We start from the raw sequence: 71441 nt of genomic DNA on the forward strand, positions 1-71441 counted from the left end.
AAGGGAAGCTAATCTCTGCTGTGGTCAGGTACATCCCCAAAGACCAAATGGATCGAAAGGGGGGCGATGGGTCCTCTTCTAACACCCAACATTCCATTGTCATAGCAAAAGAGAACACCTTGCCAAATTAAAAGCGCGCTTGATTTGGTTTATTGCTGTGGTTCCACAACACGATTCTGCGTATTCAGACATTCTCTCTCGCTAGCAAAGGGACGTCTTCAGTAAGAACCTCTTTGCACACACACACACCCTGCATATCAGTGCTTCTTGAAATCTTGGGAAAGCAGGGCCATACAGGGTGAAATATGGTGGAGATTATATGCTGCTGTGCCCTGTTTTCTAGTAACCCTCATCCAATTCCCCACCTCAAAGAAAATAGCTATGGAAATAAATGTTCTGATTTCTGCTACCCTGTATATTTTTATGATTATTTGGAAGATATAGATTTCTGTGAATTTCCTCTTATTTGTGGAGAGTTTTGAATGAAAATTACATTCTAAAAACATGAGGGTGTCTTGATCATTAAATAGATGGCACAAAGACTGTAATTCTGCTCCTGCAACGGTGGGACAGGGACTGCCAAGGTCCTTTTGTGTGCATCCAACTAGTTACTTCTTGTGGCTGTGGAACCAGGATATCGACAATTCCCTTCTAGCAGTTTGTGCGCAGGCAGCCTTTTATTTAAAAAAAGTTGTCACCACAGAGACATTTACACCCAGAGATGCCAGCCTGAGGTTGGAGAAGGGAAGGCAATGCTGGGGCTACAGACCTCTCCTAAGGGAATGCTGGTGCCTGGGATTTATCTCCCAAGGGAATGCACTCCCACCTTGAAAACTCTGTTGTCCTTTTTGGTAGAGTCAGAAAACGTGATGATTCAGTTCCCAAGTTAACCCAGGAGCATTGCTGTTCCAGTCACTGAATCAAGAAGCTTCTGCTAACCCTATTGACAGGGTTCCAGCCCAGTGGTGCCTAATAAAGCTTTTAAAAATGGAAGTTGAGGATCTGAGGGCCTGTTCACAAAACCAAGGACTCAGATTTTAGCTCAAAAAACATATTTGCAAAGGCATGTAAAAAACTGGATCCTTGCATGTGATGAGAGATTGCACAACCATGGAGTGGGTGCCAACATATGGAGGTGGGATTTGGTGGAGTTGGGGTGCCAGGCTGCCAAAACGTTCAAATAATAATGTGAATAGGCCTTCGCGTTTTTATCATGGAATCTGCCACATAAACGTGGGATAAATGGACATGTGATTTGGAGATCCCTCATTCTAAAGTGGGGACCCAGGTGGCGCTGTGGGTTAAACCACAGAGTCTAGGGCTTGCTGATCAGAAGGTTGGCGGTTCGAATCCCTGCAACGGGGTGAGCTCCCGTTGTTCGGTCCCAGCTCCTGCCCACCTAGCAGTTTGAAAGCACATCAAAGTGCAAGTAGATAAATAGGGACTGCTCCGGTGGGAAGGTAAACGGTGTTTCCGTGCGCTGCTCTGGTTCGCCAGAAGCAGCTTTGTCATGCTGGCCACATGACCCGGAAGCTGTCTGCGGACAAACGCCGGCTCCCTCGGCCTATAGAACGAGATGAGCGCCGCAACCCCAGGGTCGGACACGACTGGACCTGATGGTCAGGGGCCCTTTACTGTTCTAAAGTGAGAGTTAAGTGGTTATAGGAAGGCACATGTTCCTAGAGGTCAAGGTCAGACATGAGAGGAAGCACTGAGCAAAATGTTCTCAGCGTTTCCTATGTAATACCACTTTGGCCTTTATTACAGCAAGAATTGTGTTGGGGCACAGATCCAGGCCAAGTATATTCTCAGAACAATATGAACAGAAGGTAAAAGAGGAGGTTACTACAACTGCTAGAAGATAACAAATCACTTAAAAATAGCACTCTTATCCAAGGGCTGAAGGACATAAGTGAACATCTGGATTATTATTTTTAAAAAAATACTTGGATAAAGTTTAGGGAAGGAAGACAGGATGTTTATAACATATTGAGTTGACTTTTGCATTTGAATGTTATCTAAAAGTATTTATGAACTGCCCGGCCAAAGGTTTTTCAGGCCAAGGCAGGAAAAGTTAATTCCAAACCATTTTTGATCAGAAATGACCCAACACATTGGTTCCTTTGCAGGGGGTAGAGAGACCCAAACATTTTCCCCAATACTGGCAAAAATATAACAGTTACAGGTCTGTATGTATGAATATAGAAACAAAGGAAGCTGCCCTATACAGGGAGACTATTCGTCCACCTAGCTCAGTACTGTCTACTACACTGACTGGAAGCAGCTCTTCAGGCTTGCAGGCAGCAGTCTCTTGCAGGCCTACTTGGGATTGCTCAGGATTGAACTTGGAGCCTTCTGCATGCAAAGCAGCCTCTCTTTGTGCAAGGCATTTACAGAAGTCAGGAGCACCAGTAGCCCAGAGCAGAGTCATTTGGCATAGGCAGAAGACTCAGGTGAGCAGTCTCTGTTATCATTTGATCTGAAAATATTTCCATAGCGTGTCAACCACAAACTATGAACAATGCACCAAACTCGAGTTTTTCATTTTATTATTCTAAATAAAAACCACACTTTTGTGCCAAATGATGGGAGTATAAAAGAATTCGATGTACAATGATTTTAGACATCTACTTTTTTTTCTTTGAGGAAGAAAGGTTTTACAAAATGTACAAACTTTACAGCAAATAGATATTAAACACTTAAATAACCAGGTCAGTACCTACAATTAACTTAACCAAAAGGTTAGACAGCAATCACAATGCTCTGCTTTGTTTTTGTTTTGTTTTATTTCAAGACATCTGGATCTTTGGAGGAAAAGGGAGAGGGCATGGTTTTGAGTTCACAAAAATAAGAGCAATAATAAAGCATTAGTCTCCAAAAAACATTGCTGTTTATTATTTTCAAAGCTTTCTGTGTTAGACTGGAACACCTTTTCCATGCCTGAAACACCCCCCCCCCCTACTGTGGCGGTAATGGTAGGGATTCTTCACAAATGGTAGCATAGCAAACAGAGCAAAGCTATTTAATTACAATACTTTGTCTTTCTACACGCCTAAGGATTCCAAAGCACTTTACAGACATTTACTACACCTCACAACTTTTCCATTGGTGAGGTAGGTATTTTTAAATATTCCTCACTCACAATTTGGGGTGAGTTGATGTGTGGGTGTTTGAGGCAGACAGGTGAAGTTACTTGGGCCAAGCTACGCTACCAAGCACAATGATTCATATCTTTGTTCATGGCAGAATGCTTTTTTTAAAAATGGAATTTCTAAAGCTGGCCAAGTTTGCATTGGATGCAGTTTGGCACTAGAGAACTAGACTAAAACAGCTCTAGAAGTCGAGAATAAGGAACAGTCCTTACTGGGTGAGGTCCAATATAGCTCCTTCTCCATCACTTCCAATGAAGGCATCTTAACTACGAAAACATGGTTCTGTTCAACACCTGGGGAGTACAGCCATAATTGTTTGGGACTCCAGAACTTGAACCAAGAGCTTCAGAGACCAAGACTGGGGCTTAGCCTGATCTGTGCTACTGTATGGGCTCAGCCCTCTTCAGGCATAGAGGAGCAATAAGAGTGTGTAACATCAGCCCCTCCAGTTGATAGGTAGTATGAAGATTTCTGACTGGCCAGGGCTCGTATGAATACTAAAATACTGCCCATATGCCTGGCATCCCCAAACTGCGGCCCTCCAGATGTTTTGGCCTACAACTCCCATGATCCCTAGCTAACAGGACCAGTGGTCGGGGAAGATGGGGATTGTAGTCCAAAACATCTGGAGGGCCGAAGTTTGGGGGTGCCTGGGTAACAACATACAGTACTTTACTTTGTGCTAGAGCAGGCATCCCCAAACTTCCATTTCCTCCTCCAGTGTAGCTGGACTACAGCTCCCATCATCCCTAGCAAACATGGCCCATGGCCAGGGATGATGGATGTTGTGGTTCAGCAATATCTGGAGGCCTAAAGTTTGGGTATGCCTGCCATATGCCATTAGTCCGCAGCTGGACCTTGGGTTTTCATAGGCTTCAGTTGCTTTCTCAAGCCCTTTGGTCTAGCCATGTGGCCCTGACATTGACTTAATACTAGTGGTACTACAAGAAGTAGTAAATTCCTATGACAACCCTTACATCCTTACACTGAATGCTTCCAGCATTACTTATGCTTATGAATACAGTCTTGTCCGCTATATCGCTGAGTTAATTCCTTAGTATGTCCTGTCTGGTGCTCGCTATACAGACGCCACAAGAAGGAAAGGAATTGAGAGATATGTTAGAACACTTGCTGCATGCTGGGGGGCTATTTTAAGACGGCAACTTTCTCATAAGGAAACAAGAAGACATACCTAAGTGCTTTTTCTCCTTGACAAAAATCAAAGCAGTCAATCTTCACAACACCCTTAGAGGTAGGTACTGTAAGCAGAGAGCAAAGCAACCTGCCCAGGGCTGCCCTACTGGAATTACTGTCAAAGCTGAGATTCCTGGGGCTGTACAGTTTTTCATTCTCCCCTCTCAATAGGTCAGGGCTAGAGCAGCATTGTGTGGATTTCTGTTTTTCTTTAACAACAGTGTTTTCATATACAGAAGCCTGGAAGCCTATTTGTACATACCACTGTTTTTTTAAGACTCCAGGACTTCCTCCTTATGAGGTAGTTTGCATTAAACTTTGGGGCAGATGTCAAGCCAGCTGCTACATTTGTCAACGTTCGCTTCTCTCATCCATACCCCTCCCTGGCCTGGATTTCATATAGTACTGCACTTAGAAAGCACAAAGCACAACCTATAGGATAAAGCCACAAGTGTAGTTCAAATTGAGTCAGGATCTGTGCCCTGTGATCAATCTGTTCTGTTGCATCCCTCCAGAAAGCACCTGTTAGGGATATACAGGAAAAGGAAAGGGAAAAGGGAAAGGGAAAGGAAGGTAGGTTACAACCTCACTTCAAAAGGCAGCAGAATTGTTATTGTCAATTACACAAGCACACGCTGGTTTTTCATTGCCACAAGGGACAAACACCCAGAGGCATTTCAGATGACAAAAAAACCCCATATAATAGCACAAATCCAGTACTGTAATAAAGGAGGGGGGGGAATACTATAGCTATAGTGTAAAAATTTAAAACAAGAAGTGTGTTCCAGGCTGGAGGGGGAAAGTGCACAGCCCTTAAAGAACTTAAAAATAAAAACAAAAAAATCAATTGATGGTGCTTTCCACTACTTCTTGATGATGGGCTAAATAAGCATTCCAGCATGAGAGCACTCAAACTCAAAAGACGACTTTACAAATATGAATGAGAATAAAACATTTTAAAAGTTTATATAATTGCTCTGCAGTGGAGATAGGGGAAATTAATGTTGCTCCATGTTTGTGATGTCATGCTGCCCAAGGATGAAGAGACATATAATTTAAGAATGACCCTTCACTGCAAATTCTTCATCCTCCCAGTTTAAATAATCTGTATGACACATATCCTATCAAGTCAAATGCTGGATTAACCACTAGTCTTGTCCTTCTTCCCATACTTCAGAGGGGCTGCCCAGCTCTTTATAAAGCATCACTTGTATGCTTACTCATTTTTGTTCATCCCGTACCTTCTAAAATGAGCCTATTTTAAAAGCTGTGGGGATTTGGGTACATGCTTCTTGGTGATGTAATGGGTATTAGGAAATTGACGCCACCCACAGCCAGCTTTTGCTGCAAGCTTGCAGAACTGGGTGTTGCGGATAAATTTGTTTGGGTTTGTTTTTTGGTCAGAGCATAATCCTGGAGAAAAGGTGTATTTGTAGTGAGTGGTAAAGGCACATTCAAGCTGGCCTCACTGCTGCACAAAAATTACATCTCTTCATTCCAATAGCACCTGTGACACCAACACAACCGCATTGTACATGACACAGTCAGAGTGCATGTGCTAGAAGGGGTGGGTTGAGGAGAGGGAGTGATTACTTTCCCCCCTGCAAAAAAATGCTATGGTTTGTGTGCTGGAAAATAGGGTACCCCTGCAAGAAAAGTGCTACTTTGAGAAGATGTATGAATCCCTCCAAACAAACGATAAAGAGCTGAATATTTAATACGCAACAAACACACCCTTCAAAAAAGAGAGATAATAATCTGCCCTAAACCTGTCATTCCTCCTTCCAGAGACATTTCCTTAAGGCAACAATATATTTTCAAACAGAACTAACAGTGCAATAATATACATAACTCGTCTGAAGTAAGCCCCACTGAGATCAATGGGACTTATTCCCAGCTGTGTATAGAACTGCAACCTAAAACCCTGGCACTGTCCACAGAGCTATGTCAAAGACTTTCAAGAATGTGACCCTTGAGACATTCATGTTCAAGACACCAGCAGTGAGTTAATATTGCTGGAGGAAAGGAAGGAGCCCAAAAGCTGTTTCATGGTGCCCTAAGAACAGTTTTTTTTCTGAAAGTGGATGTTGGAGATGAAACAATATTGCTAAAGCCTCTATATGCTTATATACTCAAAGCTAAGAGTCCTTTCTAGGGCACCCCTTCAAAAAGAAAAAAAATCTAGAATGTTCACATTTGGCAAAACTCTCCTCCATTCCACCACACCATTTCTATGCCCTCTTTTGATTTTGTTAAAGCGGAACTTTGTAAAACCGACTCAGAGTTTCATGGAAAGGGGCAAAAGGCAAACTGAGGCTGGGTGCGGGGGGGGGGGGGAAAGCAACAACTGGCTGGGGGGGACGGGGACTGGCCTAATCTGCTTTTCTGGCAGTTTTTACCTACAGAAATCAGCAAGGGACACGGAAATCAGCCCTAGCACCCACAAATGTCTGCAGATCACATGGTTGTTAAAGGCACAGGAGGAAGAGCTGGACAGTGTGTGTGTGTGTGTGTGTGTGTGTGTGTGTGTGTGTGTGTGTGTGTGTCAATCCTGGTGGGAGGGAAAGACAAACTTGTTGACATGAAGCTAAGGCTAAGAATCCAAAGCACACTTACAAGGCAGAGAGCAAGTCACCATTAAACAAAGGTGGACTTACCTCTGAGTAATCATTGTAAGTTTTTATAGAACTTCTACCCTCCCAATAGCAGCACATAAACAATTCCTTTTACCGCCACCCCTTTCCCTCCTGCTATCCCTACCGATGTGTAGCATTAATATATCTTAGCAGCATAAATCTTTTCAAGATCTCAAATTAGAGATGGAGGGAGGAGAGATATGAGGTGTGAAACCTATCCGTTGAAGGAGGGGGGCACAGCCTGTTTCTAAGACTTGAAATAATGAGCCCTGGACTCAGCAGGAGGTAAACAGACAGGTTTCTCAAGAACAATAACACATGTAGTGTGCTGTTGTTTTCACAGAACAATGATTTAAGAAACCCTCTAACAAGGCAAAGGGAAATAAAGTACAATGCTGATGCCTGACCATTAAAATGGAACGTTGTTTTTTAAAAAACAGAAACAAGCTTCTCTGCTACCTGCAAGCAGCGCTTTACTCCGCCAATACTGCTACATCAGCTGTCTGTGTTTTTCTCCGTATCTTTGGAATGGATGATGTACATGAAAGTTTGTTCAATGGTGAAGTCAGGTGGAAGGCTGCCTTTATGCACGCCTATATGCTTGCTCATAAGGTTAAGGGTGGAGCTGTAGTGCCCACAAACTGTGCAACGGTACATGAGAGCCCCAGAGTGTGTCTTCAGGTGGCACTTGATGGTGGAACGCCCGCGGAAGAACTTGTGGCACACTTTGCACTGATATGGCTTCTCCCCTGTGTGGATCCGCCGGTGGTAATTGAATTCGCTCGTGTGGGCAAATCTCTTTCCGCACACCTTGCAGCTGTACTTACTGTTTCCAGGTTGGCTCTGAAGAGCCACATCCTCACTGAGGAACTCCTCTGTCAGCTTCCTCTTCTGCAGAGCTTGCTGGTGGAGTCGGTCGCCAAAACTGGGCCGGACAAGGTCCAAGCCAGAGCTGCACTTGTGCTGGCTCACATGGTAGCGGTAAGCAGCTTCCAGCTTAAAAGCTTGGCCACAGTAGTGACACCGAAAGAGGGCTTCCTCCATGCTTTGGTGGACTGCCATGTGCTTCTCCAGGAGGTGCCTGTCCACAAAACTGTTGGCACAAACGGAGCAAGAAAAAACAGAGATGCCCAAGTGGGAAAGGGTGTGCCACATCAAGCTGCAGAGATTGAGGTGCCGCTGGTCACACACGCCACATGTTTGGCTTTTCAAGTTAACGTGGTCCAAGATGTGGCCCCGAACTATATGAAAATCCTTGGCGAGGGGTTTCCCACAGGTGGCACATGCTAAATCCCCACTGAACAAGTTGAGCTTTCCTATAAGTGGGTCACTAGGATGGATGATAATGTTGTTATCAAACACCCCTTCGCGGCGGTGAAGGCTGAGCTGCCATTGGGTGAAAAACTTAGTCTCACACATATCACAGGAGAAGAGGAATATCCCAATGTGAGACAGGACGTGGGTGACTCTGGAGTTCCTGTCTTGGAAATGGGTCTCGCAGACTTTGCAGTTGCCAGTCAGGAGGTCCACATGGTCTCTGGCATGTTGGCGGATCAGCTGTATGTTGGGCTCCAAAACCTTTTTGCACACTTGACAGGGCATGGCCTTGTTATCACGGCTGTCATTCTCAAAGGATAGCTCCTCTTCACTATCATCGCTCAGCTCAATAACTTCCTCTGCAGCGCCTAGCTCCTCGCCGGGATCTTCAAAATGTAGTTCATCTTCTCCTAGATCTTCTAGCTGCAGTTCATCCATCTGCCCAAAGCCCTGGTCTTTGGAGTGATCACTATTACTAGGGCAGGAGTTGCTGCCTGTTGAGATATCCAGTGATGCATCCGAAGCGAAAAAATTGCCTTTGTTGTAATCCCCATTGTTCTGGAGTTTATATGGATGGCACGAGTTGGCAGTGGTTTGAACAGCCATGCTGACATTGCTGAGACCAGCCTGTGTCATAATGCTCATGGCACCAGTAAACTGTGCTGGTGATTCCTGTTCTTCAGTTTTGGGGGTCTGCTGGTGCATTAAGTTATGGCTGCCTTCATTTGCAGAATCTTCTTTGTAGCCACCTGGTGCTTCAGTCTGCATACTGCAACTCCGCTCTGGTCCCGGGTGCTCCCCACTGTTTCGGATTTCACCCAGGGCATGGTTCGGCTCAGTCGACATGCCAGTTGGCCGGCTATCACCTGAGACAGAAGGCTGTTTCGTGTTGGCCGAGTTTTCCAAGTCTGGGAACGTGGAATGGCAAGCCTTCAGCAAATCCTCCATGCCCAATTTCTCAGCAACCTCGTAAATGACACCCACATTGATCAGATCTGTAAAGAGCTCTGAGGTATAGACAAAGTTCAGAATCTTTTCAAAGTTGGCTGGAGTAATGAAATCCACCACGTAGGTGCGGGCCACATCCAGACCTGTATTGAGGAAAAGGTTCTGGAAGTAGCCTGCTGCACATGCCAGCACTGCTTTGTGTGCAGGGAAGGTACGGCTACCCACCACAATGGTAACATCACACATAGTCTCTGACAACCGGCATTTGTTAAGTTCCCTCAGCAGGTTGTTGGGGTGGTCAGTGCTGTGCAGCTTGATCCTCATGCCCATCTTGACAGCTGCTGAAAACCTCCTTCTCCTGCTCACTTCTTGTTTACTCCTGTCCGTTCCTCAGCTGCACCAGAAGGTGGCTTCCAGGCTCTGAAGCTCACCTGGCAAGGTCCTCTAGAGAGGAGAAAATGAAAAGTTACGTTTCTGTTCTTACTGGTTCTGAATGAAGCCCAAAATATAATAAACCTAAAATCTTAGTATGCCACCTTGGACATTCTGCAAAGGGAAAGGTGGAGTAAAGACGATTTTAATTAAAAAAAAATAAAACTCCACACATTTATTATTTATATTGCAAGAAAACATAGCTGCTTTTGACAAAATGCTCTGAGGGTGTGAGGTGGGAAAGAGTGTGGTGCATATACTACAAATTATAAAGTCAGGATGTAGCATCACTCTGCATAATGTAACATTACACACTTCCATACCATTCTCTACGTCTACTTATTCAGTTCTGGAACCAGTTCATGAGCTATCTTTTCATCAGAGATATAACAGTAATTCTCCAAATTGGGGGCGGGGGGAGTGTGATTGCCAGTTCACACCATTCCCTTTCGGGTTGTTCAAAACTGCTATTCCTGCCTATGTTTATTTTTTTTTCCTTTTAGCCTTTGCCACACTTTCAGAAAACCTCCTTTTTAAAGACACACATTTACTGTGAAAATAAGTTCTACTCACCCCTTTTAACAACTGGACTGAAAGTTTTAAAACTTGGCTGGCAGAAGGCCAAAAGACTAGAAATTTAAACTCCCCCCTGCACATTTCCTTCCAACACAACCTGTTGGCTCTTTGCTTATGAGCCTCCAGGTGGGTTTTAACTTTTAACCCAGCTGACCAACACAATAAAACAAATATGTGCAGTGCAATACTCATGTTAAAACTCTGTGGTGTTCTCTCTTAAGGTTCTATGCAGTAAGCAAGCAGGCAGGGATGCGACCTTAGCACAATTTCAAGCACTCTGAGCCCCTTATGCCCACCATGAAAACGAAAGGAAACTCTCTAGGGAGAAATCCAACTCTGCATCACAGCAGGATGGAAGAAAACTGAATCGACTCTATGCCCCTTCTTCATGCAACAACATGAGGTGATGGGGGATCTCTTCATAACCAAAGTGAATGATGAGGACGATAGACATCATCACTGCCAAAAAAAAAAAAGAGAGAGAGAGAGATGCAAGTGCAAATAGGTTTGAGGCGCAAGGTTCTGTCAGGGTCGTGAACACGATTTCTTTCTCTTTTTGGGAAGTCAAGGTTAAAATTGGAATGATGGGGGGGGAGAGGGCATCTCTCATTTGGCAAGTGGGGAAGAGAAATGGGCCTCGGGGGCAGATGAGACCCAGAGGAGAAAGCGGGGGTGTAGGGGGGGGGAGGAAGGAGAGCGGCCAAAAGTGGGAGGGGAAAGAAGTTTGGACTCGAAAGGGGGGGGGAGTGTATGGGATGGAGGGCAAGGCGATGCGCAGAAGGCAGAAGAGGCAGAGGAAGGGAAGCCGAGCGGGCGGCGGGGCGGCGGAGAAGGGGCGAGCGGGGCGGGAAGTGCGAGGGGATCAGCCGGGGAGGCGAGCTGCGCCTCAGGGGGAAAGGAGCTGCTCTGCTCCGAGGAGGCGGCCCCTTACCCGGGAGGCGGCGGCGGCGGGGACCATCCCCGCGGCTCTCGCGCTCTCGCTCTCTGGCACATACACACAAAGGGCTCCGGCTCCCCCGGCCCGGCCTCCCTGCCCAGCCTCGACGAGGAGGCGCTGCTCCGGACCCGGCCAAGAGGCTCCATCCGGCCCCGAGACGGCCGGGCCCAGCGCCGCCCCCAGCCCCGGAGGGGGCACTGCAGCAGCCCCGGCTGCAGGGGAGGATGCGCGCGGGGGGATGCGGCGCAGGGCGGCGGGGAGAGCGGAGGGGGGTTCCCCCCGGCTGAGGAGCGAGCGGAGGGGTCGCGGGAGGGAGGAATGGCGGGGGGGGGGAGGTAAAACCAAAAGCAGGCCCGTGACCCAGCCTCTGGGAGGACTTCCTTCCCCTTCCTGATGTGGGGGGACGCACTCTGCACCCGCTCACTTTTGCCAGCACCCCAGTTTCTTGGGTTGATTAACATTATATGGTTTTTTTAATGTGTTGGTTGGAGAGGGTCAGTGCGGGTTTAGGTATAAGCGAAACAAGCGGTAAAGGTAAAGGACCCCTGACCATTAGGTCCAGTCGTGACCGACTCTGCTGTTGTGCGCTCATCTCGCATTATTGGCCGAGGGAGCCGGCGTACAGCTTCCATGTCATGCGGCCAGCATGACTAAACCGCTTCTGGGGAACCAGAGCAGCACACGGAAACACCATTTACCTTCCCACTGTAGCGGTTCCTATTTATCTACTTGCACTCTGATGTGCTTTCGAACTGCTAGGTTGGCAGGAGCTGGGACCAAGCAAGGGGAGCTCACCCCGTCACAGGGATTCGAACTGCTGACCTTCTGATCAGCAAGCCCTAGGCTCAGTGGTTTAACCCACAGCACCACCTGGGTCCCTTAAACAAGCTATACCTGTGGGTTAAACCACAGAGGGCTTGCCGATCAGAAGGTGGGTGGTTCCAATCCCCGCGACGGGGTGAGCTCCCGCTGCTCAGTCCCAGCTCCTGCCCACCTAGCAGTTCGAAAGCACATCAAAGTGCAAGTAGATCAGGCATCCCCAAACTTTGGCCCCCCAGATGTTTTGGACTACAATTCCCATCATCCCTGACCACTGGTCCTGTTAGCTAGGGATCATGGGAGTTGTAGGCCAAAACATCTGGAGGGCCGCAGTTTGGGGATGCCTGAAGTAGATAAATAGGTATTGCTATAGCGGGAAGGTAAATGGCGTTTCCATGTGCTGCTCTGGTTCGCCAGAAGCGGCTTTGTCATGCTGGCCACATGACCTGGAAGCTGTACGCCGGCTCCCTCGGCCAATAATGCGAGATGAGCACCGCAACCCCAGAGTCGGTCACGACTGGGCCTAATGGTCAGGGGTCCCTTTACCTAAACAAGCTATAGCTTAGGGCCCCACTCTCTTGGGGCCCTCCAAAAATTCACTATTAATATACTTCTTAATTGTATTTCAGTTCAACAATTACTTTGATAAAATACATATTTTGTTATGTGCAAATGGCTTTAGATACCTATTAGTTCCATGAATTACCATAAAGCATATATTCAACACACACAAAAACAGTGACAATTTGTTGTTGACAAAGGACAGCTGGACATAAAGGACCCCATTACCTTCAGTAGCTTAGGGCCTCATCAAACCTAAATCCGGCCCTGGAGAGGGTTATTGATTGGTTTGGTTTGGTTTGATTCAGAGGTGGGGTTCCAACATGAATGAAATTTTGGGGGAGCCCATATAAGCCCCACCCTGCACAGTCGATCACAAGACGTGGCACAAGTGCACACACACACACCCATTGGAATAGAAATGCCCATCAACTTGGGGGGGGGATATTTTATTTGAGAGTGGGAGGTGAAGGGACTCGGCCTCTAGCCTAGGAGTTGGCTGTTCAGAGGAGTAGCTAGGCTCCCTTGTGCCTTTGGCAAGGAGCTGTATTGGTGCCCCCACCCAAGCATGTTCACACTTGTGGCTACACTGGCTCCGTCGTGTCCACAGAATGGAAGATGGCAGGCTCCCCAAGGGCGTACTCTACAGGGAGCTGGCTTCATGCACCAGGCCCGTTTCTGCGTTACAAGTTGTTGTTGTTGTTGTTTAGTTGACTCGTGTCTGACTCTTTGTGACCCCATGGACCATAGCACGCCAGGCACTCCTGTCTTCCACTGCCTCCTGCAGTTTGGTCAAACTCATGTTCGTAGCTTCGAGAACACTGTCCAACCATCTCATCCTCTGTCGTCCCCTTCTCCTTGTGCCCTCCATCTTTCCCAACATCAGGGTCTTTTCCAGGGAGTCTTCTCTTCTCATGAGGTGGCCAAAGTATTGGAGCCTCAGCTCCTTCCAGTGAGCACTCAGGGCTGATTCCCTTAAGAATGGATAGGTTTGATCTTATTGTGGTCCATGGGACTCTCAAGAGTCTCCTCCACAGTGCCTGGAGACAATATAGGTTGTGCATCCCTAGCAGTGACCAGAGGAGGAACGTCCACTGGGAGGAGCACAGAGAGAAGAAACGTCATGGTACATCTGCAGCAGCACCACCTTCACCTGCCCCAGCTGCAACAAAGCATGTCTCTCCTGTATCGGTCTCTGCAGCCACAGCAGACACTGCAACTTTTCAACAGTTTGACTTCACCCCCAAAGGCCCACTGTCTCCCAAGACTGATGGATGCCAACCAGTAATTAGTATTCTCATTTTATGTTTTTCTGTTGTGAATCGCCCTAGTATCTTCAGATGAGGGGCAGTATGTAAATTTAATAAATATAAATAAAAATTTGGGTTCCAGCTTGAGCCCTGGCATGGGAATGGGAGCTGTGCTGCCGAAGCCCTAGCACAGATAATTGAACCCCAGTTGCTGGATGTTTAAAAACTTTTCTTCTTCCTCTTTTCTTATTACATGTGTATCGTGCCTTGCAAGTTGCAGCTTTCCTGGAGCTCAAGGTGGCGTAATGTGGTTGTTGAAGATTGAAAGGTGTTTGTTTGGTTATCAGATTATGCCTGGGGAACAAGGGAGCAGTTAGCTGTGCAGTAGAGGACAATGGTCTCCCATTGGTGGCGAAGAAATGGAGGCTGGTGTCCAGCCCAACAGAAAAGGGGTGTTTGAAATCCTCTTTGCCAAAATGCACACCTGCAAATTTTGTCCCATTCTGCCCACCTGGAAAAAACGTGATGTATTTCATAAACTTCCGCATATTGGATGAAGCACGCAAACGGCTCATTCCCTGGATGTTATGTGCTACTTCTCACCTTACATTTATGTAGGTGTGGGCCATGCAAAACATGTTTATGTGTGTGGAGAGTGTGTGTGTGTGCATGCACATGACAAATCGGGTGGTCCAAATCGTGTGTGTGTGGCATTAAAAAGAAAAGTCCACGTGGTGCCTTTCTATGGTGGCAAAAATGTAAAACAGTAGTTAAGTAACTACTGCCTAAGGCAGGTCCCAGCACCCTGCCTAATGCCCAGGACTTTGGTCTAAGCAGGACTGGGGAACTTGTAGCTCTCCAGATGTTGTTGGGCTACCACCTCCCACCATCCCTGGCACTGTCCACACTGGTGGGAGATTGAGTCCAATATGTGGAGGGCCACAGTTTCCCTTGGTTGATCTAAAGGAATGTGATACAGCTAACCAGGTCCAGTCATAGCTGTCAACTTCCGGATTGGAAAATAAGGGACCAGCAGCCTCACCCAGCGGCGCGGCACCGGAAATCGGTTCTGCGCATGTCCAGACATGCGCAGAAGCGACTTCCGGTGCCAGGCTGCCAGTGTCCGCATGTCTGGGCACCGGAAATCGCTTCTGGCAGCACTTGGCAAGTGAGCAAGCAGTCAGCCACCGAGCAATGCGTTTTACCGGGCAGCGGCTGGCTGCTCGCTCGCGGGGGGGGGGGGGCGAGTGGAGCATCCCTGGCCCCCAAAGTGCTGAGCGCCAAGCGTGGGGAGATGACCAAGCGGGCGGTGACTCAGGCACTCGCGGCTTGCTAGAGCGTGCTGTGCGGTGGCGGCCCCTCGCTCGCCTGCCGCCGCCTTCGTGGGCTCTCGGGGGGACACAGTGGTAGCCAGCCGCCCCCTCTGTCCAAGTGTCGGGACATAGAGAAGAGCGAGGCGGGCATGCTCCCGAGCGGGGCCAGCTGAGCCAAGGAAGTTGTCTCTCCGCACTGAGCCATGGACAGTGACGAGGAGATGTTGGAAGAGACCTTTGAGGGTAACTGCATCCCTTAGGTCTGAGGGGAGGGAGCAAAGGAGGGAAAGTGGGCACAGCGTCTTGGGGCGGGGGTGAGGGAGAGGAGGGATGCGGGTCTCCGAGGTGCCTTTTTGCGCTGGGGCTTCGCGCATCTCCGTGTCGTGACTGTTCCAAGGAGCCCTTTCAAATCTGGGACATTTACGGAGTATTTTACAATCCGGGGTTGCAGTAGGAAATGGATTTAAATTCGGAGGTTTCCTGCCAAAAACGGGAGGGTTGACAGCTATGGGTCCAGTGCCTGGATAACAGATGACCCTAGCTGCTGCCTCAAGCTCTATTGAAAACAGGCAGAAAATGAATTAAAAGTGGCCATGTTAGTGCATGCATAATAGGGGTATAAAGGTTCTAGGTTTGAGGTGCAGAGGCCTGGCTTGCTATATGAAGGTGAGAGTCACAAGCAAGGTGTTGGAGATCGGCATGCACACATAGTGGGTGACCTCAGGGAGGTGAGAATTGCAACTGAACCAAGGGAGCAGGACTGGTTGCAATTCACCTCTGCCATGTGTCTGCACAGTGGAAAATGTGCTTACCAGTGGAAGTGTCCTACAGTACTGAATAACAATTGTAAAGCTATAACAGGCTTGTCCAACAGGTAGATTGTGATCTACTGGTAGATCACTGCATGTCTGCGGTAGATGAATGGTTCCCACTAAAGTAGTTCAACAGAAGCATCTTACCCATAGAGGCTAGTGGCGCAGGGCGCCAAGTTCTGGAGGGCGCCAGGGAAGAGGCGGAGGCTGGACTATTCATATCCCACTATTTATATCCCTCGCTTGCCTCCGCCATGCCGCGCCGAAGCAGCGCTGTGTCCAGAACCTCTGCCTGCCGTGGCCACCATGGCACGAAGCATCCAGCTGAGCCCCCCCCCCCGAGGGAGTTTTGCAATACGCCTCCCTAAAAAAAGCTCAACAACTTTGAGCTGAACCCCCCAAACTCACTGCCAGTCTTTAACTCTGTGAGTAGATCGCAGTCTCTTGGGAGTTGGCCAACCCTGAGCTATAAGATACATTTCCCATATGCAGCAAGCACTATTCTGTAAACTGGATGAGCATAGTTGCCAGGAATGCTTCATTGTGGAGGAGAAATTCAGTGTGAACCCGCAATCGTGTGAACTGAGGGGCAGAGGTGTTTCCACATAGAAAGGAAAGACTGCACCACACAGTGTGAATTATGAAACTAGAACTTCCGTTTCCAGCTGTGGCACATGCTCTTTTGTGAGATGGTTTTGGCTTCCGTAGATAGGATTCAAATTCAAAACTCACATTGGCTAGAATGTATGTCTGCTGTTGTTAGCAGCAGCCACAAAGAATGTTGCTGAAATGTAGTGCTTTTATTGTTGCTGCTGCTGATTTATTTTGAAAGTACTTCAAACGTTCTATGCATGCAATCCAAACAAACCTATGCAAACTTGGAAAGAAACAGAAAGTGTGTTCCAAACTTGGACTGGACTTCAAAACAAGTCTGTTAAAACTAAAGACTGCTGCTTTCCTCCCTTTTCCCCCTCAACCTAATGCATGTCTTTCTATCCTGAAACAAGTCCCATTGAGTTCAAAGATAATTGTTCTACATAAATAGGCATAGTTTGCAGTCTCAGTAGGATAGTCCTATAGATTCAAAAGAAACATTTCCCCTCGATTCTGATAAGGTAGGAAAGTAGCCGGTACATGAGAAACTTGTCTTGGAAAATCTAGTGTGGTGTGGTGGTTAGTTTCTGACTAGGACCTGGGAGACCAGAGTTCAAATCCCCACTCAGCTATGAAGCTCATTGGGCCACTCACTGCCTCTCAGACTAATCTACCTCACAGGGTTGTTGGGGGGATTAAATGAGGGGCGGAACCATATATGATACCTTGAGTTCTTTCTTTGGATAAAAGGGTGGGATATAAATGCAATAAGAAGCCCTCTCAACCCACCATCCAATTCTGACAACCGGCAACTTTAAAAATTCTTGTTTCCTGCTGCTCCAGAGAAGCAAACACAGAGCAATGGATTCAAACTACAAGAAAGAAGATTCCACCTAAACATTAGGAAGAACTTCCTGACAATGAGCACTCTTGTCCCCTTCACAAATGCTTGGGTGAGTAAAAGTCCTCATTTTAGGTAGCAGGATAAGCACTTCCCAAAGGTGCTTTGATCATTATACATACTGCTAGTCGCTTAATTTGACTGGGGCCCTCTTATGTAACCGAACAATTTGCTCTGGTTATTACAAAGCTGCAATATAAAGTTAAACACACAAGATGGCAGTCTCCCTTCAGTATCCAGAGAACCTTATTTTCCTAGTGTGGGAGCAGCAGCCTGTGTAAATTCTTTTTCCTACAAAGCTCTGTGTAAATACTGTTGTTGTTTTTTTTGTCGTCCCCCCTTTCTCCCCCATCACTCCCAGGGAGGTCTCTCGGATTTTAAGATGTAATGTACCTTTTCAGATAGCAGAAACAGCAGATAAGGACATTTCCCCCCTGTTAAATTACCCTTGTTGCTAATCCAAAATAGGATTATTTATTCTTTCTGAAGTCAGTGGCTTTTGTGCTACAGCAGGCAGACAAAGGCAGAATTTTCTATGGGAACTGATGCTTCTGATGCAGGAGAGAAACAACTCTGTAAATAAGCAGTGTGTTCTTTGATATCCATGATTATTTTACCATTTGTCTTTTTATATTTTCCTTGCCAGTTTGTTTTAGCATAAATACTAATGTGAAGAGTTGCACTGAGAATGCAAAAAGTTGAGGGGGAAGACTTGGAACCATATTCACTTACAAGTGTTTAATTTGGTTTAAATATTTTTTAAAGGGGTATGGAAATGGAAAATTGAAGTGAGAAGAAACAGTTCCATTGAAATATATCGAAGAGGGGAGTATAGTAAATTCAGTACTACAATGCGGGTGGCGCTGTGGGTTAAACCACAGAGCCTAGGGCTTGCCAATCAGAAGTTCGGCGGTTCAAATCCCCGCGATGGGGTGAGCTCCCATTGCTCGGTCCCAGCTCCTGCCAACCTAGCAGTTTGAAAGTGTTGTGTATTAAGTTAACTGCAGTACTCCTTCTGGTCACAGTGGCTGCAGTTCTTACCCTGCCCACTGTGGCTGCAGTTCACACTCAGGTCCACAACATGCAAATGAAGGATTGAGAGTGCTGTTCACGGATTGGGTAGCTAGGGGAAGTTTGTTACTGTTGCAAGTTACTGAGTACTATATAAGCCAGTTGGCTAAGCTACTGTTCTGTCTGGACTCAGAGCTAGAATAAAGAGCTGGTTGTTTTGAGAGCTGTGTCTTCATCCTTCTTACCCACTATTGTACAGAAAGCACATTAAATTGCAAGTAGATAAATAGGTACCGCTCCAAGCAGGAAGGTAAACGGTGTTTCCGTGTGCTGCTCTGGTTCTCCAGAAGTGGCTTTGTCATGCTGGCCACATGACCCGGAAGCTGCATGCCGGCTCCCTCGGCCAATAACGCAAGATGAACGCCGCAACCCCAGAGTCGGTCATGACTGGACCTAATGGTCAGGGGTCCCTTTACCTCTACTTCAGAAACACAAGGTTCTCATCCCATCTGTAAGCTTATCACTGAGAATGTAGACCTCTAATGGGTGGACTCTAGAGCCAAGTGAAAAATTTAAGATTTTAATGTCCTGTGCTTGCTGAATTTGTTGTATAGGGGGGCAGGTGCCAATGAGCTGCCAGCAAGCTGCCTGCCCAATTTGATGGATACATTTTAAGAGGTTTCTGTACTGTGGAATCAAATATAATATGGGGAACCCTTTCCACAGATTCCATGTTTTGATAACTTGCTCACCTCAGCTTACTCTTTAATCCTTACTACAGATCTATTTCCTTGTGCCAAGAGAACAAGACACACCAAAGCAGACAAGATTAGTGAATGCACATAGCAAAGTTTTTCTCAATTTGGATTGAAGCTAGGTTGGGGGAAAGTGCATCAAAATCCATCACTTCATAAGAATTGACAGGATAAATACAGAATAGATATGGATTGTGGCTAACGTCATACGTACACTGCTTCCCAAAACAGTGGTGGGAGCAGACTGAATACCGACTGCCTACATGGCTCCTCCAGAAATAATTAAGTTAAAAGATACATCTAATAGCGTGATGTACCTCACAGCCCAAGCAGGCAAATCAGAAACAGCATATTATGAGATATATTGATATGCATTAAAGAAATAACAGTAATAAAATAGTAATTAGTGAATCATACTTAATTGAATTACCTTACATAAAATGCCAAACAAAATAAATGGGAGGAACAAAATGAACACACTATTAATTGTGATAGAACCACACAGCAAAATAAGATACTGTAGGCTACTAAATATGCATACTTTGCCATGTGCGTTAATTTTACGTAAAATGAATAGTGGTAGAATGTTGAACATAAGGGCTGTTTTGCAAGGGCTGCAACGGTTGCTTTCAACCACTCTTTTGTGCTGTCTGTTACAATGCAAATGCATGAAGCCGCCTTATACTGAGTTCATCTAGCTCAGTATGGTAACAATTCTGGCCATGGGGCTTTAGCACAGGACAATTTCCTCCGCGGACAGCAGAAAAGAAATGTGTAGAGTAATTTAAAATGAATTCCGTGATAAATTTTGAAGGCTGATGTGGCTGGCCACTGCTGGAAACAGAATGCAGGACTAGATAGAATATTAGTTTGATCCATCAAGGGTTTTGGATTCTGATATTATGCATGGCTATAGAAGGCAGGGGGAACCTGCCCCACTCCAAATGCTGTTGGATCACAATACTCATCATCCCTGGCTAAACTGGCAGGGGCAGGTGGGAGCTGGAGTCTGACAACATCTGAAAAGCCAGAGTTTTCAGACCCTGGGGGGGGGGGAGACCTCTACCCAGGCCCAGAAACCGAAAGAGGTTACCTCGAACTTCAGAGCCCAGTTCCAGTGAATTAACTTTCAGTGAGGCTGCACTGAACCCCAGGTGGCGCTGTGGGTTAAACTACAGAGTCTTGGGCTTGCTGATCAGAAGGTCGGCGGTTCGAATCCCTGCAACGGGGTGAGCTCCCGTTGTTCGGTCCCAGCTCCTGCCAACCTAGCAGTTCGAAAGCACACCAAAGTGCAAGTAGATAAATAGGGACCGCTCCGGCGGGAAGGTAAACGGCGTTTCCGTGCGCTGCTCTGGTTCGCCAGAAGCAGCTTTGTCATGCTGGCCATATGACCCGGAAGCTGTCTGCGGACAAACGCCGACTCCCTTGGCCTATAGAGCGAGATGAGCGTCGCAACCCCAGAGTCGGACACGACTGGACCTGATGGTCAGGGGCCCCATTACCTTTACCTATCTGGCTCAACTTCCAAGCAGGTCTGAGGCCAGGTCCATCTCATTTGAAAAAACAATTAATTGGAGAACAGAGGTACTGTGTTATTGGCAGAAAGGGGTAGTCAAGAGACTGGTGCTGAGGAGGCTAGGGAACTTAACAGTTGGGGAATGTAAATACATGAAGAAGCAGCTCAAGAGGCAAAGTTCTAGCTCACACTGTGAGACCAAGGAACACTCTAACCTGCTAACCAGGATCCTATATAATAATGTCCAAGTTGTCCCTGCGTCCAAGCTGTCCCGTGTGTCCCTGGGGTACTGCGCATGTGCCCCAGGGATACAGGGATTGGACAGCAGAGACTGCGCGCGCGCACTCTCCCCCCCCCTCTGCCTCCTCCAACCGCCGCTCCCGCCGGACACTGCCTCACTGCAGGGCACGTCAGGGAAGCGAGGGTGGAGGCCGGCGAAGGCCTCCTCACAACCCTCCCTGGCCCGTGAGAGGAGCGGCGGTTGGAGGAGGGGGGGGAGAGTGCACGCGTCCTTCCTGTCGGCGGCTGGGGGAGAGGAAGGAAGGAGGAGAAAGCGCTCCTCCGTTCCTGTCCCCCTGCCGCCGACAGCAAGGACAGGTCCCAGGGTTCGGAGAAGCGCTGCGCAAGCGCTTCTCCGAACCCTGGGAGGTCTCCTTGCTGTCGGCGGCTGCGGGAGAGGAACGGAGGAGGAGAAAGCAGCGCTTTCTCCTCCTCCGTTCCTGTCCCCCTGCCGCCAACAGCAATGACAGGTCCCAGGGTTCGGAGAAGCGCTGCGCAAGCGCTTCTCCGAACCCTGGGAGGTCTCCTTGCTGTCGGCGGCTGCGAGAGAGGAACGGAGGAGGAGAAAGCAGCGCTTTCTCCTCCTCCGTTCCTGTCCCCCTGCCGCCAACAGCAATGACAGGTCCCAGGGTTCGGAGAAGCGCTGCGCAAGCGCTTCTCCGAACCCTGGGAGGTCTCCTTGCTGTCGGCGGCTGCGGGAGAGGAACGGAGGAGGAGAAAGCAGCGCTTTCTCCTCCTCCGTTCCTGTCCCGCTGCCGCCAACAGCAATGACAGGTCCCAGGGTTCGGAGAAGCGCTGCGCAAGCGCTTCTCCGAACCCCAGAATTTTCTAGAGCCCGTTATTGAACGGGCTGAAATACACTAGTTCTATAATATTCTCTGAGAGTTTCATTGCCTCAGGCAGAAGTGTTTCCTAGCCATCCGCACCCGAGATAGTTTTCAATCAGAGGTACTGGGGATTGAGCCTGGGTCTTTATGTGCACAGATCATAGCTTTTCATGATTGAATTATGCTCAGACTCTCATCAACAACTTGCGCTGTAGGCCAGTAAGCTACACCATTTTAAAGTGTGTTGGTTCATTTTGTGACAGCAGAATCCTCTCCACAATTGTATTAAATATCAAACAAAAATGAGAGACACACAGTGGCAGGTCATAAGTAAAAACCCTGTAATTATAGAAGATTTTTTGAGGTGTTCTTAATCTGTGCCACAAAAGGGTGGGCAGTGAGGGTGATTTTGCTTGTGGCAAAGGAGTTTTCTGCAGATCAGGTAAATATGTACACAGAGGGACAAAGCACCATGGGGAAGGGTTACTTTCAAAATTTCCAAACAGTGAACACTAGAGAGTTACAGTGAGGAAAAGGCTGGAATAAAGGGCAGAATCAAGGAAAAGAACATGGCAACAAGGAGGCGCAGGACAATATGAGGTCTCCATAGTACATTGAAGGGTTCTGGTTTGGTTGACAGTGTGCTGGGCTTTGGCGGATGAAATCAGCTTTGTGTTGGTTTCTTGAGGTCCTGCAGACATTGTGATTGTCCACACTCCTACATGGATACCTGTATAAGAGATCAAGAGGGGCAGAGAAGGCTGAAGTTAAATTGGTTCCAACATTCAGCACAATCTTGGAATCAGGTCTGGGCATGGAAGTAAATAGCAGGCTGGAATCCAAATAGCTGCTTAAATTAGGGGGTTGCACAGGTGATTATTTTTTTTACTCCCCCACTTCAACAGCTGATCCCCATCCCATACTACCAACTGCTTGGGAAATGTCCATCAGTTTCAAAAGTAGTTGTCATGTAACATGGGTGGGAGTGGCTGGTCTTTTGGACCCAGGCAAGAAATGTTTAGAGTACAAGGAAGTACTGTACAAGCAAGCTTTTGTGTTTCACTCAGAACACCACATTTCCAATGTTTTGTTTGTTAAACCAAAACTATTACTTCAGTTTCTCTACTGGAGCAAGAATTTCAATGGCACTTGCTCAAGTTAAAGCAGTTTTGTATCAGTGTTGCATTGGGGACGGCACAGGTGGCTGCTTTTGGAACACAATGTGCACACCTGATCTGTATCCACAGGCCCATGCTACCGCCTTGTTCAGCTTTTGTTTATCCCTTAAGTATGTGCAACTGTGAGATCAGCCTGGCAAGCCAAATTTGCACACCCAGTGTGGAAACGTTATTATCGATGACAACTATCAAAGCATTGATTCAACGATTATGTCTAAAATAGTAGCCAATACTTTTAGGTGGGTAATTTAAAAATTCAGATTTCAATCTGAGTTAGAGGGGCATTTAATTTTTTTTTTGTACAGGTTTCTGTAAAAAAAATAATGTGTAAAAGACAATTGCATCTGAGTTCAGTACTAATTATGTAATATTAAAGGCAGAGTGGGACAGAGGGGGGAAGGGGGGAACAAACTACCGGTATATTCTTTACTAATCTTGGATCTGAAATATAAAAAAACTTGATTATTGTCTATTCTATATTATTTTTAAAATCCTTTAAAATATAGCAACCATTTTTTACATATTTATAGAGAGATTCCTGCTGCTTCATGGATTGCATAGTACACAGATGCTTCCAGGTAATCTCATTACTGATTATTTATTATTATTATTATTATTATTATTATTATTATTATTATTATTATTGTTTGCAGGGATGGTATACAACGTGACATCAAGCAATTGTTATCCCACACTTCCCAGTGCATTTTCACATCCCCTTCCTTACTTCAAAAGGCCTAATTTCCTCAGAATCAGGTTTCTGGCACAAGAAATCTACTTTGTAGAACATGAATTTGTGTGACTATGGTATTGAATCCCACCCACAAAATAGCAACAGTATGGAATTGACCCTTGTTACTTCCACTGCCACTGCCATCTGCAATGTTGGCAGGATGGAACATGGAAAAAGGCCACCACCTGGTTGTATTATTAGATACATCAATGCTTGTTTCTAGTTCTGAATGGCAATGAAATTTGCACATTTTATGGATTTTAGTAGTTGCTGAATACTGTGGTTTATTGTCTTACTTGATTATTTTGGTTTTTACCTACTTTGTGTTCAACCTTAGACAGAGAAAAGCAAGACACAGGTTATTAAAATACCAATTTTAAATTTTTTAGCTGCATTTCAGACTAGAAAGTGTTTTGACAAATTACGTGCCACTGAGTCACTGCCTTATTACCAAGTGACTCATAACTGAATTTGATTTCGTGAACTGACTCCACTGCATTTTTAACTCTGTTTCAATTGTGTTTGAAGTGATGAGGGAGCAAAGTCTGAAGTGTGAAGCCAATGATATAGCCATTTTGCACATGCAGCATCACTTAGGTACTGTATACACAAACATTATACCAACAACATACACCCACATGCGAACAGTGTTCAGTTAAATATATAGAATTATTGTAGACACACACAGAAGCACAGGAGCCAACTAGTAGAAAGCAGTGGGCATAGTGTTGATTCATCTGAGTGAGGTTCTCAAAATGCTTGATTTATCTGTATCCTGAAAATGCATAGTAATTACATTTGGAAGTTAGTGGCTCTGAGGGAAAGCGTTGTTCTACAGTCTAAGTGCCATCGGCTTATCAGCAGCAGCATTGAAATTACATCACAAATTCATAATAATGGAATAACTACTGTCGTTCACCAAATTGGAACTGAAGAGTTAACAGAAAAGAAGGTCATATACCCATTCGCTATGCTAAATGGAGAAATGCCATCAAAAGGAGTTACAGTTGGCTGTTAGCAGCCTGATGTAGATGGTTAATGTTTTCTCAGATGGCTGAAAAAGCAGCTTTGGCATGTAACATAGTCGTGAGGTAACAGAAGAAGAAGGGTAGTTTTATGCTGCAATAAGGACATGTAACTTTCTCTTTTATTTTCTTAACCAAGCTGGAAAGATTGCCTCCTGAAAGTCGCCCCTTGATCAATTCCACCCATTTTATGAATGATATGATACAGTTAAGAGACGAGGGTGAACTTATTTTAAAGACACAAGGGAAAAAAGCTATGAGTTTACCCTCTCTTACTAGCCATATCATGTCATAAGATTTCTGAAAATAATTCCCTGACCACTTCTTGTCCATTGCTTTCTTCCAGAAAAGTGACTGGGCTAACCAATTCTACCGGTAATGTAACTTTCCCACTTGTAAATTGCAATCTTGTGAACCCATCAGAGTTGGACTTGTCATTGTCTCTAGGTCTACATACAGCAACCTATCAAAGGAGCTTTGTTCCTTGTATGAGCATTTCTCTTTGAATATCCTTTCCCCCTGCTCCTGTTGTATTGAATAGATGACATTGGTGCCAGGTTTGTGGCATCTGCAATGTGCCTCTGACTTGCACTGGAAATGCCTGGAGATCAACATATTGTTCTTCTGTGAGGAGGGGCAGAAATCTCCACTTCAACTTAATCACAAAAGAAAAATGTATGAGCAGGTGTGACTGCACTTGTGTTTGCATTTGTGCATGTGTTGGTGAATGTGTGTGTGTGTGTGTGTGTGCGTGCAGAGCAGTATTTCAAAGAATCCCTCTCTCCCTTCTCTGGGCCCCTTCTTCCTTACCTCACTCTGCATTCAATGAATACTTTAGGTCACCAAAACCAGTGAGTGTTCCCTTATTGACATCTGTGGGATTATCTGAAATTAGAGAAGGAAGCAAGTTAGTTTTCCCCAGAGGCATTTCTGTTCAGTCCCTTTGGTGGTGTCAGAGGGTCGTCGTGGCTACTCTAGAGTAATTCCGTCTGAGAAGAGTTTGGCTTCAAAGAAGTTTATTGTGCTATCTATTTACAGTGTAGAGACAGCTTAAAACATGACCTCTCATCCCGAATCAGAATCCGGCAATGGCGTACGTCTGTTCCTACGCCAGCAGCAAAGTAGCCTGGGCACCCCAAAACGCCGCCCCCTTGACCTGTGTTGTGGTGCTCTCCTCATTTCTGGCGCTGGAAGGAGTGATGCCCTTTCTGTTTCCTCCCCCAGCAGTTGGTTCCCTGGCTCTGCAGTATCCCCAAGCGTCTGCCTGCATCCCTCCGCCTCCAAGCTTTCCCATTGTTCCTCCCTCTGATTTCTCTCCCCCTCCGAGTCTCTCCCTCCCCCTCTGGCTGCTTCAGAACCACTGAGGCTCTCTGTACTTGATGAGGTGGATGTCAGGATGATGGGGGCTGGCTCCCTGTAGGGAGTTCCCCTTACAGGTGGGTTCCACATCTTCCCTCTAACTCAAAGGTAATGGCATCAAAGGGTTCCTTGCCCGGTTTCCAAACCTTTACAATCAGTTAACATGGCAGAATTCATTTCTTCATTCAACTTTTGAGTTATGAGTGAATAATATTTCCATTTCAGACAGTCATAAATAACCACTATAAGCACATGGAGTTTCTTCTGAGACTACAGTATATTGATTCGGACATACATTAGCGATGGGATACATCTCACTCTTGTTGTTACACCTCAAATGGTGGTCATCAAGATGGAAGGTTCTATGAGGAAAGCTGAAGGAACGAGTGTGCTTATCCTGAGGACCAACTATGGAAGGTGAGGGGCGAAGAAACAAGCTACAGCCAGATCCTGTTTCTGCAATTCCATTTGTCCAGGGGCAGAGCAGACCAAACAAGAAATAGAAATCACCCACTACAAATATGACAGTTTCTCCTTCCTTCCCCCCCCCCCTTACACTTGTTCTTCACTTTCCTTTTATTTGTAGCTGCTTCACCATGTTTCACCTTCCCCACTGCTGTATGATCTAGTTTAATGCAATCTGAAAAGTAGGTGCCACCTCAGATTAAGCCCTGGATATTGGCCCTTAACCACCAAACCCACCAGGTAATTGCTTTTTTAAATGAAAACTCAGATCCCCATGAAACTGCATTCTAAAACTAAAGCTGTGTTTTAAGTTTTTCCTCCTTCGTTTCCACAGAACTGCATCACACACACAGCCCTGCCTAAGAATTAGAAAGTTGAAAGAAAGAACCCTTGCTGTACATTCCAACTAAGAAATCTACCAAGAAATCTATTGAAACCTATCAAGATTTTCAAGGAGTGTGTTTGAGTGTGAAATCTCTTGGCTTACACACCTACCAGGCTCTGTGGTCCTTTTCCCCATGAGCCCAACAAAGAAATCATGCATGTCTCCTACAGAGAAAAACAAGAGGGTTACAACAGGTTAAAGTATCGGCTGGATTTCAGATTTTAGAAAAGAAACAACAGCACTATTGTAATGAATGGCTTCTAAATCTGCTATGGTGGGGGTTGGGTGCCTTTCTTGTAGACTCTGATACAGTGGTGCCTCGCTAGACGAATTTAATTTGTTCCACAGGTCAATTCGTATAATGAAAAATTCGTCTAGCGAATCCCATAGGGAAAAATATTACTATTATTTTTTGCCCATAGGAATGCATTAATTGAATTTCAATGCATTCCTATGGGAAACCGCGATTCTCTAGATGAATTTTTCGTCAAACGAATTCATCTAGCGAGGCAACCTCCGCTAGAAAAATCTCTTCGTTAAGCGAAAAATTCATCTTACAGGGCATTCGTCTAGCGAGGCACCACTGTACTTGCATTGTGATCATCAGAGATGACTCCAATTAAACCAGCTTCTCAGAAAGGGAGATATTGCTGATTGTAAGTTGAGGAACTTATGGAACATCAGTATCATGCTGAACACTTCATTCATTTCTTACTATATAATGTTTCTGTTTTTAAAAAGTGTCATGGAGCAGTTTGTGTAACTGACAATAGACAGCCATGCCAACTACCTCATGATAGCAGTGGGCACAGCGAGCAGGTGAAGCAGGAAAGCCAAGTAAATGTATATATATGAGAGAAAAATCTGTCTTTGGTCATCTGTTCCCTGACATTCATCTTGTGTTCTATAACCATCTGCATTCATTCATCTTCAGGAGATTCCAGCCATCTTCTCTTTGTCATACCACCTGCCATTGCCTATTCTGTGGCCTTGCTCCGTGGCAGCACAGTCAGATGGGCAGGGAATAATAATAATAATAATAATAATAATAATAATAATAATAATAATAGTTGCTGTTGCTATCATCTGGAACTGACAGTGGCAAAGATAACGGGTTCTTTTCCCCCTGTGGGGCATTGCTTTCGATTGTAATCCTTTGCATGTTTACTCAGAGGTAAGCCCAAAGAGTTAATTGGAGGTTACTCCTCACTAAACAGGTTTAGGACTGCAGCCTTACAGAACAATCCTTTACCTATCTATTTGGGTAAAATGGGACTTACTCCTGGGTAAGTGTGTTTGGGACTGCAGTCTCAATCAACAGTCAAAAGTCTTCTTTTCACTCTCTCATCACTTTTTATCACAAGCAGAAAACTGCTCTCTTTTCTTCTTCCTGTCTCATTCTATCATTCTTACATGTTGTCCCCAGTCTCACCTGCACACACTTCTTCCTAATTCTTATGCCAGTCATCCTAGGAACTACTTCCATTGCTCTTACCGCAGTGCCATTGGGAATCCTGGCCTCAGAGAAGCCATTGGCCTGGACTGACCATGCTGTAAATGCCAAGTACCATAGGGGAAGAGAGAGAACAGAAAACCCCCAGAGTGAAAGATATGGGTGGCTGGAGATGAGGCACAGAGCCCCATTTCACCTTCTTCTGCTTTTTACGCATGGTTTAAAAACCTTATTAGACTGTGACTCTCTCATGAAAACGTTTCCTCCACCATGAATTCACTAGGTGGCTTGTCCAAACTTCCACTTGTTCTGTGCCTAGAAAGCAGGAGTATGAGCATTTTTAATCTCATCCTGTGCTTTCTAGCCATGGGTCCAAGCCTTTGCCCTGCTGTTCCCCCCCAGAAAAGCCACTCTTTAATGCTAAATTGGAGCAAACATCAATTCGGAGAAAACCTGGTGCTTGCTCCAATTCAGCAGTAAAGATCGGGTTTTCCCAGGGGAAGTGGCAGGGCAAGCGCAAGTCTGGTTGAGCCCTTAGCCTCATCCTTCAACAGCCACATCAAGCAATCGTTAGGGGTCAAGCCATAGCCCAGGGACCTCCTGGTGTGCAAAGCAAGCAAAAGAAGAGCTGACTTACGTTTCTGGGAAGAGGCAAGTGCCTGAGGATCTGGAAAAAAAGAAAGAACAGGGGTTCTGGGCTACCAAGACACAATACACATCTCCAGGCCATGATTGGTTTGTAAGGTGGAACAGATGCCTGCTGGGACTTAAGTAGTAAGTTTTTAATTTAAGATTAAGATCTTAAATACTGTACTTTGGGTGAAGATCTATGGACTTAACTTACTTTCCAGGTTGCTTCTGTTCCTATGTATTGGCATAGAGTTTAAGAAAGGGGGCAGTGTGCTTTTTAATAGTCGGCAGGGGGCGTACTTATCAAGCCCCTCGATGTACTGGATGCCTTTAGAGATTATGCTAATGCACAAGCAATGGTGTTCTACACCTCTTTTAAGTCTTTATTTCATGATTTTTCCTTTGTGTGTTCATGTGTTTATTAGGATTCCAGTGCATAGCCTATTTAACTGCTGGTGCCCATTGGTGTCATCAAGAATATTCTGAAATAATTGGGCTGAAAACTTTTGTCACTGAATGACACTTTCAGGTGTTGACTACATCTTTTGATATCTTAAGGTGTTATTGTTATTCCTGCCAGGAAATACACCTTGCATTTTGCATTAATAGAAATATTCCCAACTCTCTCTCGAAATTTTCCCATCCCAAATCCAAGGATGATTAAACTCAAACATAATGTCCATTTTGTTGTAGGTGTGGCTTGTCCTGCATTTAGATTTACATTTTTGGCTGCTGCTGCAAATCTCCCCTTCGGCCAGATGTTGGACTAGGACCTGGGAGGGAGACCACAGCTCAATACCCCACTCAGCTGTTGGGGCAGTCACTGTCTCTCAGACTAACCTACTACACAGAGTCATTGCGAAGATTTAAATAAATCATTAGCATTTTGAAGTGGTGGGAAGGTGAAAAATCTTGAGCTCCTTGGAGGTAAGGCAGAATATAAATGTAATAAATACAATAGAAATCTGAGGATGGTTCATATATGGGAAGGCAACCCCCAAATCTATTCTGTTCTATGCATAGCTTGCCTGGCTCTCTGCTGGAATGCTTGCTGTTATTGTAAAGTAGACTTCATAGAACGTACTTCGAACGAGAAACATAAAAATGTCCCAATTTCCAGTTTTTGATTTCATAAAATTTATATACCTCTTGATTGTAAGAAAAAGCCTCAAAGCAGCTTACAAAAAAGGCTTTTCAAGTAACCAAGGTGCCTTGAGTTGCCTAAATGCCAAATAAAAAAATTCCTTCAGTAGCACCTTAAAGACCAACTAAGTTTTTATTTTGGTATGAGCTTTCATGTGCATGCACACGAAAGCTCATACCAAAATAAAAACTTAGTTGGTCTTTAAGGTGCTACTGAAGGAATTTTTTTATTTTGCTTCGACTCAGACCAACACGGCCACCTACCTGTAACTAAATGCCAAATTTACTCTTCTGTTTCATGTGAAACTGCCGTAACTATTCGGAAGGTGAGGGGAACAGGACTTACTGACTTCCTCTTTGCCTGACAGTCTGAGCAGTGCCTCGTAGGAAATCCCTTGGCCATCATACAATCGCCGGAGCAAAGATGGAGGAGCCTTATAGAAGTCTGAGCTCTTCTGTTGGAACGAAAGGAGAAGACAACTTAGAAAGAAGCACCAAATCTCATGTGGCAATGTATAGAAATGTATAGCAGAATCAGCTAAAATCTTCCCCAAACAAATAATTCCCACTGTCACTTTCAATTACCCTAACATGGGTTCAATGAGAAGGCAGTTTTAAAAATATTACTTTCCCCAATCTGTACAAGGTATGTAGCAAAAGAATTGGTTCAGCGATGGCCACTGCCACGTCTTTGTGGGAAGAACTAAAGGTTAACCATAGAATTCAGTTCATGATTAAGGGGTATCACTGCTTAGGAACTAAACTGCTACATGGCTTTATCGAAGCATAATTTTCAAGTGAAAAACTTTGTCAATTACATCTACCGGTAGTTACAGAATTTGAATCTGTCTTGAAGAAGAAAGGGCGGAGATGGGGGTGTCCTCTAATTTAAGCTGGTTAAGACTGCTGCCTATGCTAAGAGTGAAGTAATTTCAGGAGAGATAAATGTGAAATTGGTCCAAAGGTCAGCTGCATCCAAAAATGCGGAATTGCTTCGTGAGAGCCTTAAAGCTACAGTAATTTGATGCTTTTTCTTTTTGGACAGTAAGGATGTGACAGGAAGAGAAGGTGATGGAAGAGGGTTGAATTGGATTTCTCAAACCTTTTTTATCCTCAGCAGATCTGATTCAGATGGGATTTGACAAAAACAGCCACTTAAGACTCCAGCTGGGTCTTGTCTACAAAAGTAATTTGCAGAGCAGAAAGCTCTTTTTAAGAGAGATTGGGAGGGGGCTCATCCTCTTTTTAACTACCCCTTTTCATTCCTATGAAAGAATGCCCCTTTTACATCAGATTAGAGACCACCTACACATTGAAAGCCTCTTCAGCAGACTTAGAATATGAAAATATGATTATGCATGTTGCTTCCAAATGCCAGGAGACTGTAGATCAGCCTTCACCAACCTGTCCAGATGTTTTTGGACTACAACTCCCATCAGCCCCAACCAACATGGCTAATAGGGATCGTGGAAGCTGTAGTCCAATAACATCTGGAAAACCACAGGTTCCCCAGCCTTGTCCTAAGTGATATACAAGACTGAAGCTGCCATTATCTCTGCGTGTGAAAGACAGCAATAGAAATTGTTCTCACTGAACTTTCTGCTTTTGCTTTGAAAACAAGACAGCTAGTGATCAAGCTCATAGATCTCCCTCAACCTCTCATTAGCAAGACATCTAATTTTACACTAGATTGGAGCTGTTTGGTTACAGTATTTTAGGGATTGAGAGATTTGAGTTCCACTAAAGGCTGCCTTCCTGACCTTGGACAAATGATTTAATACTTTGATATCTTTATACAGTGGTACCTCTACTTACGAATAACTCTACTTACGAATGTTTCTACTTACAAACGGAGCTCCGCCCGCCATCTTGGATGCGGTTTAGACAGGATTTTTTCTACTTACGAATTTTTAGATAGGGTTGCTTCGACTTACGAATTTTTTCTCCCAATGCATTCCTATGGGATTCGACTTACAAATTTTTTCGACTTACGAATGTGCGTTCGGAACGCATTAAATTCATAAGTAGAGGTACCACTGTAAATGGGGAAAGGTTGTGGGGTAAACATGTCAACAATATAATTTAGTTGCAAAAAAAAGCAAACAAAGCCAAAAGTATGAGCCTTTGTGAGCCAGGCTCTTGGATGGTTTTAGACTTGCTTCATTTCATGGTGAAGCTAATTTCTCTAATACGTAGAAATCAACCTCTTCGTACATGCAGATGCACTGAAGTCCTTGGCTCTCAAGCCATCACTTGGCTACCAAGAGACCACTGGCTCATAGAAGCTCTCATTTCAGACTGCAGTGGAAGAGATGTTCCCTACTGTGTAGTCATTATCGCAGACCAACATTTTATTCTCCACAGGATGTATAGGCTTTTAGGTTATTGAAACAGCTTTGAGGAAAGAAAGAAAGAAAGAAAGAAAGAAAGAAAGAAAGAAAGAAAGAAAGAAAGAAAGAAAGAAAGAGAAAGAAAGAAAGAACACCAAAGAGACTTCTTTGAACCACTTGTTGTTTCATCATGTACAAAGCCCCATCACAAAAAAGCGGTGAGGGACCAACGACCTAACACTGAGAGATACCCAACTAACTCCAAGGAATCAAAAGCAGAGCAGGATACAGATCAAGATCCTGACCCCTTATATCTCTCCTTTTGACCCTTGAGATCTTTGGGGGAGTAGCTGTTAGTGGCCCCCCATGACTTGGATGCACAGCTTGTACCCACAAGGAGCCCGTGCATTCAATAGTGTGGGCCCAATTTTTTGTAAATCCCTCCCAGTTGAACTTCTAGTCCTTACTGAAGACTTATTCTGTTTTGTATCTCAGCAGGGCTTTTTAAATTTAACTCTGATTTTATAGTTTGAATCATTTTAGTCTAATTTGCAAGGTTTCTTCTACATGACTGTGATCATAGAAGCCAATTCCTAGGGCAGGCACCCCAAACTTCGGCCCTCCAGATGTTTTGGACTACAATACCCATCTTCCCCAACCACTAATCCTGTTAGCTAGGGATCATGGGAGTTGTAGGCCAAAACATCTGGAGGGCCGCAGTTTGGGGATGCCTGTCCTAGGGGCTGAGGTCCCTTCACCCCCCCTATAAAATATTTGAGAGGGCCGTGTTCCCCCCCCAAGTTGATGGGTATTGCCATTCAAATGGTGTGCATGTGCCACATCTTGTGATCAATTATGTGGGGTAGGGCTTACCTGCCCCTCCCCCCCAATATTTTATTCAAGTTGGCACCCCTGTTATTAAGTGGTATATAAACTGTTAAATAAATAAAATAAATAAATAAGAAACTTGTATACTGCTTATGGTGCATGTGACATGTTTTAGAAACATAGGGGCCATTTCTGGGGAAGGCTCCAGTATTCAATAATGGGGAGCTTCATGCCCTTCAAATCTGTTTGCCCCACCCAGCAAATCTCTTGGCCTCTAGTCATGCTTTTCCATCCATATGCCCACGTTGGCTCTCACTTACTTGAGCTTCTCTTCCCATCACAGTACAGTGCTCCCCACCCCATTCAAAATCAAGCATGCTATCATCAATATTAATGACTAAATCTGTTGATATAAAATAAGTGAATGAGTGACCAGGAGAGGAAATTTGATGTTATTTATTTACTAAAATGTAAACTATGAACCACTGCATATGATGGACAAGATCACTCATGGGTTTTGGGGGGGGGCAGAGGGATGTCAAGCCTGCTCCCTGTGTTGTAGGTACACGTCAGGTATGAATAGCAGGTGGGGTTATCTCTCTTTGTACTGCTGGTGTCCACATCTGAAAGAATCACCTACAAAGCCACATTTTCTTTGTTAGAAACTAGGGCAGGCATAGGCAAACTCGGCCCTCCAGGTGTTTTTGGCCCACAACTCCCATGATCCCTAGCTAGCAGGATCAGTGGTCAGGGATGATGGGAACTGTAGTCCCAAAACATCTGGAGGGCCGAGTTTGCCTATGCTTGGACTAGGGCACCAGTTTTGCATTTAATTCTTCATTACCTCTTCTCTGTTCTCGTCTGTTCATTGAACAGTTTCCAGCCTTCATACCCATGCAATGACTGCTCTAATTCAGCTAGCATAATTTACACTTGAGTCCCATTGTTCCATCACAGAAAACAGAACAGGTGGGCGGCTACTTCAGTCTCATCCACACCATACATTTAAAGCATATTTAAAGCACATGCGAAAGGCTGGATCATGTGAAAGGCTGAAATAGATGAGTCCCAAACCGGAATTAAGATTGCCGGAAGAAATATCAACAACCTCAGATATGATGATGACAAAACCTTGATGGCAGAAAGTGAGGAGGAATTAAAGAACCTTTTAATGAGGGTGAAAGAGGAGAGCGCAAAATATGTTCTGAAGCTCAACATCAAAAAAACTAAAATCATGGCCACTGGTCCCATCACCTCCTGGCAAATAGAAGGGGAAGAAATGGAGGCAGTGAGAGATTTTACTTTCTTGGGTTCCATGATCACTGCAGATGGTGACAGCAGTCACGAAATTAAAAGACGCCTGCTTCTTGGGAGAAAAGCAATGACAAACCTAGACAACATCTTAAAAAGCAGAGCAAATATATTTTCCATTATTTGTTTGTGTTTAGGTCCTGTTGTTCTTCTGCAATAAATAGATTGGTAAGATTTGTGAGCCAAAGCAATCCCAAAGTTCTAGTTGTGCCAGAAACGTCTAAAGAGCCCTGCAGCAGCAGACTGAAAGTCCATCTAACACAGCATTCTGTAGCCAGCCATGGCCAGGCAGATGCTTTTGGGCTCTCTAAGCAGGCTCAGAAGGGTGGCGCTGTGGGTTAAACCACTGAGTCTAGGACTTGCCGATCAGAAGATCAGCGGTTCGAATCCCCGCGACAGGGTGAGCTCCTGTTGCTTGGTCCCTGCTCCTGCCAACTGAGCAGTTCAAAAGCAAGAATTGCAAGTAGATAAATAGATGCTGCTCTGGCGGGAAGGTAAACAGCGTTTCCGTGCACTGCTCTGGTTCGCTAGAAGCGCCTTAGTCATGCTGGCCACATGACCTGGAAGCTGTACGCCGGCTCCCTCGGCCAGTAAAGCAAGATGAGTGCTGCAACTCCAGAGTCGTCCACGACTGGACCTAATGGTCAGGGGTCCCTTTACCTTTACCTTTAAGCAGGCTCAGGAGGGTTAATCTCTGTTCCAAAGGAGTCACAATGAAAAGACGGAGTAGTAGGGAAATCAGTATTTGTTTTCAGTTTCAGGTTTGTAAAGGAGGCCCTGCTCAACATGTTATCATCATACAAGATTAATTCAGCAGCTGCTCGGGTTCTCTGCTGTGGTCTGAACATTACGGAATTTTCTCTCTTGAGAAATTCACTAGTTCAGGAGGGAAGTTTTTCATTTTAGAAGTATGGACTCAAGACTGGGAATACATGGATTCAATCAACACTGAGCCATGAGTCCCCATTGGCCAATTTCTGTATAGCAGCCTAACCTACTCCACAGGGTTGTTGTGTGGATAAAAGGAGAAGTCTGAAGTACATTGCTCTGGCTTCCAGGGGTTTGTGAACCAAGCCAAATTATATGCAAAATTATGTTTGTGTTTATGTGCACTTTTCTGGGGGCAGGGTCCAGCTTTTATCAGATTCTCAAAGACGTTTGTGACCCCCAAAAAGGATAAGAACCACTGCCTTAGATGAAGGATGTATGAATGTCTTGCCATGGGGTGTGTTTATGGGGGGAAACAAATTAATATTTTATAGGGAAGAAATAGGATCTTCCTCTGTATTATAAACCTCAATACTCCTTCAAACTGTAGCAACTGCAGATGAAGTTTAACAGATAAATTACACAGTACCACAGTTCTTTTTAATTGATTCAGGTTTCTAGCCTTGAGAAAGTGACTAGGAATGGTCACATTTCCTGATTCTCCACTGTAAAACAGTTTACCTTGGTAATATATTTTCCATTATTTGTTTATTCGTTCCCATTTTACACTGTAGGAAATCAGGTACAAATAATGAAATTCGGGGCAGGGGTGGAATCCAATTTTGTGTTGTATGTCAAAACGTGACATATATCCTGTTTGCAAAACGTTAGAAGAAAAACTATGTTGGAAAGAAACCCATGAAATATAGTGAAACATCAGAATAACTTTTCCAAGCCTTGGACAATTTACTGTTGCAGAAGTCACAACAGGAGAGTGTTTGGGGATTATTATTTTAGTTTAATTAGCTGCTATCTGGGTAAAACAAAATTATGCATTAACTTTAGTATTTTGAGTCCTCGGGTTTTCCCGAAGTGGATGATGGGTTCAGTTTCAACTCCTGAAATGCAAGGCTCTAAAAACCACACCGGTACCATGGCAGGAGCGTATTTGAAGCAGATCCTTACCCACCACAGAAGCCGTTCCACTCACCAGCAACCTCCTATCCCCTCTTCCAACAAAATTCTAGTCACTCTCACCTTTGTTTGCATTCCGCTGGGCATCTGCTGCTCCTGAGACTCAATACAGTAAGCATGGCATAATTTTGCTGCTAGTAAGGACAGCAGGATTGTCAGGAGGAGTGGAGTCTTCATTCTCTTTTCCTGAGGGAGGGACAGCTTGGGAAGGGGAGCGGTGTGAGAGGGTTCAGAAAGAGAGAGAAAGCAGGAGAATATCAGTGTGAAAAATGGAAACTGTAAGGTGTGGAGGGAGCACAGGAGTACCAACATACATATCCTTCATCATGGAAACAAAAAGAGAGCAGATAAATAATAGCAAGCGATTTTATGTGGAACTTTAATTAGCCCACTGCCATTTTCACGCTTCAGATTTGTAAGAGGAACAAGAGGTCATTGCCTATTATTCCCTTATAAGTACTACATAATGACAGGCCAATTAATTTCTGGGAAAGCTAGTACTTAGTTTTTTTTTTAAAAAAAAGATTATACTGAATCCTCTCTAAAGCTAGAAACAGAACACCACCATACTCTACCTGTCAAACATGTTTACTTCATATGCAAACCTGGTTATTTCCTATAGCAAGACACATGAACTGGGGACAACGTTTGTGAGTGTTTAAATTTCTTTTAAATGAACGTGTCACGCATCAGGCAACCCCACCTACAAAAAGGTTCCCATTCTCTCTCTAAATATATATACCGGTATATATATATATATAGAGAGAGAGAGAGCGCTACTGAAACAGAATCTGGCTAGTGTGACCGTGGTGGTGTGAAGTTACTCTTGTTGCTCCACAGAAATAGTTTCTCTGCACACCTTAGAAGACAATAAAGCAATGCTTTCTTAACTACCTCCCTTCTTTGAACTCTGAGGCTTAAATTCCATCTCTGCTGCTCTCTTTGCACGCAATCAAAATGTTGCATTCTGTCTCCTACTCAGGAACAGAACGAATCAAACTGAAATTACCTACCTAGTGGCATTCAATCTGGACTCTCAGATTAAAGCCTTTGATACAACCCAATATAATATTTGTATTAACCTTTATCAGCCAGACATATCCTCTCTACTGAAGACAAGGGCATTACTTCCCCAGCCAATCAGCCCATGTGTCAGAGTTTGGAACCCATCAACTGGATTAACAAGCCTAGGTTAATTGTGGGCACAATCTAATAAAACCACCGTGGATCAAGAACGCTGTCTGCCCTGATATTTAATGAGGGAAGATACAGTCTCAGCTGGCTTCATTGGCCACAGTAAGATAAAAAGGTCTCCTCGGTAGCAGGAAGCATTTGGTACACTGGCCACAATTGTTTGAGAATTATTTAAAAGATCATAGCTGCCAAGTTTTCCCTTTTCTCGCGAGAAAGCCTATTCAGCATCAGGGAAAATCCCTTTAAAAAAGGGATAACTTGGCAGCTATGTAAAAGATGCATATGCTTCTTTTCAGCTTATGCTCTGAAGTGACGTGCAAGCAATAATATAAAAGCAATTAGAATATAAATAATAAAATAAAATAAAGCACAACAAGATTTGAGACAAAACATCAACAGCAGAAAATTGGAAAGGAACTAACTTCCAATGGGATAGTGAAACAAGATTGATTTCACTTGTTTAGGGAATTGCATTAAAGAAGTGAACAGATGGACAGCCCACAGAAGGATTGGAAGCAAACTAGTAAGCAACTCGGTTGTTTCAGCACAGGCTCATATTTGTTACTAGCCAAGCAACAATATTCTGCACCTCGTGAGTATGCCAACACAGGGCAAGAATCTCATCTGGTGACTTGGCTGTTCCTCATGTAAAATATTGGAGACGTGGGTGGCGTTGTGGTCTAAACCACAGAGCTTAGGGCTTGTCGATCAGAAGGTTGGGAGTTCGAATCCCCACAATGGGGTGAGCTCCCGTTGCTCAGTCCCAACTCCTGCCAACCTAAAAGTTTAAAAGCACGCCAAAGTGCAAGTAGATAAATAGATACTGTACCGCTCTGGTGGGAAGGTAAATGGCATTTCCATGCGCTGCTCTGGTTCGCCAGAAGCGGCTTAGTCATGCTTGCCACATGACCCAGAAGCTGTCTGTGGACAAACGCAGGCTCCCTCCGCCTATAGAGCGAGATGAGCGCCGCAACCCCAGAGTCGTCCACGACTGGACCTTACGGTCAGTGGTACCTTTACCTTCACCATGTAAAATATATGAAGTAGGTTTTTTTCTCTGGTGGATTTAAAATATTGTGTTCCTAATTAAGCTTCAAAATAAAGTCCTTGATAAGCTAGCAGTAGCTTGCAAATACAGGTTTGCGGATGAGCTGGTGAAATTTATGCCATTGTTCCTACTGGCTGGAGGCCACTATATAACACCAAAGCTGGACTGTAGCACCAGCAAGGAGAGAAGTTTATTACTGTATTTCAGTTTGGATGCCCCATGGTAAGCTTTTTGCCTTACTGATTGTGCTCCTGAACAGATGACAATAGGGGGGGGGGTGGAATCCCTGTGCATGGCAAGGGGAAAGTAATAAACAAATAATTTAAAAATTCAAGACGGGAAATGAGTCATTTTGCCCTTTTCTAAGACATAGATGGGTGCCTAAAATGCAGTTGGGTGACTGCAATGTGCTCTGCCTTTTTGAAATTGCTGCTGGTGCAAAATGCAGCAGCCTGAGAGAGGCATATCACAGAGCACATGCATTATTCTCATTTTGGTTCCAGTGTTCAAAACTCCCATTGTTCCAGGCGCATTTTGTGACAGGGAATTTCATTAGTGCAAGTAGCTTCTGAGCTCTGGCTGTGCCTAAGATTTCAGATTAAAACTGCAGAGTGGAAGGAAAGGAGGGCCCTTTTCTGCCTCCCCACTTCTAGCTACTCTCTGGAGACTGGAGGAGAGACCCTCTTAAGAATATTAGGGGGGTAGGCAGGGGAAGGACTAGACCATGTGAAAAATGAGCATAATATTTTAGCTGCAGTTCATTTTCAGCTTTGTATTCCTGTTATAAAAGTGTGCCTAGACATTCCGTTGTTGTGCCCATAACCTAGGTTTCAGGTGCCATTTAGATCCTAGCTTTCATATCTCAGTTTCTAACACTGTTTGGTTCAACCACTGTGGCTGCCTGTTTCCTTCTGGAGCTAATTACAAAGTGCTGATATTTAACCCTTAAAGCCCTTTACAATCTGGGACCAATCTTTTTAGACAAGAAAGTCCAGCAAGGGCATTGGTCACCTCCATGGCACCCACATGATGCGTTAAGTCTACTCAACTCCACCATTGCCAGCCTTCCAGAAAAAAAGAAAAATGTGACTTGTAAAGAAAGCTAATCTGGAAGCTATTGTTTTAAACAGCTGAAATAGAAAGTATCTTTTAAATCTGCTGGCTACTATTATTGTTTTCCTGTCAGGTTTTATATGGTTACACATTATTTCAGTATTTTATTATGTTTAACTGTTTGCAACTTCGGAGGCAGCTGACAGAGAATACAACTAAAAATGTTTTATATGAATAAAATAGTTGTAAACAAAAGTACGGTAATCGTTTTTACATTTCCTCCTGCATGTTTTTCTTTTTATCACTCTTACTTTCCCAGTCCCATTTTCAGTTTCAAAGCTTTTCTAAACTCATCTCAACCAGGATTACAGACTTTTCTGTGAGTTTACACACTTTTGAAAGAAGGCTTTCAAAAACAGAATGCAGGGTTAAAACTGGTGAGGTACCATATGTTTATTTAGCTAGCTACATAACCATAAATATACTGTATACTGCTGTGGTGTAAACCACTGTGCCGCTTGGACTTGCCGATCGGAAGGTCAGCGGTTCGAATCCCCGTAACGGGGTGAGCTCCCGTTGTTCAGTCCCAGCTCCTGCCCACCTAGCAGGTCGAAGGCACATCAAAGTGCAAGTAGATAAATAGGTACCACTCCGGAGGGAAGGTAAACGGCGTTTCCGTGCGCTGCTCTGGTTTCGCCAGAAGCAGCTTAGTCATGCTGGCCACATGACCTGGAAGCTATCTGTGGACAAACATTGGCTCCCTCGGCCAGTAAAGCAAGATGAGCACCGCAACCCCAGAGTCGTTCGCGGATGGACTTAACTGTCAGGGGTCTTTTACCTTTTTTATATACCGTACTGCTTGATTGTAAAAAGAACCTCTAGGTGGATTACAAAAACTTGGAGGTACAGTAGCAATGGTTCAATGTAACCCAAATCAGATTATCAGCATTCTCTAATGCAGGGTTAGTCAATGTAGTGGCCTCCAGATGATGTTGGACAACAACTGCCATCAGCTGCAGCTGGATGGCCAATTTTCAGGGCTGATGGGCATTGGAGTCCAACACCATCTGGAAGTTACCAGGTGGGCTGACTCCTGTTCTTGTGTATGTCTGAACAGTGTGAATCTGCAACATTACACACTGAAAATTATTCATTTATTTATAGAAGTATTAATATACTGCCCTTTTGCAAAATATCAGGGTGATGTGCAGGAACATAAAATCATATTAAAGCAATGCAGAATGATAAATCAAAGTGAGTGGCTACTCAAGAGATATTATAAACAACCGCATAAACTGTCAGCATAAAATAAGTTATTTATTTGTAAAATAATTATTAATTAAAAGCACAATGATGCCAGATTAGCAATATTCACATGTGGATACTGTCATTCACCAAATTTCAGGCAATAACTATTCTATGACAATAAAGAACTATTCTATTCTATTCTAACTACAACGTATATGCATGCACACAAACTCAGCCTTGCACATAATCCTTTAAAACTCAATTCCCAACTTTACTTACACCTATGGTGTTTTAATTTAAGCACCACGTAATGGATATAGATGTAAACGTGTAAACGTCATCATAATTGAAGGGACAAAACGTATTTAAGGATAACTTTGCCAAAAAACCCAACAACAATCCCTATTTCAGACATAATAATAATAATAATAATAATAATTTATTATTTATACCCCGCCCATCTGGCCGGGTTCCCCCAGCCACTCTGGGCGGCTTCCAAAAAAACAGAAATTCTAAAATACAGAAATCCATCAAACATTAAAAGCTTCCCTAAACAGGGCTGCCTTGAGATGCCTTCTAAAGGTCTGGTAGTGATTGTTCTCTTTGACCGCTGGTGGGAGGGCATTCCACAGGGTGGGTGCCACTACCGAGAAGGCCTTCTGCCTGGTTCCCTGTAACTTGGCTTCTCGTAATGAGGGAACCGCCAGAAGGCCCTCGGAGCTGGACCTCAGTGTCCGGGCAGAACGATGGGGGTGGAGACGCTCCTTCAGGTATACTGGACCAAGGCCGTTTAGGGCTTTAAAGGTCAGCACCAACACTTTGAATTGTGCTCGGAAACGTACTGGGAGCCAATGCAGGGGCGTAGCCAGGATCAAAACTAGGGGGGGGCAAGCCATGGTCGTTCAGGGGCGGGGCCAAGGCACGGGAGGGGAGGGGCCACGAAGTGGGAATGTGGGCGGGGCTACAGGCCAGTGGGCCTGATGACATCGTGGCAGTGGCGGAGGCAGCGGCCATCTTGTGCTTCTGGGGCTGGCAGCGTTGGCGGCTACCCTGCTTGGCTGGAGAGGACGGGAGGGTTGGGCAGGCGAGAGGGGGTGGCAGGGCGGGCGAGGGCGAGGCAAGGCATGGCCGCAGCCACGACGGCTCCGAGGCGTTGCTGCATATCAGCATAATATTTCAACCATGGTTCAAGCCCCACCTTAGGAAAAAATTCCTGCATTGCAGGGGGTTGGACTAGATGACCCTTGTGGTCCCTTCCGACTACAATTCTATGATTCTATTGATATATTACCATAGCATATGCATCATTCTGCTTTCTTGAATTGTCCTACTCCTAGGCATAGCAGCCAACTCCTAGAGGCCTAGGTGCCTCCCCCCCCCAATTACTTGTAAATACCATATTTGAAAGAGTCATCCCCCCCATATTGATGGGCTTTCTATGTGGGGCTTATCTGCCCCCCCCGTATTTTATTAAGGATGGAAGAGGGAGGGAAGGAAGGAAGGAAGAAATAGAGAGAGGGATAACTCATATTTGTGGGTGTCTCTGGATGATGCTGTGATGCTGGAACTCTGCAGCAAGAGGACGGGAGGGTCGGGCACGCGAGAGGGGGTGGCAGGGCGGGCGAGGGCGAGGCAAGGCATGGCCGCAGCCACGACGGCTCCGAGGCGTTGCTGCATATCAGCATAATATTTCAACCATGGTTCAAGCCCCACCTTAGGAAAAAATTCCTGCATTGCAGGGGGTTGGACTAGATGACCCTTGTGGTCCCTTCCAACTCCAATTCTATGATTCTATTGATATATTACCATAGCATATGCATCATTCTGCTTTCTTGAATTGTCCTACTCCTAGGCATAGCAGCCAACTCCTAGAGGCCTAGGTGCCTCTCCCCCCCCCCAATTACTTGTAAATACCGTATTTGAAAGAGTCATCCCCCCATGTTGATGGGCTTTCTATGTGGGGCTTATCTGCCCCCCCTATTTTATTAAGGATGGAAGAGGGAGGGAAGGAAGGAAGAAATAGAGAGAGGGATAACTCATATTTGTGGGTGCCTCTGGGTGACGCTGTGATGCTGGAACTCTGCATGTACAGGAGCCTTGTAAGCTGCTTTCTCTCTGCTTGATTTACAGCAGGCACGTCCAACAGGTAGATTGTGATCTACCAGTAGATCACTGGATGTCTGTGGTAGATCACTGGTAGGTCACTGGCACCCCTAAAAAAAGCTCACCCAAAATTTTCCTCCTCCCTAAAAACAGTTGAACTATGACCTGAAGCCCTAAACAAAAATGGGCCTCCCTCCCTCCTAAAAGAAGCTCAACAAGTTTGACCTAAACCCCAAAAAACAGGGCTTCCCTTCCTTAAAAAAACTCAACAGCTTTGACCTGAACCCCCCCAAAAGGGGGTAGATCACTCCTAGTTTTAAACTCTGTGAGTAGATCAGAGTCTCTTGGGAGGTGGCCACCCCTGATTTACAGTATACAGATGCAGGAGGAGGGGCAGACTAGAACACCACTGCTTTTTATAAACATCACTGTGTCTGTCAAAGCTACAGCCCCCCCTTTCTTATTCACTTCCTTTTAGCCTTGCAGAGCCACCTTAGTCAAATTGAATCCTCTGAGTCTGCACCCTCATTAAATCGCCAATAGAACTCTTAATGCTCCTGAATGCTCATTAACAACTCCCACTTAAGAACAATAGGGTGAAATGGTCAGCTATCGAATCTTGCCTGGGGATATATGCTCCATTGTCTTAACTGCTTAACTACTGGTAGCCACTTTGCTTTATTTATTTGATGTGCCTACGCCCATGAGCCAATGTAGGCTAAGACAAGGGTTGTAGTTTGTAGTCTGGGGTTCAGCCTCTAGCACATCCATTTAAAGGAACTCTGGCAAAACCTGAAAAAGCCTCTGCCTTAGTCTTCGAGCTAATGTCAGCCAGAATGTTATGATTCTACACAAGACAATTTCATACATTTACAATTCCAGCCCATTTTCTTAAGCAGGATAACAGGAGAGATGGAATGACAGCTTTTACTAATGTTCTTAAATTATTTTGTCCAAATATTAAATTATTTTGGGAAAAAATAAATGTGTTTTTTTTATTTAAAGGCTTGTACAACTATATTTTAAATCAAGCATATGCATGCAAAGAACTTACCCCCCCCATATATATACATTTCTATGCAAAAGCAGGGCCAGGGCCAGACTTGCAGCCAGGGCCAGACTTAAAGGGGGCTCTCAGCCCAGTGCTGCTGACAAGTCCCCCACCACTCCAGACTAGAGCAGGACTCTTTCCCATTTCTGCATGCAGTGATAGCAATGCCCCTCTCTCACTGGGTCACCTCATTCTCCCAACATTGCCCCTGCCCCTAACCAGGACAGGACACCTGTCCTGCTTGCCACCACACTTGGGGACAGCAGCAGCACCACTTCCCCATATTTTCTGAGCTGCCACTCACCATCCTCCCTGCCAGTCCCACCTCCTGCCCCTGGGATGTTTGGGAATGAATTTTATAGCTCTATAGGCCAGGGCAGTGCAATTTTAGTTATTAGACTTAGTGGGTGGTGACTGCAGAGGGCAGTCAAGGTTCTAAAGCAGTTCTAGAGTCCTAGTAAAGTGGGTGGTGGGTGGCAGGGCAGGGCTGGTATTGGGCCTCCTGATCCTCTAGAGTCCTTAGCCTGTGCCTAACTGGGCTGCCCATTGGTGCTGAGCTTGTGCAAGTGTCTTTGGTCATAGGAAAGGTGTTATGAAAGTGCCCCATATAATGCATAACAATTGCTTCTTACCAGTCCCTTAAAAAATGCAACCCTAATTCTAAATAGCTGATAGTCACGAGATCCTTGGAGAGGAGAGAGCATGCAAGGGCTGATGACTCTGGCTGCCATCCTGTTATTCTGAACATAAGGAGCCTAACTTTGAGGATTGCAGTCTTTACATAACTGCAGTGTGCAATTATATAGATGCTCTTACTTACACATCTTAATCCATGCTTCTCAATACATTCACATTACACGGATGCATACCTATGCTTGCTTATTGTAAGCATTGTGTATGTCATACTAAACAAACACACTGCTATAAAAAAGTTTGCTCTCTCTCACACACACACACTCCTTCCTGCATCCATATTCCTGCTTGTTCCTAGATATTGCCCCAGCATATTAATGTTCACCCTCATGCTAACTCAGCCTTGGTCGGCCATCCAATGCCACTCGCACATTTGCTTAGACACATACCTGAAGCAGAAGTTTGTTATGTCTGAAATGAGATACTGTAATTCATAGAGGAAATACCCCAAAATATACCAGATTAAAGGCAGCGTTCAAAACTTACTTGCTTGCTCTGAAGCCAGGTGTTTTCTCCATTAAGGGAAAGTCATTTGGCAAACTAATAGTTCACCTCCCCACACTTACAGCAAAATTGCTATAACCCTGAAAATGGCAGCACCGCTCATATACTGTACACTGAAAAGCAGTTCCTACCAAAGGACAACCTACTGCTCTAAAATGCAGCCAGTCTATTAGCAAACAGTAAACTTGCACAAAGTTGCAGCAGCTGTCCTGCCAAAGATGCAAGTTAGTAAACTGGGCACTCAACAGCACTGGATCCTGCGTACCAAACAGTTCATCCTTATAAGAAAACATCCATAGGCAGCTTGGCCAGGCTAGCACTGAAAGAGACTGGGGCAACTGCTCAGGGGCCCTATGCTATCAACTATACCTTATCTAACCCTCATGGTTGCTCAGAAAAGCTTAGAAATAGGATTGTCTGTGTCTGCAAAATCTCCAAAATAGAGATCAGTCTTCAGCGTACTTTGCATAGCAATTCACCGCACTGAATTGGCTACTCTTCTTTATTACATCATATGTTTTGGCTGCTAACTTTAAAAGTTTGAAATGTGTACATAATAATGTGACAAAGAGGTGTTTTGCAAGCATATGTATCATGCAGATTCACTTGTCAGGGAGCCAGGACAGGCTGCGCCTCCCTGCTAAGTATATAAAGGTAAAGGACCCCTGACAGTCGCAAACGACTCTGGGGTTGTGGTGCTCATCTTGCTTTACTGGCCAAGGGAGACGACATTTGTCCGCAGACAGTTTTTCCGGGTCATGTGGCCAGCATGACTAAGCCGCTTCTGGCGAAACCAGAACAGCACTCGAAAATGCCGTTTACCTTTCCGCTGGAGCGGTACCTATCTACTTGCACTGGCGTGCTTTTGAACTGCTAGGTGGGCAGGAGCTCACCCCGTCATGGCGATTCGAACCGCCGACCTTCCGATCGGCAAGCCATAGGCTCAGTGGTTTTTAGACCATATACCCATTAGCAAATCTACATTTACCTTTGCCGTGTATATCTTCCATATCTGTGCATGGCTCTCCTTGAAGACTCAGGTTTATTGCCTGTTCTGAGGTCATTCCTGCCACGTACCCAGAAGGAGCCCTAAACATTGACCTGAAATCTGAGTTGAATGTATGTCTCTTGGGCAAAGCAAAGGGCTCCTCATGTTCCCTGGATGCTACAGCATTTTTTACCTCTATGTAAATAATACCTCCAGTGAATGACAGGCTACCACCTCCCAAGGCAGTCCATTCCCTAGCCAAAAAGTCACTTTTTCTACTGTTTAGCTGAAATCTGCTTCCCTGCCATTTCCACCCATGAATTCTAGCCCAAACCCTCCGATGCAAGAGAGAGAAATTCTGCTTGGTCTTCTGTGTGGCAGTTCTTCAGGTATTTGAAGAAGACTGTTATCACGTCTCCCCTTAAGCTTCTCTTCTCTAGGTGTATGAGGAGGACACCTCTGCCCGGACATGCCATTCCCTCTGTTACATATGCATATGGCATCTTCGTACTCTGTGGCAATTGATTCAAAACAACCGTTTTCCACTCACTGGTTCCATACTATACCTCTAAGGCATATTCAAAGTATGTTCTTTCCCTCAAAGAATTCTGGGCACTGTAGTTTGGTAAGGGTTCCTGGGAATTGCAACTCTGCAGGGGTTAAACTACAGTGCCCAGAATTCTTTGAGGGAAAAGATTGTCCCTCAAATGTGCCCTCAATGTGTAGTGGCAGCCTCACAGCCACTCATGCAGATTAGAACCCACATTTCCCCACACTTTGCAGCAACCATAAACCTCTGCTAATGGAGAATATGGCAGGGTGGCTAGCAGATGTTAGGAAGCGACTAATTTGTGCTTCTCTCTTTATTAAGCATCACTCAGCAATCTCAAATGCATGCTGAACCAGAGAATATAACAGGGAGATCAAAGAGTTACATTCACACAAACCCTGCCACAAACACACACGTCCCCCAGATTTTAACAACGAGGGGGGCCATCGCCCTCTGCCTTGAGCAAATTCTTTTGCAAGCAGAAATTCAACAGGTGGAGCTTTCCTCGTGACAGAAACTCAGTGATGGGAAAACGTCTGTCGAATTTTTGCCCTGTGCTCTACACAGTACATTTATTATTATTATTATTATTACTACTACTACTACTCAGTATTGGTTGCAAAGCTCCGAAAACTTTGTCAGGAGGAGAAAGTGGCAGTTCTCTTAGAACAGGCATGTCCAACAGGTAGTTCGTGACCTACCGGTAGAACACACTGAACATTTGTGGAAGATGACTGGCTGCTTTTCTCCCCCCCCCCCCCAAGAAGCTCAATAACTTTGGCCTCAATTAAAAAAAAAGTCTCAACAATCTTGCCTTGCACCCCTAAGAAACGGGCCCTCCTCCTCCCTAAAAAAAGGTCAACTTTGACCTCAAAAGGGGGTAGATCACTGCCAGTTCTTAACTCTGTGAGTAGATCGCAGTCTCTTGGGAGTTTGCCACCCCTGTCTTAGAAGATCCTGTCCCCCTGTTAAATGATGGCGCATCCTCATCCATGAAGTTCGGTGAGCTCTGAAACTTCCTGCCCCGCACTTTATAGATATACCTAACCCATTTTCCGCACTTTGAGGTCTGCCGCCCGCTCCACGCCCCCCCCTCTCCCAACCACGAGTTGGGGCCCGCGAGAATCACCCACCTGGCGGAGGAGGGCGATTTGGCGGCGCGCGCTCTCGTGCGGATGGCAAGCGCTGCCTCGGCTGAGGACGGCAGCAAGCGGAGGACGGCGCGGCTCTCCGAGCGCCTTTTCGGTCCCCGCTGGCTCAGCAGCCTCGGCTCGCTCGAGGAGGGGAGGCGGCAAGCGCGCTTGAAGTCGGAGGAGCCGCGGCGAAGAGTCCCTGGCCGCCCGTCCGCCGCGCCACTTTAATAAGAGGCTGGCTGCCGGGGATTGGAGAGCGCCTCTCGGGGAGGGCGGGGGAGGTGTCTAGGAGCGGCGCCCCCCTTCCCGCCCACGCGCCGCCTGCGCGCGTGCCTTCCTCCTCCGCAGGCGCGGAAAGGAGGCGCGCGGGGGGGGGGATGCGCAGGGAAACTTTGCGCCGTTAACTCACCTCTGAAACGATCTTGTAGAAGTGGAGAAAAGGGCAAATGACCCAGGGCCTGGAACAACTCGCCCGTGATGAAGGCTCGTCGTAGGAGAGGATCTGGTAAGAGGTGCGTAAGATAAAGCATGGCATACAGAGGAATCATAGAATGGTAGTGATCTGGTCCGACCCCCTGCAAAGCAGGAATCTTTTGCCCACATGGGGATCAAACCCTGGACCACTAGATGTCTACCTAGTGAGCGATCCCAAGTGGCAAGAGATAAACATTTCTCCCTCTGCCATGACACTAGCAGGACCCATGGCCATTAAAGGAAGCCGAAGGTTGGAAGGCGCACAAAAACGAAAAGCAATTCTTTACACAGCACATGGTTGAGCTATTGTTTGCTTATCTGTGACATTTCTATCCCACTTTTCCTCCAAAGCAAAGCTTCAGGTGGCCGACATGGTTCCCCTCCTCTCCATTTCTGTCTTCACAACAACCCTGTGAGGTAGGTTAGGCTGAGAGTCTGTGACTGGCCCAAGGTCACTCAGTGAACCTGGTGGATGAGTGAGCATTTGATCCCTGGTCCAATGCTCTGACCATGCCACACTGGCTCTCTGTGGGATTCAACACCACATGACGTAGTGATGGCCATCAATCTGGACTGCTTTAAAGGGGGATTCCATCCTTTCAAGCTGTCAGTGGCTCTTAGTCATAGTGGGTATATTAACTCCCCTGCTTCGGAATACCAGTTTCTCGGGAACATGAACAGGAGAGGGGTATTGCGCTCATGTGACCCAGCATGGTTATAATGTTCTTATATACATGTGGAAGAAATGACTCCCCCCCCCCCACACACACTCACCTGCTCACAGTTTCACACATCACAAAAGTGCTGCTTTGACAGTGATCACTCACAGGAGCAGACCAGCTCCCTCAATTTTCCATCAGAGGTGGATTTAAGGGGGTGAAACCGGTTTGCCTGCACTGCACACTGAAACAATGATGTAGAACGGAAGGTGAGAGGTGAGGGGGAGTGAATTTTGGGGTCACACAGGGCGCCGTTGAAATTTGAAAGCCCAAAGCTGCCATGGCCTTCAACAGTGCCATGACCCTATATTAGGGCACTTCTGGACTTTTGCTAGTTTTGGTTGGGATTCAGTCACATACTGGCAAATAGGGAAGTCATGTGCAACAAGCCCACTTCCCCCAAATATAAGACTTTTTGCAATAAGGAAAGAGACAGCAAAATGCACTGGAAAGTGTGTGATAACACTTGGTTTGATGCAGCAACATCAAACCTCCCTGCAAACGAATCAGGGTGAATGCTCAATAAATGGGTCATCTGGAAGCACCTCCTACCCTCTGCTATCCAGTCACTGCAAATGTCAGCAGAAAGCATCTTCAGTTTCATTAAAGCATAGCAATACTTTAATTGTTAGGGATGCGGGTGGCGCTGTGGTCTAAACTACTGAGCCTGGGGCTTGCTGATCAGAAGGTCAGCAGTTTGAATCCCTGCGACGGGGTGAGCTCCCGTTGCTCTGTCCCAGCTCCTGCCCACCTAGCAGTTCGAAAGCGTGTGAAAGTGCAAGTAGATAAATAGGTACCGCTCCAGCGGGAAGGTAAACAGCGTTTCCGTGCGCTGCTCTGGTTCGCCAGAAGCGGCTTTGTCATGCTGGCCACATGATCCGGAAGCTGTACGCTGGCTCCCTCAGCCAGTAAAGCGAGATGAGCGCCACAACCCCAGAGTTGTCCGCGACTGGACCTAACGGTCCTTTACCTTTAATTGTTAGAAACACCAAGAAGGCATCAGTGAAATTGACAAGGATTTACTTACTATATCATTAGCTCTGGGATTTGAGAGAATAGTGCAGCAAGCAGATAATGCAGAAAATGGGATGGCCACACTGTCAGGACTGTCACCAGCCACATCATGATCAGAGTCTGATGACAATGTACCATTGTGGGGAGTCTCCTGCACCTGCTAACTGGAGGGTGGTGTGATGACATTTGAAGCCGGGGAAGCATACATTGTGAATAGTGGTGGTAACACACATTAACAGACCTGGGGGAAGATTGTTGTATTATGATGATTAAAGTGTGTGAAAATGCATTTGTAATTTCAGCCTCAACAGATGCATGCATTCCTGATCTCAAAATCGCTCATATACCTTCCCCTCTTTTATGTAAAATAAAAAATTCTGTATCTCAGTGGTACCCACTCACACTTTCATGCACATGTCACTCAGTCACACCGAGATAAGACTGTCACACTTGTAAACAATAGAATCCATCCTAATGAATCTTTCACTCATCATTCATGCTCCAAATGTTTCTGTGTTCAGGTACATTTCCCCTGTTTTGTTGTCTAACTTTTAAAAGAACAATTAAAAAATTCCTTCAGTAGCACCTTAAAGACCAACTAAGGTTTTATTTTGGTATGAGCTTTCGTGTGCATGCACACTTCTTCAGATGACATTTAAACGTTTAAAAGAATGTTAAAAGAACGTTAGCGTGCACATATGTCCACTGGAGGGCTTTCTGTTTCAGGTCCCTTCCCTGGGTCTTAAGAAGTTAAATATCTGAATGAATGGGGATCCATTTTAACTCTAGTGCACAGCTCAGCCAATAGAACATAAGACGCTTAATCTCAGGGTCATAGGTTTGAACCCCACGTTGGGCAAAAGATTCCTGCATTTCAGGGAGTTGGCCTGGATTATCCTTGGGGTCCCTTCCAGCTCTACAATTCTATGATTCTATGAATGTCATTTTTATTTAATTTATTAAAACACACATGTCAAGACTCGAGACACAAAATGTTGATCAGGCTATAGCTTTCCTTCCATCCTCTTGCCAATAAGAGAAAGAAAGAAAAGAGGGTGGCAGAAACAGAGAGAAAGAGAGTTAAGTGGCAGAAAAACTGAAATCCTGGCATGTTTGGGTTCTACCCAGTGGCGGAGCACCGGGGGGGGGCAGAGAGCAAGTGGGGGTGGGGCTGGCGCACGTCCTGAGGGCGCCGCCCGCAGGGGCGTGGTGCGCATCCTGGGGGCAGGGCATGCTGCCTGCAGGGGCGTGGCGCCCAGCGTGGGCAGCAGCGATGGCACCCCACTGGGATCACGCTGCTGGGGGCAATGCGCTTCCCCCTGCACTCCTCTTCCTCTGCCAGTCGTTCTACCCCTGCCCACATTTGACTCTGACCTCTTGTGCTGCCAGTATGCAGCCCTCAAGAGACTACCGCCAACTGAGTGCAGCCCTCAGCAGAATAAAAAGTTTGGCCACCCCTGATATATGGCATCTCCCAAGCAACTGATGGAAAGGACAGCGGGAAAGGCAGCCAGCATGACAAATGGATAGAACATTTTGAGTCAATATTTGATGATCCAGTAATGTTTAGTGTTCAAATTATGCTGGAAGCTGCTGAGAGGTCTAGAATAACAAAGAGAATTGTACTATCAGCTTCCATCTCTGATGTTCCTCCTAGGTTATCTGTCGGTTCTCAAACTAGGACTGAATTCCATATGGAATGGATCCAGAACACCAGCTTTGTTCCTGGAACCACATGCTATCTCATGCAGTCTCATCTCTCTAATTAAGGAGTTGTTTGTGCATGAACTAGCCCCTCTGTTTCCCCATCCACACCCACATTTTCTTTTCCAAGCTGGTTCACAAGAACACTTTTTAGGAATCAAATTGTTTATGCAAACAGAGTGCAACCTCAGGTGGTTACATCATATTACCATGTCATTCCTGGGGCATTATATTACTGCATGGAGGCCGTTTCTCAAGCCATTTTGCAAAAATGACTGTTGGAAGCATCTATTTATCTTTTCCATGACCTGATGCTCTCCAGATGTTTTAGACTAAAACTCCCATCATCTCTGACTTTTGATGATGTTTTGATGTCTGATGGGAGTCCGAAGCGTCTGGATGGCAGCAAGTTGAAGAAGGCTGGTTTTGTATATGCAGGCTACATTCTCCTTGGCTCAGCAATTGTCAATATACTTGAAGGATTCTCAGCATGTATGAGACATGAATGCTCTAATGAAATTGGAGAATATAATAGAAGTGACCAGCAGAGGACAGATATGGTATGAGACTGGAATTATACTGCTTTGTTGCACACTATGCTGTCATTGAACACAGTGGGACTTATTTCTGAGTGAGCATGTGTAAGGCAGCACATGCATAGGATAACATTGACTCTGCCAGTCTCTGCAACAGCCATCATATTGTAAAGAAGCTAACAAATCACTGTCACGGAAATCATCACTGCTAAAATACTCCAGCTGAACCAGTAGTGCAAGTTCATCTAGATCAGGTATCCTCAACCTCAACCCTCCAGATGTTTTGGGACTACAACTCCCATCATTCCTAGCTCACAGGACCAGTGGGCAGGGATGATGGGAGCTGTAGTCCCAAAACATCTGGAGGGTCGAGGTTGGGGGTGCCTTATCTAGATCAGGGGTCAGCAAGGTTTATCTTGCCTGGGCCAGATCGGTCCCGTGGAGATCCCTCCATGGGCCAGATCGCACACGTGTGTTAGCCCACCCGCGATTTTCGCCATCTGTGCATGCGCATGATGTGATTTTCAGTGCTGCAGAAGCGAGTACCCGTGCCACAGGCAGCTCGGTTTGGCTCATAGGCTGGTCAAACAACCACCGTCGGCTGCTTCTGGCCCATGGGCTTTAGATTGCTGACCCCTGATCTAGATGGTGGTTTTGTGTTTTGAAAATTAATTTGAGATAGACAGAGAACAGACTGAACATCCCCTCCCATTGATAAAAAATAAACTTCAGGCTGCATCCCTATAATTCTTACCTGGGAATAAGTCTCATTGAACCCAGCTGATCATGTGAATGTACATGCATAGGACTGAGCTGTTGAGTCCATTATCCTTCATATATACTGTATATTGGCATGTCGGAGCACTTGGAACCCCAAGCAAACACTTTTTTAAAAAAATCACCTCTCAAGAAAGTTCCTCCCAATCACAAAGTGGGCTTGAAAACTATGTGACAGTCAGGATGCTGTCAGCGGCTCCCAGCTGGTTACCCAGGAAATTATAAAGACAAGGAAAAGTTTCTTACAGACTGTTTTTACTTCAATCTTAACAGAGAAAGGCTATAGACCCCAGCCTCTTGGATAATGGCATTGTCCTGAGTGAATCTCCACCCCCTTCTCTCCCACTTCCTCATTCGTCATCATCATCATCATCTCCTCTACGGACGCTGCTACGTGCCCTCTGTCTTTGAGCTCTTTGCTCTCCTACTTTTAAGGCTCACCGGGTTCTGGGAGATGGAAGGTCTGGAATGCTTTCTAATGACAACATGTCAATTGGGTGTTGTCCTGGCTCTCCCATGATTTCCTAGCTTTTCCCTTCACCTGCCTCTGAGCTGTGACTTCCCTGAACCCCCTGTTGTAAATCTATACTGTCTTCCTCTTCCTCCTCCCTGGAAGGGTCAGGATGGGGGCGGTCTCCACCATTCCTCCTCTGCCCAGTCCCTGACAGTGACTTACTTTTTTAAGGTTTATAATATGAAACAACAAGATGCAAGGATGGCCACAGTCAACTTTCAACTTCCTAGCCTTCTGTTCAGGCCTGTCTTATCCATTGAGGCTAGTGGTATGGGGCACCGGGGCGCCAAGTTCTGGAGGGCGCCAGGCGAGAGTTCAAGGAACACCGAACGAGCACGCACCCTCGCTCGCTCTGCGCAAGCCCACTGTGCTGCCTGCCGTGGCTACGGCAGCACAAAGCGGCCAGCTGAGCCAGGATGCGCCACATCCAGCCTCCGCCTCTTCCCCACCTGAGGAGCCAGCCACCCTCCAGCCGTTGCCCTCCTCCTCCAGCCCTAAAAAAAGGTCAACTCTGGGAAGGGGGGGGGGTGCCAGAGGGATCTTTGCACCACGGCGCCGGATAAGCTTAAGATGGCGCTGCTTCTGTTTACCACTTTCTTTCACCTCCCCCTTCTTTTTGCCACTTCAAGATTCACACATCTGCTCCATCCGCTTTGTCATCATTTCCATTACAATGGCCACTTCAGTCTAAAGTGTCACTTGAACACACATGTGGCAATAAGTGGGACATTGTGAGTCATGTACGAATCCAGCTCTCAGCCCCAAGCAAAGGGGAGCATCTGTGAAGGCTGGGATGATAATTAAATGAGTCTTGGGAAGAGAAGGCCTAATTAATAAACGCATTGCCCCACCTAATTGCAAAGTCGCAATAGCTCTGCAATGGCTCTCCCCCTGAAAACTTTCTGCGAGGGAAACAACCACTTTGGGTGTTGCTCCTGCCAATCCGATGTTATGTGACATTCATTTTTTATGGCACAAGGACCGTACCATGCCGGCTGGTGCTGCCAGACACAACCTGATCTCATTACATTAATTGGGCCGGCTGATTCAGACCCACTTTAATATAAAAGCAACAGAGGATGAAAGGAAATATGCCTTGATTTCTGAAACTGCTCCAACCTTAAAAGAGATTGCTGGTCAATTCATTTCATGGATACTCATTTCAAGGAATAAACATTACATAATTCCTTTAAAATGTACAACAACTACAGTAACTGTTTGATTATGAAAGATAGCAAAGAATCCATAGTTATCCTAAATTCATGCTATAGTGTAACCCCACCAGAAGACTACATCAAAACATTAACAAGTCCCAGATCCTGTGCACCCACAGTTAATTAATTCTTGACAACCATGCCAGAAAGTTCTACATTTTCCATCTCTACTTCCTCATGTTTCTAATTTGACAAGATTCCATTCTTTTATTTGTTTTAGCTAACACTTTTATTTGTTTTAACTTTAACACTTTAGTATTGAAATTCCAGTGTGATTTTCAACAGTCCAGAATACCACCTGAGAAAAAAAGCTCCAACTTTGATTAGCTAATCAATAACACATCAACTTCACTATAAATCTTACTGGAACAATCAGCTCTTTCTTCCACCTACTGCATCAGAAGATATTAAAGTTAAGTGATTAGACCAGCCCTGTGTTTAGACCTGCAGTTTAAAGAAACACACATAATTGGAATCTTATTTAAAAATATTATACACACAAATGCAAGAATAAGTGTATCATAATTAAATAAACACAGAGTCGTTCAAATACACTCTGTACTGTAAATAACGTAATCAGAAATAAGGTACTAAAGTTAAGAAGTTAATATCAAATACTGAGCCACATTGAATCATGAAAAATAACGCAAAAGGCCTGAAGTTTGACAAGCCCCTGCCCTAAGGGGCTATCAGTCTAATATGGACAAAGGGGAAACAGAAAAGGAAGGGGTAATAAAATATTTCCAAAACTTATGTAAGAAATCAGTATGCAGCTGCTCACAATGCCAAGGGTGTGGGAGCCTTTCATTGCATTATAGATTAGTTTAAGGTGCAGAGTAAGGAACCACTGATATTTTGTGAACACTCTGCTTTAGTGTAATTAAAATTAATATTTTTGTTACATTGGCCCAAACCCATTCCCACACTTCTGCTGGTATCTCTATCCCCAATCTTTCCCCCATTATTTTTTTTTAAAAACCATCTTTCTAAAATTGAGCATCTTAGACACTTTCCTATTAATCCTTTCCCAATCATATGATGTAGATCAGGCATGTCCAACAGGTAGATCGTGATCTACTGGTATATCACTGGACATCTGTGGTAAATCACTGGAGCCTCCCAAGAAGCTCAACAAGTTTGGCTCCCCCCAAAAAAGCTCAACATTTTTGCCCTGGCCCCCTAAAACACGTGGCTTTCCTCTCTCTAAAAAAAGTTCAACAATTTCAACCTGAACCCCCCCCCCAAAAAAATGGGCCTTCCTCCTTCCTAAAAAAAGCAAAAAAGCTCATCAACATTGACCTGAACCCCAAAAAGCGGGTAGATCACTGCTAGTTTTTAACTCTGTGAGTAGATCTCTATCTCTTGGAAGTTGGCCATCCCTGACGTAGATGAACCTCAAACATAGTACAGTCCCTAACAGAGCAAAACTTAAAAGAAAGAGGGAGAGGGGCTGATCTAAAAATACTGAAATAGTTTTGGAACATTAGATTAGGGTGTCATCCTAACAACAATGTGATAAAATGAGTTCTTTGTTGTTCTTGCTGCTATAGGTCCTACCGTTTTTGACAATGCAAACCTATGGGGCAAGTGACTTTGTCAAGGTCCATGTATGGCTTGGCTGACTTGTGCTTTACATTCCAGAACTTCTGTGTTCTGTCCCTGACTAGGTAAGGAATAAGATTTCATAGGTGGGGTTGGTAGCTGGAGCGAGGATTCCTGAATTCTAGGAAATCACTAGATAACTACCGGTAGATAGATAGACATGAATAAATGGAGCCATGTCAGAAGTGAGTAAGTTACTTGTATGGACTTATTTATGCACTATGGAGAGACAACCATTTAGATGCAGGTATTTATTTCCAGTGCATATGAAGTCAAAATCATTACTCTCCTCTACCTCCCTGCAAGGATACTCAGAAGAATATTGCTCCCATCGGTTGGCAGCTTAGCCCCTCACTGGTACCAGTAAGGGGAGCCAGTTGCAAATCTCACCACATGAGACAGTTATGAATTATGGACCTTGATGAAGCTGATTTGCCAAGACAGTGGGAATCCTTGATGTGCTGAGTATAAGGGGATTGAAAGGATTCTCCCACAAAGTGGAATTAAAGGGATAGGCTTATGCAAGGAGCAACCTGGGACTGGGCAAAAAAAACAAAAAACTCCAGACACTGTTTCTAGGAGGGAGGGAGGAAGAGAGAGAGAGTTTGTGTGTGAAATAGAGGGACAAGAGAGCAGGGAATAAAAAGTGAATGGGTTTGGGCAATTCACTCTCTCTCGGGCTAACCAAGGATGAAAATGAGGTAGCTTCATGCCACTTTAAGCTCCTTTGGAAGAGTGGGACAAATGAATGTGACAAATAAAATGACACATTAAAAGCAGTTGTTCATGTTTACTAATGCACAGTGCTCCATCTTCAACCTGTAGAACCCCATGTAGCATCTCTGAGGTCATTCCTAACCAAAATACTATGCATATACCTGTAAATAAAATTTCACCGCCTGTAACATGCTTCCACAAGCCCCACACTTCATAGATAAATAAATGCACTTATATGTCACACCCTTCATATGGATATATATTCATATATGGATATATACAGGCACTGCCTGTTATGATTAGGGCTGTGAGAAGGCTTGGATTTCCATTCTGATCTGCCGTGCTATTTCCACTGATGTTTGGCTTGCTGTTCGCTGTGCTGGGGTTTTATGTAATTAATTATGCAATTATTTATATTATCATGTTGTTCCACATCATTCATTTCTGTACAAATGGGATAGGGGGCGGGGATCCCTTGTCAACAGTGAATATTCACATTGAATATTCACATCGTATTCACTGGATTGATTTGCATTCCGGATACAGGAAAAATAAGCAAACCTGGCAGGTTCCATTCCCACTTTCGTTTCTTTCAGAATTCTCTGGCATCCCTAGTCATAATCACACAAACTATGCAGCTCCATGGATACAGCACAGTGTTACTAAGAGAGAAATACAAATGCCTTTGGAACACCTCAACATCTGTAAATGTTATTAGGATCATGGCACTTACTATAACAACTTCCTGGTGAGTACTGGCACCTTTTTTTCTAGTAGAAAAGCACTGCATGTATTTACTTCTGTGTGTGCCACACATGTTAAACAAATTTATATGCATATACCTGTGGTCTCATACGGACACAAATATGCACCCATCACAAAACATTATCAGCACATAGATCCATCTGTACAACACATGCATGCAATCACCCAACACATTCTCTCTGCCTTGGTTGTGCTCATACACAAGGTTGGAAGAAACCAGAATTTATAAAGTTCTAATGTCCTATTGCTCCTTCATGGATCACTGCCTTGTCATGGCGAAGGGGCTTGAATAACTCAGAGAAACTATGAGCTATGCCATGCAGGGCCACCCAAGATGGGTGGAGAGTTTTGACTAAATGTGATCCACCTCGAGCAGGAATTGGCAAGCCACTCCAGTATCTCTGCCAAGAAAACTCCATGGACAAAGACAACAGGCATATAAAAGTTATGACGCTGGAAGATGAGCCCCTCAGGTCGGAAGGCGTCCAACATGCTACTGAGGAAGAGCGGAGGACAAGTACAAGTAGATTCAGAGCTGATGAAGCAGCTGGGCCAAAGCCGAAAGGTCGCTCAGTTGCGGATATGCCTGGAAGCGAAAGGAAAGTCCAATGCTATAAAGGAAAATATTGCATAGGAACCTGGAATGTAAGAACCATGAACCTTGGTAAGCTGGATGTGGTCAAAAATAAGATGGCAAGAATAAATATTGACATCCTGGGCATCAGTGAACTAAAATGGAAGGGAATGGGTGAATTCAGATCGGATGACCATCATATCTACTACTGTAAAAGAAATGGAGTTGCCCTCATAGTCAAAAAAAGAGTGGCAAAAGCTGTAATGGGATGCAATCTCAAAAATGATAGAATGATCTCGATACGAATCCAAGGCAGACCTTTTAACATCACAGTAATCCAAGTTTATGCATCAACTACTAGTGCTGAAGAAAGTGAAATTGAACAATTCTATGAAGACTTACAACACCTTCTAGAAATGACACCAAAGAAGGATGTTCTTCTCATTATAGGGGATTGGAATGCTAAAGTAGGGAATCAAGAGATAAAAGGAACAACTGGCAAGTTTGGCCTTAGAGTTCAAAATGAAGCAGGGCAAAGGCTAATAGAGTTCTGTCAAGAGAACAAGCTGGTCATCACAAATACTCTTTTCCAACAACACAAGAGACGACTCTACACATGGATATCACCAAATGGGCAGCATCGGAATCAGACTGATTATATTCTCTGCAGCCAAAGATGGAGAAGCTCTATACAGTCAGCAAAAACAAGACCTGGAGCTGACTGTAACTCAGATCATCAACTTCTTATAGCAAAATTCCAGCTTAAACTGAAGAAAGTAGGAAAATCCACTGGACCAGTAAGACACAATCTAAATCAAAAACCTTATGAATACACAGTGGAAGAGAGGAACAGGTTTAAGGATTTAGATTTGGTGGACAGAGTGCCTGAAGAACTATGGATGGAGGCTCATAACATTATACAGGAGGCAGCAACAAAAACCATCCCAATGAAAAGGAAATGCAAGAAAGCAAAGTGGCTGTCCAATGAGGCCTTACAAATAGCGGGGCAGAGAAAGCAGGCAAAATATGAGGGAGATAGTGAAAGATACAGGAAATTCAATGCAGATTTCCAAAAAATAGCAAGGAGAGACAAGAGGGCCTTCTGAAATGAGCAATGCAAAGAAATAGAGGAAAACAACAGAATGGGGAAAACCAGAGATCTGTTCAAGAAAATTGGGGATATGAAAGGAACATTTCGTACAAATATTACCATAATAAAGGACAAAAGTGGAAAGGACCTAACAGAAGCAGAAGACATCAAGAAGAGGTGGCAAGAATACACAGAGGAATTATGCCAGAAAGATATGGAGGTCTCGTATACCCCAGGTAGTGCGGTTGCTCACCTTGAGCCAGACATCCTGGAGAGTGAAGTCAAATGGACCTTAGAAGCACTGCTAATAACAAGGCCAGTGGAAGTGATGGTATTCCAGCTGAACTATTTAAAATTTTAAAAGATGATGCTGTTAAGGTGCTACACTCGATATGCCAGCAAGTTTGAAAAACTCAGCAGTGGCCAGAGGATTGGAGAAGATCAGTCTACATCCCAATCCCAAAGAAAGGCAGTGCCAAAGAATGCTCCAACTACCGCACAATTGCACTCATTTCACACACTAGCAAGGTTATACTTAAAATTCTACAAGGCAGGCTTAAGCAGTATGTGGACCGAGAACTCCCAGAAGTGCAAGCTGGATTTCGAAGGGGCAGAGGAACCAGAGACCAAATTGCAAACATGCGCTTGATTATAGAGAAAGTTAGAGAGTTCCAGAAAAACATCTAATTCTGCTTCATTGACTATGCAAAAGCCTTTGACTGTGTCGGCCACAGCAAACTATGGCAAGTTCTTAAAGAAATGGGAGTGCCTGATCATCTCATCTGTCACCTGAGAAATCTCTATGTGGGCAAGAAGCTACAGTTAGAACTGGACATGGAATAACTGATTGGTTCAAAATTGGGAAAGGAGTACGACAAGGCTGTATATTGTCTCCCCGCTTATTTAACTTATATGCAGAATTCATCATGCGAAAGGCTGGACTGGATGAATCCCAAGCCGGAATTAAGATTGCTGGAAGAAATATCAACAACCTCAGATATGCTGATGACACAACCTTGATGGCAGAAAGTGAGGAGGAATTAAAGAACCTTTTAATGAGGGTGAAAGAGGAGAGCGCAAAATATGGTCTGAAGCTCAACATCAAAAAAACTAAGATCATGGCCCCTGGTCCCATCACCTCCTGGCAAATATAAGGGGAAGAAATGGAGGCAGTGAGAGATTTTACTTTCTTGGGTTCCATGATCACTGCAGATGGTGACAGCAGTCACGAAATTAAAAGACGCCTGCTTCTTGGGAGAAAAGCAATGACAAACCTAGACAACATCTTAAAAAGCAGAGACAACACCTTGCCGACAAAGGTCCGTCTAATCAAAGCTATGGTTTTCCCAGAGGATTGACCAACGACAAATGCAACCCTCAGCCAAACAGGTTAGCCATTTCTTTTAAATGGTCATGTTTTCCACATACAAATGTATGAAGATTTATCAACTGTAGAATTTATCATACAATTAAACAAGTAAATCTGCAGGCCTAAATACAATTGCTTGGAAGTGCCATTGAGCTTAATGGGGCTTGTTTGGCAGTTAGGATTTCCAGGGAGCAAGGTTTCCTCACTGAGGACCTGATTTGACTGCAACTTATGTTCTTTTCTTTCTGTTTCAATATTTTTTATTAATTTATAAGGGAAAGCAATTTCAGCCAGTACAAAACAAATCACAAAAGCATGGTCAAGGATGGTTACAAATTGCATTGCAGTTGGAAAAACTGAGCAGACAAAGACAATCTAGCTTGTTGACAATTTCAGGTTAATAATAATCTTCCTTGCAGGTTCAAGGTTACTCTTTACTTCCTCCCAGGCCAAAAATTATTACTGCAACTACAAACAAGAATATGTTGCAGGCAGGGGATGACCTTACATGACCTATACTCTTGTTTACCCAATAAAGCAATGCCATACAGTTGCAAACTTATTCTGTTTACTTTCTCCCCTAGCAATTTTCAGATCCTTGTTCATCAGCAAAACGCCTTTTTCCCCAAGCTTTGGGGTGGGGATTAAAAATAGAGCTCTCAGTCTATCTACTAATCTCAAGCCTTGTTCGGTTCCACTTGACACAGAGAGAAGGTCACCTTATCCAAATATCCAATATATAGAATATCACGGAACCATAATGTTCCAAAATATATTGAGTCAATGATGTTCTGTGCGGCTCTGGCATTCTGAAAGGAATGGGCAAAATAATTTAGAATGCTTAATTTTAAAAAAACATCACCTGGTAACTCAGTTTGCAAGCTATTCATCTGGTGAATCAACTTCCTTCCATGGATATCCAACTCTCCCTGAAGATGAATTACTAATTCTCCAAGCTGCGACATCACTTCGACTGAATCACAAGACCCCCATTGTCTTCTCCTTTGTTAGAGGAAGGGAGAGACAGTGTGTGTAGGAGGCAATGTGTGCTTTGAGCCGTGTGGTGGCAAATGCAACAGCTTAAAATGGATTCAGAGACTGGTGCTAATGGAGGCTGAAGAAGATGAGAACTCAGCTCCAGCTGAGCAAAATACTTAAGAGTTTAGTTCTGATGGATGGGAGTCAAGACACTAGCAAAAAAAAAAAAAAAGGCAAGGCCGGCTTTTTTCCAGACTTGCTTGAACAGAGAATCCCTTCTAGCTTCAGAATTGACTAAGTAAAACTTCAGGTGTGATCTGATTTGCTGTCTGTGAATTGGACTCTTTATTCATTATTGTAATCTATAAGGCAATTTCAGGAATTTGCCAGGAATTTGACATCTCACAACAGCCAGTGATGTAGGCCAAAACAATGTAATAATGTAAGCATAATACCTCTGTCTCAGATATTCTTATTTATTTTTAATTAGGAAGTTGTGTGTTTGTAACACTATAGCCCAGGCTTCCTCAACCTCGGCCCTCCAGATGTTTTTGGCCTACAACTCCCATGATCCCTAGCCAGCAGGACCAGTGGTCAGGGATGATGGGAACTGTAGTCTCAAAACATCTGGAGGGCCGAGGTTGAGGAAACCTGCTATAATCTGGCAGAATTCATACCTCTGCAAGCGTCATTTTAGAGAAATGCATGCTTATTCCACCCTTCCTTCATTGAGCATACATGAAGTTGACCCACTTTAATCTCACAACTACCCCGCAAGAGGTTAGGCTGAGTGTGAGACTGGGTAGCCCAAGGTTACACTGTGAACTTCATGGCTGAGTGGGGATTTAAACGCAGCTTTCCCTGTTCAAAGTCCGTTTACTACTGCATACACCAAGACAAGTGGGAGTAGAGACAAATCATTGGGTAGTCGATGTGGTGTGCCCCAGATGTTGCTGGGCTGAAAGTCCCATCAGCCAAAGTCAAGGGTCATGTGGAGGGCACCATGTTGGCTACCTCTGCTTCAGAGATACTTAGATACACTGGACATTGGGCCATGTATTTTGCAATGAAACGGGAAACAGAATGGATATGGAACCAAGTGGCTTCAGTGACTGAAAACCTGACCAGCTGAGGTTGTCTTGGCACAAAACAAGGAAAACGCAGGAAGTAGAAAAAGCCTTGCATTTCAACAGGTGCTGTAGACCACCAGAGATTGCTGAATAACTTCCATCTCCCTGATGATTGGCTATTTGCCTTTAACCCTCTAAGGAAGACTTCCATGTTTCCAAACAATTCCATTGGCAAATCTTCTAGCTTGTATTTTTTTGCTGCTCGTTATGCAAGGATCCCAGAGACAATTTCCTTATGGTACCATTTGGAAATGTCTCTGGAATAATGGGACCTGACAAGATTATTTATTTTATGGCCAATGTGGATTAAATATGCTATTTACAAAAGCATTTTTATGTCTGGCAGCAGCTAATACGATTAGAATCAAGAATACCCACTCTATCAGTTGCTTGGTATTGAACGGTCTAGTTAAAAATGGTATTAATGCTTTAATCTATTGTTCACTGGACTGGCTTGACTCCAAATCCTTCTCCATAATAGTGGGAGAAAAACCCTTCCCTCACCATTAAAGTCACCCACATGGAGGGTTTTTCTTTTTTAAATGCAGTAACATACACACTTGTGTGAATGCATGTTATAAATAATGGTTAGCATTGCCTCATTGTAATCCCTGCTTCCTCCCTCATCAAGAACACCCACCCTATGCCTGCCTATGCAAAACAATTTACTCCTATGCTAACTAGTTCAAAGCATGCCTTGCGGTCAAGTGTTGCTTTTGCAAGTGGAGAGCTAGTGGATGTTAAGGCTTGAAGCAATCCCAGTAGACAGGCATGCCTGTTCCATTAGCACATCCCAGAGACATCTTACACTCTTGTTGTTAAGCCAACATTGCATGTTCAATTAAGGCGTGATTGATCATTAGTCATCACAGAGGCAAAATTCTACTGAAGGTTATTTACTTGGAAAGATGGCTGGGGACAGGCAAGGCACAATGGCAAGATTTTGTTGCTTCGGAAGAAGTGATGCCCCTTCAGAAAACTCTCTGTTTGCTCTTCCCTGTTCAGCTTCAGGCCAAATAAGCCATTACATATTGGAGTCTCCAAGATCAAGATCGCCCACATCACTTCTAATTGGGCCCAAAATTGTGCAGGTGTGAGTAGACAGACAGTGCGAGTCTTATAGCATCACCTCCCACCCACCACCCACCCCCAACAGCATAAGAACATAATAGCTTGACCACAGTGGCTCAGGCACTGGTGTCTTGTTCCGTACGTTCAGGAACTTGATATTTTAGTGTGGTGAACTCCTTGCCTACTGACACCAAGCAGACACCTTTGCTGTCCTCTTGTTGGCACCTGCTTAAAACATTTTTGTTTAGGCAAGCCTATCCAGACGTAAAAACAACATATGTTTTATCCTGTTTTCCAATACTGTTGATTTTAATCGTCTTTCGAATGTTTTTAACTACCTGTTTTTAAGTGATCTTTATTCATAATTTTATTTGCAGGCCCGGCTCGCCCATTGACTCTAGTGGCGCAATGCACCACGGCGCCTGGGCAATCAGGGGGCGCTGAGGGGTGCCCCAGCAAGTGAGGGAGCTTCGCGGCGGCCTCCCTTTTCCCTCCACCAGCCGCGCCGCGAGAGCAGGGAGGGAAGCGAGCAGAACAAGGGCACTAGGACCCTGTTCCGCTCTGCAGCGCCAGGGTCATCCCTCACCCCGGCGCTGCATTTCATTGGTAGAGGTGACACCACATGGCAGCACCTCTACCAATGAAACGCAGCGCCCTGTTGGCGGGAAGGAACCCGCCATGGCCCAGCCTGCCCAGGCACCCCGCTCCACTGGGAGAAGGGAGAAAGGCCGCGCGGAGCAGCGGCGCCCCTCCCCCACTCAATCTGGCGGCATCAGACAGGCAGGTGGCCTCCGACACAGCGCGGCCCTGCTGTGAGGTGCGGGGGCCGCCATGAGGCTCCCGCCTCCCGGCACGCCAGGTAAGAGTTTTCCTTTTTTTAAGAGTGGGGGGGGTGCCCGAGAGATCCCTGCACCAGGGCACCCAATGACCTTAAGACGGCCCTGTTTATTTGTTTTTGTAAACCACTCAGAGGTTTCTGTTTCTGTTTTGCAATTGAGGCAGTATATAAATTTTGCTAGATAAAATAAACACAAGAAATGAAACCAAAGGCCTCTCTGGGGCAGCAACCTTCTCTTTCAGTGGCCAGCCTGATACTTTTAGGAAGCCCACAAGCAAGACACGAGCTCATCCATTTTGCAAAACCAACAGCCCACCCATCCTTGCATCTCTCCCAGCTGAGTGTTTCCATAAATGAGGCATAAATGCTTCTGCTGTGTGAGCGTGTGTAATATATATAATGATTCATACTGTGGAAGAGAGGTGCTTATGTAATGTGACCGAGCCCTTTAGTCAATGAAGGCTTTATATTATCATTGCACAGCCACCTGAAGCAAAAAAGCCTTTCAGCCTCACGACGTAGGAATAACCCCCAAGTCTGTGTCTCCTTCTCTTGCTAGATTCACGTTGCAAGCTCTGGTAGGTGGGTGTGTCAGGGCAAGCCATTTGGAAATGGCTGAGATAGACCAGGGATGAGGCAGCTGCGGTCCTCCAGATGTTGCTGGACTCCCATCTCTCCATCAGCCTCAGGGATAATGGGAGTTGCAGTCCAGCAACATCTGGGGCGCACAGATGCCCCATCCCTGAACCAGACAGCAGCCCTCTTGATGCAAGCAACTGGGTGTATTGAATGGGGAGGAGAAGGGGGAAGGAGCAATCCCGTGGTGGCAGTTCCGATCCCACAAGTGGGAAGAATTTTTAAAAAGTTCCCGATTGCAGGTGATAATCTTATTTCAGTACAGGGTGGTTATATTAAATGTCCTTTACGCAGGGCCAGCCCAAGACATTTTGGCACCTGAGGTGAACCCCAAAATGGCTGTCGAGGCAGCATTGGGCAGGGGCAGATCTGGTCTCTAAGGAGCTCGTTGCAGCTGTTGAGCAATGCATTCCTCAGAGGCCAGATCTGCTGTCCCTGTGAATCCTGTCACCTGAGGTGGTTGCCTCACCCTGCCTCATGGGTGGGCCCCTGCCTGTCCTCGCCCGTCCCTGCCCTGCCTTTATGTCAATATTGTTCCATGTTGTTGTTTAGTTGTGCCCGACTCTTTGTGACCCCATGGACCAGGCACTCCTGTCTTCCACTGCTGCCCACAGTTTGGTCAAACTCATGTTGGTAGCTTCAAGAACACTGTCCAGCCATCTCATCCTCTGTCGTCCCCTTCTCCTTGTGCCCTCCATCTTTCCCAACATCAGGGTCTTTTCCAGGGAGTCTTCTCATGAGGTGGCCAAAGTATTGGAGCCTCAGCTTCACGATCTGTCCTTCCAGTGAGCACCCAGGGCTGGTTTCCTTCAGAATGGATAGGTTTCATCTTCTTGCAGTCCATGGGACTCTCAAGAGTCTCCCTCCAGTACCATAATTCAAAAGCATCAGTTCTTCGGCGATCAGCCTTCTTTGTTCCATGGTTCCATGCATTGTTCTAGCTTTCATCTCTACCTGTAGCTTCCTCTGCCTTTCAGTGCCCTGAGAGTAGATGCCTTTAAGCAACACAAATTCCTCTCAGCACTTGGCAATAACCAACAGTATTTGCATAGCATCGTAGCTTAAAACCAGTTACCCTCCAGGCAAAAACCAGATTTCTTCCAGGGTCTCCCCATTTGTGACCAGCAGTTGTGTTAAGCCCACTTTCCTTCACCTCTACATCACACCCTGGTGTCATGGGGAAGTGCACACGGGTCAGCAAAAATGCCTCTGTATCCTGAGGCAGGTAGAAGGCCCAGGAGAGGAGAAGGCGTTCATTGGTGAGAGAAGCGGAGCTGCCTGTTGCCTCGCCAGCCTTCAGATCTTTTAATTAACCTTCTGATCTTGCAGTCTTTTTGCTCCTCCTGTGTAATGCCATTCTCCAGCTGGATCTTAGCTCTTTGCTGTAACTCACCAGCTCAGGGCCATTTAACGTTTCATACTCCCCGGGAAGCAGGCACAGCTGCTGAGTAAAGAGAGCTGATTAGATGGCCAAGCCAAGCAGCCTGCTGTTCCCACCCAAGATGAGATTAATTGGGCCTCTTAGAGTATAATGTGTGTGCATTACTGGGGCAGGAAGGAAGGAACGCCGGAAAGGAGAATCCTCATTAATGAAGGAATGTACACTTCTGTACATTCTGTAGCCGCAACTGAAAGTTAAGCCAAAAGACAATGTCAGGATTGGCTGAGTTATTAGAAAAGCTGAAAAGCGTTTTGACAGTGAACTGTACCCTGTACCCTCCCCCTAAGGAATATGATTATTAAGACCATAAGAATTATAGAATTGTAGCATTGGAAGGGACCGCGATGATCATCCACTCCAACCCCCTGCAATGCAGGAATATGCAACTGTCCCATAAGGTTACCAGATTTTTTTCCAATGAATAAATACTATATGTTCAGGACGTTGATCCTGCAGCGATGGCAGTGGCAGTCAACCACCATGTTTCCCCTTCCTCCGAGGCTTCTATCTCCTTTCTCCATGAGCCTGGGCAGCCCCTGAGTTGTTGGTTCTTTGGTGGGGGAAGGAAGCGGTGCGTGGTGGGTCAGACATGGAAGGTGGAGAAGGAGGGCCGAGAGCGGCGGCAGCGACGAGGCTCGGGCAGCACAATGCCTCCCTTCCCATCAGAACAGCCCCAATCCCATTCCTACTTGTGTGCAAGCAGGAAGGGGAGGGGATCCCTCAGCTGGGAAGAGAGGCTTCACATTGCCTTTCAGAGCAGCCCCAATCCCCTTCCTACTTATGTGCAAGCAGGAAGGGGAGGGGATCCCTCAGCTGGGAAGGGAGGCTTCCCGTTGCCTACCTGAGAGATCCCTGCCCCCTCCTGCTTGCACGCAAGCTCTGCTAGGCAGCGTGAAGCCTTCCTTCACAGCTGAGAGATCCCCGCCCCACTCCTGCTTGAACGCAAGTAGGAGTTGGGAGGCTGATCTGATAGGCAGCACGAAGCCTTCCTTCACAGCTTAGTTGCTGGGGTCAGGGAAGGTGGAGGCAGACCGTAAGCTGCATCTTAGAGTCCCTGCACCACCATCATATGGGGACTTCCGAGCAGCTCCTGAAGCCAGCCAGAGCCAACTGCTCCAGGCTGCTGAGACTGCCGCTGCTGCATTTCCGGGGGACATTAGATGAAATCTGGGGACATTCCAGAGATGTAATTTGTCCGGGGACTTATTTGCAAATCCGAGGACTGTTCCCAGGAAACGGGGACATCTGGTAACCCTACCATAGGGAGATCAAACCTGCAACCTTGGTGTTATCAGCACCACGCTGTAACCAACTGAGCTATGTGAAGAGCAGCTCTGCTGGATCAGGCCAATGCCCCATATAGTCCCACATACTATTCTCGCAGTGACCAAACAGGTGGCTATGGGAAGCTGACAAGCAGCAGCCGAGTGCAACAGCACACTTCTCCCTTGTGAGTCAGATGCAAATACGCTGTAGCTTTTGTCTAACGTTTAAAATCTTTCACTTGTGCATGAAAAAAACATGGCAATCTACCCCGGGTATAAAGAAAATACATGTTATAACTCACACAAGGATGGGGGTATAAATTCAGTTTCTAGTTCGCTTTCTGAAACAATATGTAAATATTATTAATAATAATAATAATAATTTCAGCAAGGCCTTTGACAAGGTGCCCCATGATATTCTTGCAAAGTGCTGCTGACACAATGGTTTCACTTCGCCCCCAGAGGCACATTCCATTGTCTCAGGAGACAGATGGATGCAAACAATATTGTAAACAGCCTTGTGATCCCCGGATGAAGGGTGGTATAGAGAATTAATAAATCATAATCTTACTTGAAGAGTTTAGCACCAGAAGCTAAAACTTGACATTGGCTGGCAGCTGGACATGGTATTCGGAAAAGGGAATGGATTGGAACATCCCCACCTTTAGCACGTACCTTATCATCTATGGTACCTACCAATCTCTGGTATTATCCATCTATCACTAGATCAGTGTTTCCCAACCTTGTGCCTCCAGATGTTTTGAGACTACAATTCCCATCATTCCTGACCACTGGTCTTGCTAGCTAGGGATGATGGGAATTGTAGTCTCAAAACATCTGGAGGCACAAGGTTGGGAAACACTGCACTAGATAATGAATACGTTTGAGTTGATCTCAGAGAACTTGAGTTGTTAACTGAAAGATGTAGTAAACTGGGGCAGGGGGTGGGGAGAGAGAACTGCATAGAAATAGGGAGCTGAAAAGCTTTAGTGACAGTGATTTCCCTGCAACTTCCTCAACATTTACGACACTTGTTGCTCCTACAATCCTTTGTGAAATATTTTATATGGAGAGAGACTTGAAAGCTTCAGGCTTAATCTATTGATTTTAATCAGTTACAGAGTTGGAACTGAATGGGGCAAATGTGCCAGGAAGATGCAATTTCCAACTGATTTCATGGCATTCTGGAAAATCACTCGAATCAGGCTTCTCATCCAATACCCACGTATTTGTTGCAAAGACCCCTGTGATGGTAGCAGAGGAATAACTGTAGCAGGGATGAAGAAGCTGTGACCCACCACATGGTGCTGAACTACAACTCTCATCATCCCTGACTGTTGATCATGCAACTGGGGCTGGTGGGAGTTGGAGCCCAATGACATCAGGGTGGTCACATTTTCCCCACCCTTGCTTTAGAACTATTGGGAGAAGAGTCCTGAAGATGATTTGAGGGTTCATTTATATACAGGGAGGCAACCTTTCAGGTAACCTGCCCCAAGCCACTTTGAGCTTTAAAGGTGGGTCCCAACACTATGAAATGGGCCTGGAAATGGGCAGGCAGGCAGCGCAGATGGAGGCGCGTGGGTGTAATTTGGCCATAATGGACTGCAAGAAGATCGAACCTATCCATTCTTAAGGAAATCAGCCCCGAGTGCTCACTGGAAGGACAGATCGTGAAGCTGAGGCTCCAATACTTTGACCACCTCATGAGAAGAGAAGACTCCCTGGAAAAGACCCTGATGTTGGGAAAGATGGAGGGCACAAGGAGAAGGGGACGACAGAGGACGAGATGGTTGGACAGTGTTCTCAAAGCTACGAACATGAGTCTGAGCAAACTTCGGGAGGCAGTGGAAGACAGGAGTGCCTGGCGTGCTCTGGTCCATGGGGTCACGAAGAGTCGGACACGACTAAACGACTAAACAACAACAACAAGCTTTGCTATTTGGTTATGGACCAGCTGATGTTTCCATGCTTTTTTCAAAAGCAGCCCAACATATATAATAATAAAATATTTATTGCGGTCCAAAGACCCATCGAACAATTTCAGAACAAAATACAGTTAAGACAGCCAACCACAAAAGAGAGAGGAGCCGAGTCAGCCATTTTGTTTTGTCTCAAGTATGATGATGATCCTTGTTTCTTTTAACTTCCGAGAGAAACTTTGCCATGGCCAGTGTAATATCATTAGGCCTGTCATCCAAAAGATATTTAATATGGGAGGCTTCAGATTTCAAGGCAGATTTGCCAGTAGGAGTTTGATCAGTTGGTCCCTTGCTTGCTCGTACTGCCCACATTGCAGTGAAATATGCTTCATGCAATCATCGTCCTGAGAACATAAAACAAAGCCTATTCTGATAAGGGATGCCTCTCAGTCTACCATTTGGCACTTCCGATGGAAATACATTTAGTCTGGCTTTGGTAAATAAGTGTCAATAGGTTGGTACAGACAGGTTCCTAAGATATGAGGGTGTCTGAAAGTCGTACCCATATTGGATTCCTGCTGCTACCAGGCCACAGATTACAGGAGATCGAGATCGCAGGTCACTATGTGAAATGTACACTGCACTAAAGGTAAAGGGACCCCTGACCATTAGGTCCAGTTGTGACCGACTCTGGGTTTGCGCACTCATCTCGCATTATTGGCTGAGGGAGCCGGCGTATAGCTTCCAGGTCATGTGGCCAGCATGACAAAGCCGCTTCTGGCAAACCAGAGCAGCACATGGAAACGCCGTTTACCTTCCCGCTGTAGCGGTTCCTATTTATCTACTTGCATTTTGACGTGCTTTCGAACTGCTAGGTTGGCAGGAGCTGGGACCGAGCAACGGGAGCTCACGCCGTGACAGGGATTCGAACCGCCGACCTTCTGATCAGCAAGC

At 45.3% G+C, this 71441-nt stretch overlaps 3 protein-coding genes across 5 annotated transcripts in view; 1 reads left to right on the forward strand and 2 right to left on the reverse strand.

Moving 5' to 3' along the window:
- GPR182 (G protein-coupled receptor 182) overlaps positions 1-3203 on the forward strand; it is a 9310-nt gene extending 6107 nt beyond the window's left edge. Inside the window, exon 2 of the mRNA XM_035100878.2 lies at positions 1-3203. This exon is cut by the window's left edge and continues 970 nt beyond it. Within this exon, the coding sequence (XP_034956769.2) occupies positions 1-131 (131 nt within the window). The 3' untranslated portion in view covers positions 132-3203.
- Positions 3204-3261: 58 nt separating this feature from the next.
- Positions 3262-11327, reverse strand: ZBTB39 (zinc finger and BTB domain containing 39). 2 transcript variants are annotated; one of them, XM_035100819.2, is made up of 3 exons: positions 11187-11327; positions 7442-9691; positions 3262-4868 (listed from the first exon to the last, which is right to left on the reverse strand). In XM_035100819.2, exon 2 carries the CDS (start codon positions 9575-9577, stop codon positions 7478-7480), a length of 2100 nt encoding a protein of 699 aa, XP_034956710.1. In that variant the 5' UTR covers positions 9578-9691; positions 11187-11327; the 3' UTR covers positions 3262-4868; positions 7442-7477. The 2 variants fall into 2 exon arrangements, with proteins under 2 accessions (XP_034956710.1, XP_034956700.1); XM_035100809.2 differs by having other exon boundaries at positions 3262-9691.
- Positions 11328-21916: 10589 nt separating this feature from the next.
- TAC3 (tachykinin precursor 3) lies at positions 21917-48663 on the reverse strand. Of its 2 annotated transcripts, none has more exons than XM_035100892.2 (7): positions 48547-48663; positions 36636-36773; positions 30548-30656; positions 29066-29095; positions 27086-27139; positions 25577-25651; positions 21917-22560 (listed from the first exon to the last, which is right to left on the reverse strand). In XM_035100892.2, exons 2-6 carry the CDS (start codon positions 36747-36749, stop codon positions 25578-25580), a joined length of 381 nt encoding a protein of 126 aa, XP_034956783.2. In that variant the 5' UTR covers positions 36750-36773; positions 48547-48663; the 3' UTR covers positions 21917-22560; position 25577. The 2 variants fall into 2 exon arrangements, with proteins under 2 accessions (XP_034956783.2, XP_034956792.2); XM_035100901.2 differs by lacking the exon at positions 48547-48663 and adding an exon at positions 48138-48230.
- Between the last annotated feature and the right edge of the window lie 22778 nt (positions 48664-71441).

Source organism: Zootoca vivipara, chromosome 2, assembly GCF_963506605.1.
Source record: "Zootoca vivipara chromosome 2, rZooViv1.1, whole genome shotgun sequence".
In the NCBI taxonomy this organism is placed as follows: domain Eukaryota; kingdom Metazoa; phylum Chordata; class Lepidosauria; order Squamata; family Lacertidae; genus Zootoca; species Zootoca vivipara.

Excerpts from the sequence above, each read along its gene's own strand:
- ZBTB39 (XM_035100819.2), bottom strand. The coding sequence starts at position 9,577 with ATGGGCATGAGGATCAAGCTGCACAGCACTGACCACCCCAACAACCTG.
- TAC3 (XM_035100892.2), bottom strand. The coding sequence starts at position 36,749 with ATGAAGACTCCACTCCTCCTGACAATCCTGCTGTCCTTACTAGCAGCA. Across the intron at positions 29,096-30,547 it reads GTCAGGCAAAGAGGAAGTCA|ATCCTCAGGCACTTGCCTCT; the intron begins GTAAGTCCTGTT and ends CTTTTTTTCCAG. Across the intron at positions 25,652-27,085 it reads GAAAAGGACCACAGAGCCTG|ATAATCCCACAGATGTCAAT; the intron begins GTAGGTGTGTAA and ends CTCTAATTTCAG.